Below are 72,089 nucleotides of genomic sequence, written 5' to 3'. Positions count from 1 at the left end.
CCTAGATCTGAATGAATGAAATATTCTTATTAAATACTTTTTTCTTTACATAGTTCAATGTGTTGACAACAAAATCACACAAATTATCAATGGAAATCAAATTTATCAACCCATGGAGGTCTGGATTTGGAGTCACACTCAAAATTAAAGTGGAAAACCACACTACAGGCTGATCCAACTTTGATGTAATGTCCTTAAAACAAGTCAAAATGAGGCTCAGTAGTGTGTGTGGCCTCCACGTGCCTGTATGACCTCCCTACAACGCCTGGGCATGCTCCTGATGAGGTGGCGGATGGTCTCCTGAGGGATCTCCTCCCAGACCTGGACTAAAGCATCCGCCAACTCCTGGACGGTCTGTGGTGCAACGTGGCGTTGGTGGATGGAGCGAGACATGATGTCCCAGATGTGCTCAATTGGATTCAGGTCTAGGGAATGGGCGGGCCAGTCCATAGCATCAATGCCTTCCTCTTGCATGAACTGCTGACACACTCCAGCCACATGAGGTCTAGCATTGTCTTGCATTAGGAGGAACCCAGGGCCAACCGCACCAGCATATGGTCTCACAAGGGGTCTGAGGATCTCATCTCGGTACCTAATGGCAGTCAGGCTACCTCTGGCGAGCACATGGAGGGCTGTGCGGCCCCCCAAAGAAATGCCACCCCACACTATGACTGACCCACCGCCAAACCGGTCATGCTGGAGGATGTTGCAGGCAGCAGAACGTTCTCCACAGCGTCTCCAGACTCTGTCACATGTGCTCAGTGTGAACCTGCTTTCATCTGTGAAGAGCACAGGGCGCCAGTGGCGAATTTGCCAATCTTTGTGTTCTCTGGCAAATGCCAAACGTCCTGCACGGTGTTGGGCTGTAAGCACAACCCCCACCTGTGGACGTCGGGCCCTCATACCACCCTCATGGAGTCTGTTTCTGACCGTTTGAGCAGACACATGCACATTTGTGGCCTGCTGGAGGTCATTTTGCAGGGCTCTGGCAGTGCTCCTCCTTGCGCAAAGGCGGAGATAGCGGTCCTGCTGCTACGGCCTCCTCCACATATCCTGATGTACTGGCCTGTCTCCTGGTAGCTCCTCCATGCTCTGGACACTACGCTGACAGACACAGCAAACCTTCTTGCCACATCTCGTATTGATGTGCCATCCTGGATGAGCTGCACTACCTGAGCCACTTGTGTGGGTTGTAGACTCCGTATCATGCTACCACTAGAGTGAAAGCACCGCCAGCATTCAAAGGTGACCAAAACATCAATGAAAATAGTCTGGGTAGCCATTTGATTAGATGTTCAGGAGAATTATGGCTTGGGGGTAGAAGCTGTTTAGAAGATTCTTGGACCTAGACTTGGTGCTCTGGTACTGCTTGCTGTGGGGTAGAAGAGAGAACAGTCTTTGACTTGGGTGGCTGGAGTCCATGAAATTTTTTTAGGGCCTTCCTCTGAAACCACCTGGTGTAGGAGGTCCTGGATGGCAAGAAACTTGGCCCAATGATGTACTGGGCCATACGCACTACCCTATGTAGAGCCTTGCAGTTGGAGGCCGAGCATTTGCCGTACCAGGCAGTGAAGCAACCAGTCAGGATCCTCTCGATGGTGCAGCTGTAGAACCTTTTGAGGATCTGAGGACCCATGCCAAATCTTTTCAGTCTATGGAGGGGGATAGGTTTTGTCGTGCCCTCTTCACGGCTGTCTTGGTGTGCTTGAACCATGTTAGTTTGTTGGTGATGTGAACACCAAGGACCTTGAAGCTCTCAACCTTCTCCACTACAGCCTCGTCGATGAGAATGTGGGGGTGCTCTGTTCTCTTTTTCCTATAGTCCACAATCATCTCCTTTGTCTTGATCACTTTGAGGGAGAGGTTGTTGTCCTGGCACCACACGGCCAGGTCTCAGACCTCCTCCCTATAGGCTGTCTTGTTGTTGTCGGTGATCAGGCCTACCACTGTTGTGTCATCGGCAAACTTAATTATGGTGTTGGCCGTGCAGTCATGAGTGAACAGGGAGTACAGGAGGGGACCGAGCACACACATCTGAGGGGCCCCTGTGTTGTTACATACCCTTACACCTGGATCCAGTTACAGAGGGAGGTGTTTAGTCCCAGGGTCCGAAGCTTATTGATTAGCTTTGAGGGCACTATGGTGTTGAACGCTGAGCTGTAGTCAATGAATAGCATTCTCACATAGTTGTTCCTTTTGTCCAGGTGGGAAAGGGCAGTGTGGAGTGCAATCGAGAATGAGATTGCATCATCTGTGGATCTGTTAGGGCGGTATGCAAATTGGATTGGGTCTAGGATTTCTGGGATAATGGTATTGTGAGCCATGACCAGCCTTTCAAAGCACTTCATGGCTACAGACGTGAGTGCTACGGGTCAGTTGTCATTTAAGCAGGTTACATTAGTATTCTTTGGCACAGGGACTATGGTGGTCTGCTTAAAACATGTTGATATTACAGACTCAGACAGGGAGAGGTTGAAAATGTCAGTGAAGACACTTGCCAGTTGGTCAGCGCATGCTCGAAGTACACGTTCTCACAATCCATCTGGCCCTGCGGTCTTGTGAATGTTGACCTGTTTAGGTCCTACTCACACCAGCTGCGGAGAGCGTGATCACACAGTCTTCCGGAACAGCTGGTGCTCTCATCCGTGTTTCAGTGTTATTTGCCTCGAAGCAGGCATAGAAGCAGTTTCTCGTCTGGTAGGCTTGTGTCACTGGGAAGCTCTCGGCTGTGCTTCCCTTTGTGTAGTCTGCAATGGTTTGCAAGCCCTGCCACATCCGATGAGCATCAGAGACGGTGTAGTACGATTCAATCTTAGTCCTGTATTGACACTTTGCCTGTTTGATGGTTTGTCAGAGGGCATAGCGGGATTTCTTATAAGATTCCGGGTTAGAGTCCCGCTCCTTGAAAGCGGAAGCTCTAACCTTTAGCTCAGTGTGGATGTTGTCTGTAATCCAGGGCTTCTGGTTGGGGTATGTACGAGTGGCGCAGCGGTCTAAGGCACTGCATCTTAGTGCAAGAGGCATCACTGCAGTCCCTGGTTCGAATCCAGGCTGCATCACATCCGGCCATGATTGGGAGTCCCATAAGGCGGTGCACAAATAAGAATTTGTTCTTAACTACTTGCCTAGTTAAATAAATGTTAAATAAAAAAATGTGGGTACGGTCACTGTGGGGACGATGTCATCGATACACTTATTGATGAAGCCAATGACTGATTAGGTGTACTCCTTAATGCCATTGGAGGAATCCTGGAACATATTCCAGTCTGTGCTAGCAAAACAGTCCTGTAGCTTAGCATCTGCTTCATCTGACCACTTTATTGATCGAATCACTGGTGCTTCCTGCTTTAATTTTTGCTTGTATGCAGGAATCAGAAGGATAGAATTATCATCAGATTTGTCAAATGGAGAGCGAGGGAGATCTTTGTATGCGTCTCTGTGTGTGGAGTAAAGTATTATTTTTTTTCCTCTGTTTGCACATTTAACATGCTGATAGAAATTTAATGAGACGGATTTAATTTTCCATGCATTAACGTCCCCGGCTACTAGGAGCGCCACCTCTGGGTGAGTGTTTTCCTGTTTGCTTATGGCGGAATACAGCTCATTCAGTGTGGTCTTAGTGCCAGCATCAGTCTGTGGTGGTATGTAGACAGCTACAGAGAAATACAGAAACTCTCTTGGTAAATAGTGTGGTCTACAGCGTATCATGAGATACTCTACCTCACGCGAGCAAAACCTCGAGACTTCCTAAGATATCATGCACCAGCTGTCATTTACAAAAATACATAGTCCTCCTACGCTTGTTTTACCAGACGCCGCCGTTCTGTCCGATACAGCTTATAACCAGACAGCTGTATGTTGATAGTGTCGTCGTTCAGCCACGACTCTGTGAAGCATAAGATATTACAGTTTTGAATGTCCAGTTGGTAGTTTAATCTTCCGCATAGGTCATACATTTTATTTTCCAAAGATTACACGTTTGCTAGCAGAATGGAAGGAAGTGGGGGTTTATTAGATCGCCTACAAATTCTCAGAAGGCAGACCGCCCTCTGGCCTCCTTTTTCTCTGCCTTTTCTTCACACAAATGACAGGGATCTGGGCCTGTTCCCAGGAAAGCAGTATATCATTCACGTCAGACTCGTTAAAGGAAAAAAAGGATTCTGCCAGTCCATGGTGAGTAATCGCAGTTCTGATGCCCAGAAGTTATTTTCGGTCATAAAAGACTGTAGCGGCAACATTATGTACAAAATAAGTAAAATAATAAGTTATAAACAACACAAAGAAATGACCAAAAAAAAACAATTGGTTAGGAATATGTAAAACGTCAGCCTTGTTCTCCGGCGCCATCTTGTTTTGTGTGTGTATATTTGTGTGGCTCTTTTTTTTTCTTTCTCGTACCCCCTTCATTAACCTCCACGGGCCTCCGGTTGAATACCCGTGGTCTAGCTCATCATATGACAGTGATTCCATGCCAGCATAGGCAGAATCTTTTAAAACTATATACTCTTCATACACATCAAATTTCCAGAGTGGGCTCTCTGGTACTTTTAATGATATGACCCATTTGATATATAGAAATTGATATTCTAGGTCATTAACCAAATCACAGGTCTCTATTAGGATTGCTCATTCAGAAAATCACCAGCAGAGGTAGTTCCTTTTGAATCCATTTTCCCATTCACTGTTGGTGGGGCTCATAACATGCATGATACCTTCAGAATTAGCAGAGAGCCCACATTTGATGTATATTATTCCAAACAATGTCTTAAAATGAACTAAATTCAAAAGGGTATCTTTTTAGATATTTGTAATGTAATAAAAGAACATGAAAATGTGTATTTCAGGATCTAGACGTACTCCATATGTTAGAGCACACCAAAGAGTATAATGACACCAAGATGTCTGTATTGTGTACAGTTCACGGATCATAGACCTATCCATGCCTCCTGTAAGACCCTAAGATGGGCATTTTTATCCTGATTTCCCCCAAAACAAATTGTGATACAAATGTAAACAACAAGACAAACGTCCCCCCCAATGAAGTTTTTATGTGAGAATTGGCAGAATAATCTGAGGCACCCATAATTTGTTATGCCTACTCTGGTGTGGAATTTCCCATGTAGAGATGACTGATCAGATATGGGTGAGAATGTCAGACGGCACTCATTGCTGTAGTTATAATCTAGATGTTCTATAGAAGCTCTTCAATGGCAGAGACATTATCCAGTGGGGCGTTAAGTATGTGTTGAGGCTAATGATGTTGAGAACATAAAGGTCTGGATGAGGCCTCTGGGAAGGCTTCATTAGCGGAGCATGGCAGAGCAGACGGCCACCAGGTGTTGAAGGTAGGTGCATTAGCACAGTAGCGATTGTAGGTTAATGCTAAAGCAATGATCATTAAGGCGACGGTGTGGAGGTTAATTTGCAAGCTAATGTCCATTAGAGAAGGGCTTCCAGGGGGAAGTGGAGGCGGAGCTGCTGCTACTCTGTCAGCTTGAATAATGAGCTGCTCTACTTTCTAGAGAGAGGGCAGTGAGACTGGCTACATCAGCAATGGGAGACAGTGTGTGTGTTCGGTTGCATGGACATGTGTACGTCAGTTTATTTGTCATAAGCACAGAAGTATACACAGTACAATGCAATGTTTGTGTGTGTACCTGTCGTGCATGTTTGTGTGCTTGCAGAAGGAGTGTGGAGCACTGCTTAGGGCACTTGGGCCGTAGTACAAGGTCCCCAAACGTGACAAGCTGTGTACATGGAATCAGTGTTAAATGAAGACAAATCTACTGCTAAGTACTGTAGTAACAACCATGGCAACTAGACTGTCAGGACAGTATTTAGTCTTATCTGACAATTACACCAACTAGACTGAATCAGGACAGTATTTAGTCTTATCTGACAATTACACCAACTAGACTGAATCAGGACAGTATTTAGTCTTATCTGACAATTACACGGGGCAAGGTGATGCAATTCCACTGATTCTCTGAGCAAATGGAAAATGTCAAGCCTAAATTCCATCCATCTGTACTCAGAGAGTCCTCTTTTGATCTGTGCCAAGGCTGCCCCTCTCTGATATCCGGAAGGATTATTCTCCAAATCTCTCTCAAATCCCTAATCTCATTTATCCCCACGGCACACCAAAGGTGTTCTCGCTGTGTGTGTGTCAGTCAGTCTCCCACTACTTGTGTCCAATATATGTCTCAAACAAAGAACAGTAGCACAGTACTGATGCAGCACCACATCGCTTTCACAACATTCTAGGATCATGTTATCTTCAATCTTCAATGCTACCCTAAATGATGGACAGAATAGAATCCATTGAACATCTACAATCTAGATGTTGCTCTGAGCTGCTGTTCACTCTCCTGTCTCTCCCAGGTGTACCATACGTTCCACTCTCTGCTTTGTTGTTCAGACAGTAACACTGTGACAGTGGAAGTGTTAGCAGGCTAATGAGCTTAGCTCTGTCTCCCACCTGAGGCGCTGAACCATACTGGGCTGATCAGAGCTGATTGAGCTGCGGGTATCTGACAGAAACACCTGGCTGGCTCTGTACACCTCTGTCTTCCTCCCATCGTCCTCTTCCAGCCCTGCTTCCACACCTCCCCACGCTGCACACGGCTGATAGCACAACTCAGCCCTGTCAACACGCAGGATAATCAGGAGCCGGGGATTCTGGGTAAGCCGTGATAATCCCTCAGATGGAATATGGAAAGCATCAGAGTTATTCAATGGGATACAGATAAAGGTAGAGGAAAAGTGTGTGTGTGTGTGTTGGGTGCTGGTTGTGTGAAGGGAGTGTGTGTGTGGTGTTTGTTTCGGTGCTGGTTTTGTGAAGGGAGTGTGTGTGGTGTGTTTGTGTATAATATGTCTGCCAGCTGTGTGTATGTGCATGTGAAATTGACAATTTATTTCAGGGAAAGAAAAAAAGATGTATTCAGAGCCCTCCAAATCCCAGAGAAGGTACTACTGCTCGACACCCTTCCACAGTAACTTCCTATTAATATTAAGTCAATCCCCAAAAGCCTAATTTAGTCAAATGCAAAAGAGGATTCACATTTCACATTCTCATCTTAATTAAGTAACAGCTGTGGATACTGTACCACTAAAGCACCTCTGTGAGACAAATCTCATGAGCCATATAAAATCCTATCTTAATTTGCTGCTTTGTAGACTAATAATTATGCCATATACTGTGTGTGAATGTCGTGTTAATGGAAGTCTATAAATGTCTGAGGAAAGCAGAGTGTCAGATGGAGAGAAGAAATAACGCTAGTTTGAAACCTTAATAACCTTTTTCCTCTCATCTCTCAATCTTCCTCTCTCTGTCTTTCTATGTTCTCTTCCTTCTCTCATTTCTTCACTACTGAGGCGATTAGTGTAATCAGCTGGCTGTGAGAATGATGCCGTTATTAACTGGTCTACTGTCAGGAGGCTTTCTGGAGCAGTGGATGATTGTGGGAGCAGGCAGGGATTGTCTAGCTTCATTTCAGATAAGTGGCTAATCACTAAATTACTAATTGCCCCTTTACAGTCTAAGAGGGAGGCAAAGAAATCCATTTTTACTCCATGTCTCTTTGCTACAGAGGTAATATACAGAGAATATAACCTACAGACATGGAGCACACAAACCTCATCCCCCTAAATACCTGTCCCTCTTCTCACTCACTGCTACTCTTCATGAGTTTCTGGTGTGTAGACTACTTTCATCAATGACAAAGCCCCGACAGAGCTCATCAATCAGTGTTCAGAGTCAATGGGCGTAAATTAAGTTGCTAGACGGGCAATCTGATATATTGATTTCTGCTACACACACACACACACAGTGAGTAGCATAAACATAAATCCAATGACATTCACACGATATAGGACTGTGCAGATAGATACTTATCGCTTCTCACATCAGACTTGAGAATCAATGTTTCATCAACATAAAACACCCTTGACGAGATGAAAGGTTGAAACTTTTAATTGAGCCCAAAAGACATGAAAACCCTGCCGTCTCTCCGATAATCTCTCATCTCTGTGTTTAGCCTTGGCGTTCTCCCGCGCGACACCAACTCATAGTCATCTAAATTATGTGAAACCTTGGTTAATTATGCTTGGGGAAATAATCTCCAACAGCTATGGAGCCTGAGCCCAGCAGACCCTCCCCAGGGCCCAAATTTCGAGGGTTTTAATCGGTAAAATATGTGCGCGCGACGTCGCTAATCTCAAAGTAATCTCACACTTTTATTTTTATTTATTTTATGGGATTTCACACAGCCACAGATCAGATCTGATTTGCGTAATCCTCTGATTCTGATAAAACAAACGTTTGTCCTTCTGTTAAAATAAATGTCATCTCCCTCTATGAAATATTCAAAAAATTCCCCATGATTCTGCCTCTGAGGTGATATTAGTGTAGGTGAACCAGACATCTGTTTGTTACACCGCAAGTAATCATCCTGATGATATTACGATAATCATAAATGTATTAACTACATTAATTGTAACTAGTCAGTGAAAATATCTGTATATTTATGTGTGTGTGTTTGCACTACAGGAGTGCATCTGTGTCTGCGTGCATCTGCATATGGATGTCTCTCCGATCAAACTCTTGCGGCTCTTCCACTGACCTCCATTTTCCGCTTAGTGAGTTTAGTGAAATCCTTGGTGTGGAGAAGCGGTGATAAACTGGGGAGGAGAGAGGGAGGGGAGGGCAGCCCGGAGGCGGGTAGGAGGAGGGGGCACGCTCTGCTGACTCCATCACTCCTGGAGAGGGTGAGTTAAGGTGGAGACAGACCCTGGGCCTGCCTCATTATCATCTGCCATCTCTCTCCATCCACCCCCTTCTCTCTCCATCCCCCCTTCTCTCTATCCTCCCTCCCCTCTATCCTCCCTCCCAGTCCACTCGCTCGGTCTCATCTCTTGTCTCTCCATCTCTCTCTCACACACTGCTGCCAGATTAGAGCTGGTGAATCGATGCTGCCTCTGCCCTCACTAAATGCTCTACAAGCTCCATTGGCGTTTCAATGGCTACTGTCCTCCCTGCTACTGCCCTCTCTGCTACTGCCCTCTCTACCAATCACTCAATCAACCTCACTGTCTTCCTAATGACTCAGTCATTTTCTCTTTCCATCTCGCTCTTTGTGATATACACTACCGTTCAAAAGTTTGGGGTCACTTAAAAATGTTATGGTTGTGAAAGAAAATCTAATTGATCTGAAATACAGTGTAGACATTGTTAATGTTGTAAATGACTTTTGTTGCTGGAAACAGCAGATCTTTTTATGGAATATCTACATAGGCGTACAGAGGCTAATTATCAGCAACCATCCATTTTTAGGGCCTACATCTGACACCAGCTGGTATAGAGGCCCTGGATGGCAGGAAGCTTCGCCCCAGTGATGTATTGGGCCATGCGCACTATCCTCTGTAGCCCCTTGCGGTCGAAGGCCAAGCAGTGACCGTACCAGACGGTCCTCAAATCCTTTTTGAGGATCTGAGGACACATGCAAAATCTCTTCAGTCTCCTGAGGGGGAATAGGTGTTGTCATGCCCTCTTCACAACTGTCTTGGTGTGTTTGGATCATAATAGTTTGTTGGTGATGTGGGCACCAAGGAACTTGAAGCTCTCAACCTGCTCAACTACAGCCCCGTTGATGAGAATGGGGGCGTGCTCTGCCCTCCTTTTCCTGTAGTCCACGATCATCTCCTTTGCCTTGATCATGTTGAGGGAGAGATTGTTATCCTGGCACCACTGCCAGGTCTCTGACCTCCCTATAGGCTGTCTCATCATTGTCGGTGATCAGGCTGTTGTCGTCGGCAAACTGAATGATGGTGTTGGAGAGGTGCTTGGCCATGCAGTCATGGGTGAACAGGGAGTACAAGAGGGGACTGAGCACACACCCTTGAGGGGCCCCCTGTGTTGAGGATCAGCGTGGCAGATGTGTTGTTACATACCCTTCCACATGGGGGCGGCCCGTCAGGAAGTCCAGGATCCAGAGGGAGGTGTTTAGTCCCAGGGTCCTTAGCTTAGTGATGAGCTTTGAGGGCACTATGGTGTTGAACGCTGAGCAAGTCAATGAATGTAGTCAATGAATAGCATTCTCACAAAGGTGTTCCTTTTGTCCAGGTGGGAAAGGGCAGTGTGGAGTGCAATAGAGATGGCGTCATCTGTGGATCTGTTGGGGCGGTATGCAAATTGGAGTGGGTCTAGGGTTTCTGGGATAATGGTGTTGATGTGAGCCATTACCAGCCTTTTAAAGCACTTCATGGCTACAGATGTGTGTGCTATGGGTAGGTAGTCATTTAGGCAGGTTACTTTGGTGTTCTTGGGCTAGGGACTATGCTGGTCTGCTTGAAACATATAGGTATTACAAACTCGGTCAGGGACAGGCTGAGAATGTCTGAAGACACTTGCCAGTTGGTTAGCGCATGCTCGGAGAACACGTCCTAATGTGTCTGGCTTATGAATGTTGACCTGTTTTAAAAGGTCTTATTCACATCGGCTACGGAGAGCGTGATCACACAGTCGTCCAGAACAGCTGGTGCTCTCATACATGCTTCTGTGTTGCTTGCCTCGAAGCGTGCATAGAAGTCATTTGCCTCATCTGGTAGGCTCATGTCATTGGGCAGCTCACGGCTGTTCACGGCTGTTCTTTCCGACGAGCATCGGAGCCGGTGTAGTACGATTCAATCTTAGTCCTGTATTGACGCTTTGCCTGTTTAATGATTAGTCAGAGGGCATAACGGGATTTATTATAAGCGTCTGGGTTAGAGTCCCGCTCCTTGAAAGCGGCAGCTCTACCCTTTAGCTCAGTGCAGATGTTGCCTGTAATCCATGGCTTCTCGTTGGGGTATGTACGTACGGTCACTGTGGGGACGACGTCATCGATGCATTTATTGATGAAGACGGTGACTGATGTGGTGTACTCCTTAATGCCATCAGGAGGATAGAGTTATGGTCAGATTTGCCAAATGGAGGGCGAGGGAGAGCTTTCTATGCGTCTCTGTGTGTGGAGTAAAGGTGGCCTAGAGCTTTTTCCCTTAGGTTGCACATGTAACATGTTGGTAGAAATGAGGTAAAACATATTTAAGTTTCCCAGCATTAAAGTGAATGGCCACTAGGAGCGGCGCCTCTGGATGAGCATTTTCTTGTTTGCTTATGACCTTATGCAGCTTGTTGAGTGCGGTCTTCGCACCAGCACCGGTTTGTGGTGGTAAATAAACAGCTAGAGAAAAATATAGATAAACTCTAGGTAAATAGCGTGGTCTACCGCTTATCATGAGATACTCTACCTCGGGGGAGCAAAACCTTGAGACTTCCTTAATATTAGATTTGTTGCACCAGCTGTTATTGACAAATAAACACAGACCACCACCCCTGGTCTTACCAGAGGCAGCTGTTCTATCTTGCCCATGCACGGAAAACCCAGCCAGCTGTATGTTATCCATGTTGTCGTTCAGACTCGGTGAATCACAAGATATTACAGTTCTTAATGTCCAGTTGGTAGGATGGTCTTGATCGGAGCTCATCGAATTTATTCTCCAATGATTGCACATTGGCTAATAGGGCTGATGATAGAGGCAGGTTACCCACTCACCAACAAATTCTTACAAGGCACCCCGACCTGCGTCCCCTATATCTCCGCCTCTTCTTCATGCAAATTACAGGGATTTGGACCTTGCCCGGTGTTTGAAGTAAATTCTTTGTGTCTAACTCATTAAAGAAAGAATATTTGTCCAGTACGAGGTGAGTAATCGCTGTTCTGATATCCAGAAGCTCTTTTCGGTCATAAGAGCCGGTGACAGAAAACGTATGTACAAAATAAGTTAAAACAACGCGAAAAAACACACAATAACATAATTGGTTAGGAACCCGCAAAACGGCAGCCATCTCGTCCAGCGCCAGTAATATAATGATAGTACTAAAATAATTGTATCAGTATGCCAGTGTCTGGAGTATAGTTTTATTTATCTGTTATTTTACCAGGTAAGTTGACTGAAAACACGTTCTCATTTGCAGCAACGACCTGGGGAATAGTTACAGGGGAGAGGAGGGGGATGAATGAGCCAATTGTAAACTGGGGATTATTAGGTGACTGTGATGGTTTGAGGGCCAGATTGGGAATTTAACCAGGACACCAGGGTTAACACCCCTACTCTTACGATAAGTGCCATGGGATCTTTAATGACGGCAGAGAGTCAGGACACCTGTTTAACGTCCCATTCAAAAGATGGCACCCTACACAGGGCACCCTACTGCCCTGGGGCATTGGGATATTTTTTTTAGACCAGAGGAAAGAGTGCCTCCTACTGGCCCTCCTCCACCACTTCCAGCAGCATCTGGTCTCCCATCCAGGAACTGACCAGGACCAACCCTGCTTTGCTTTAGAAGCAAGCCAGCAGTGGTATGCAGGGTAGTATGGTGCTGGCATAGTATCAGTGTCTGTAGTATAGCGTCGGTACCTGGAGTATAGCGTCGGTACCTGGAGTATAGCGTCGGTACCTGGAGTATAGCGTCGGTACCTGGAGTATAGCGGCGGTACCTGGAGTATAGCGGCGGTACCTGGAGTATAGCGGCGGTACCTGGAGTATAGTATAAAAATCTGAGGCATAGTATCAGTGTCTGTAGTATAGAGGCAGTATCTGGAGTATTGTGGCAGTACTTCAATATAGTACTATGGTGTTCTACAGTAATAAATAAAAGCTGCTACTGTGCGTTTCTAACAGGCCCAGAGTGGCAGAAACATGCCTGTTACTCGTCACTGAAAGAAGGAATAATCACTGAAAGAGATAATTGCTTCCGCTTCCTTGTCTTTTCCCCCACTTTTATTCCTCTCACTCTCCAGCCTAGTGATTACCCCTCGTTAAAATCAGAGTAAAACAGTGTTAGCGCCGATCGTTAGGGCTCTTCTGCTTCTCACACGCTCAGTCATTACCTCTTACTAAATGAATGGCCTTTGAGGAATGTTATTCTAGTTCCAATTAGCTCTCAAAGATTGGAGGAGAGCCAAGCTAGGAAAACACACACAGATGAACACACACACAGTTGCACACGTACACTCACACAGTCAAGGCACAGACTCAGAACAGCAGCTAATGGCTATGGCAAATCTCTCAGGGAACTCAAGAGCTTTAAACTACACATTGTAAATCCCTCTCCGATTAGTGAATTCACACACCGCTCCAAACGACTGTTTATCTGCCACCAATTACCACTCACAGCCACCAGAGACCTTCACTATACAAATAAGCTCTACACATGCACATATGCACGCATGAATACATACGTACACACACACCCACACAGTCTTAACAGCAGATTGCTAGGTGTCTTATCTGTCCATGTTAGTATGACGGGAGGATTTAGTCACATGACCTGAGAGACAGGAGCAGTCAGGCACCAAAACTCATTTCCACCTTCAAAGAGTCTCTTATCTCTTCAGACTGCTCGCCATGTGTGTTCGTGTGTGACAGTGTGTATGTGCGAGAGTAAGTTGAGATTTTATGCAGTTGCTGTCTGTATATACAGTACTGTATATTTGTATAGCTCAAATGCATTTAACATCAAATTTAATAGGTCTGCCCTCTGTCACACACACACACACACACACACACACACACACACCAAGATCCCAAGGTGTGCTGCCTTGCCACTCAACTGTGGTTGCCAGGGTGATGTAATATGGCTCCTACTGTATGGTCACCTAGCTTGGCACCATCACCATGGCGACTCCAGATGCAATCTTCCTAGCCAATCAAATGGTTGTGCTGACCTGTGGAGAGCAGTGGGCCAGCCTGTGACCTGGCCTTCAACGCTACACTAATCAGAAACGCATTAGGCTAATCCTACAGAACTCAACAGTAGCACCACACAGATGGCAATAAACGGCATTATTAATAATAAACACAGACATCATAAGCAGCTTTATGATGTATGACAACATTATACTGTCAACATCATCCATGAGATCTTCCTCTTTTTTTAACCACCATGTTATGTTATAGCAGTGTGTGTGTGTGTGTGTGTGGTGGGGGGGGGGGGGGGGGGGGGCGGCGGCAGCAGAAATCAATATATCGGATTGCCCGTCTAGCAACTTAATTTACGCCCATTGACTCTGAACACTGATTGATGAGCTCTGTCGGGGCTTCGTCATTGATGAAAGTAGTCTACACACCAGAAACTCATGAAGAGTAGCAGTGAGTGAGAAGAGGGACAGGTATTTAGGGGGTAGGGGGATGAGGTTTGTGTGCTCCATGTCTGTAGGTTATATTCTCTGTATATTACCTCTGTAGTGAAGAGACATGGTGTAAAAATTGATTTCTTCACCTCCCACTTAAAGACTGTAAAGGGGCCATTAGTAATTTAGTGATTAGCCACTCGTCTGAAATGAAGCTACAAAAATCCGTGCCTGCTCCCACAATCATCCACTGCTCCAGAAATATCTGAATTAAGTACTTGAATATATGATATTTAAAATACAAAGTATTTTCAAATAGACCGCCCAAAACAAGTACTTATATTATTCGTAAAAAACACTTGGTCTGCCAAATTGTATTTGAAAATACTATTATCAAACACCTGGGTTAAATGCATGGGAGTGTATTTTAGTCTAAGAATTTGAGTATTCCCAAATAAAATATATTTGAATACTTACTTTGAATGTATGTGAAAGTAATTGAGATATTTGAAATAGCATTTTAACCCAGAGCGAGAGTACATTCTGTGCATTCGGAAAGTATTCAGACCCCTTGACTTTTTCCACAGTTACATTACAGCCTTATCCTAAAATTGAATATTTTTCCCCTCAATCTACACACAATACCCCATAATGACAAAGCAAAAACAGGTTTTTAGAAGTCTTAGCAAATTTACACAAACAAACTGATATTACATAAGTATTTAGACACTTTACTTTGTTGAAGCACCTTTGGCAGCGATTACAGCCCACAAGCTTGGCACACCTGTATTTGGAGAGTTTCTCCAATTATTCTCTGCAGATCTTCTCAAGCTCTGTCAGGTTTGATGGGGAGTGTTGCTGCACCACTACTTTCAGGTCTCTCCAGAGATGTTCGATCGGGTTGAAGTCCGGGCTGAGATTTGTCCTGAAGCCACTCCTGCGTTGTCTTGGCTGTGTGCTTAGGGTTGTTGTCCTGTTGGAAGGTGAATCTTCACCCCAGTCTGAAGTCTTGAGCGCTCTGTTGCAGGTTTTCGTCAAATTTCTCTGAACATCTTTCCCTCGATCCTGACTAGTCTCCCAGTCTCTGCAGCTGAAAAACATCCCCAAAGCATGATGCTGCCACCACTGTGCTTCACCGTAGGGATTGTGCCAGGTGTCCTCAAGACCTGACGCTTGACATTCAGGCCAAAGAATTCAATCTTGGCTTCATCAGATCAGAGAATCTTGTTTCGCATGGTCTCAGAGCCCTTTAGGTGCCTTTTGGCAAACTTCAAGTGGACTGTCATGTGCCTTTTACTGAGAAGCGGCTTCTGTCTGGCCACTCTACTATTAAGGCCTGATTGGTGGAGTGCTGCAGACATTGTCTGTCCTTCTGGAAGGTTCTCCCATCACCACAGAGGAACTCTAAAACTCTGTCAGATTGACCATCGTTCTTGGTCATCTCCCTGACCAAGGCCCTTTTCCCTCGATTGCTAAGTTTGGCTGGAAGGCCAGCTCTATGAAGAGTCTTGGTGGTTCCAAACTTGTTCCATTTAGGAATGATGGAGGCCACTGCATTCTTGGGGACCTTCAATGCTGCAGAAATGTTTTGGGACCCTTCCTCAGTTCTTTGCCTCGACACAATCCTGTCTTGGAGCTTTAAGGACCTTTGACTCTAATTCCTTCGACCTCATGGTTTTTGCTCTGACATGCACTGTCAACTGTGGGACCTTATTTCGACATGTGTGTGCTTTTCCAAATCATGTCCAATCAATTGAATTTACCACAGGTGGACTCCAAGTTGTAGAAACATCAATGATGATCAATGGAAACAGGATGCACCTGAGCTCAATTGAGTCTCGTAGTAAAGTCTGAGTACTTATGTAAATACGTTTTTATTTTTTTACATAAAAAAAAAAAACATTTGTAAAGAAAAAAAAAAAAAAACTTTTGCTTTGTCATTATGGGGTATTGTGTGTGTAGATTGAGGGGGAAAATTATGTAATAGACTTTAGAATAAGGCTGTAATGTGGAAAAAGTCAAGGGCTCTGAATACTTTCCAAATGCACTGTATCAGTGTTTTGATCCAGTGAAACGTGTTCCATGACTGAGTGCCATAGAGCAGTAGGAGGTCGAAGGGAATTGTGATGATCTGGCATGTCTGTGAGGGCTTACCAAGCGCTCCATACACAAATAAGAGTTATGCTAATAGGTAATGACTGGTAGTTAAGGCCATAGAAATATAATGAATAGAACAGACTTGGAACCTCTAACCCTGGCAATTTGACTGGTAAACTCATGAGTACACTCGCAATGGCTGCCTGGTATTGTGTTGCAATAATTTCCATGGTAGTGTATAATGTTCATTCAAAATGCTAATTGATGTGGCTCATGCAATTGAACATATGTTTTTGTAATGTCAGTTGAGTTGATTCAAAAAAAATCACAGCACAGATTGATGGGTACACTTCCTGCTTTGCTCCTATGGGTAGTCTCACAATGACCGCCATTCCACCCATTTTACCATCATTGATTTGAATGGGGACGCCCATTCTATTTCTATGGTTAAGGCATTCTGTGGTGAAGATTATCCAGTTCGAGATTATAGTCCTGGATGGAGGCTTAATCCTGGAATGGTGTGCCATCAGTGCTTTTACTCCAGAAGACTTCATTTGTGTGTGGTTTTGGATCTATGGTGAGAATAGGTGGCCACTTAATTTCTAGATGAATACGGCTGGTTACGGTGAACAGTGTTTTTATTTTGTTTAGTTTCAATGATTTACTAGTTTTTATTTAGTTGTACAATTTAGTTATTTCGCTTTGACATTATTTTGTGTTAGGGACAGAAAGCATGTGTTGGAGACATTTGTGTTGCATAGTTTTTTGGAGATGTCTTCTTGCAACTGGGAGTCAGTCATACATACCGTGATTTGTCAGGTCATTGACTTAATTTAATTTAAACTAATCTATCTCAATGTGACTTGGATTTAAAAGGAATAGTGCTGAGATTGGTGCAAAAAATATGGTGGAAGCCAGGAAACCTGAGATTGCGTATGTTTACACCAATCCAATGTACATGTAAGAAAGATTTAAGTTAGCAACCTAGCCAACTTTTCCTTGCTAGCTAGTGATAACTTACAGAACAGGATAGCTAACAACTGAAGTTCCTTCTGGAAAAATAAAGTAATTAAATCGCTAGTGATACTTGTCAAATATCTATATACTGACAAGATACTGGACTGACCGCTCTAACAATGGGAATAAATGTTTGCAAAAGCTGTGAGGAGGTGGGATCCAGCGGGGATATACTAGCCAATGAGAGGGCAGATACACGTGTGAACAACAGGCACAACATGGATATAAAATAGTTCTCAAAGTTACCGGAATGGCACATGCTTCCACGTGTATCGGTACATTCGAAACAACCTAAACATTAGGCTGCATTTATCCACTAACTTCAGTAGTTGAACACCCCCCAAAAGCTTGAAATCTTCATTGAAAAACCCATTCGATTTTTGCCCGAAGTAAAAATAAAAACATTTAAAAATTTTTTTAATTTTAGTTAGTTTGAGTTAGATGAACAGTTACAGTATAGCTTTCGTTTTTCAAAACAGGTTTGTTCATTATTTTATTTGTTTACAAAATTGTTTTCATAATTAGTTTTGGTTTCAGTTTTACTATAATAATACATTTACTATAATAACATTGCTGTGTAGATGGTATTTTCAGCCAGCAACTATCAGGAAAAAACAATTTAAAAAATATATTTTAGTGTTAGTTTCAACTATTGTACAATATGATACAAAACACAGCAAAAAATAATTGAGTGCACTGGGCCTTTAATATAATTAGAAATGGCAATGGGTACATCAGGAATGGCCATGGCCTCGCAGTTTGTGTACACATCGAGACAAAAACACACAAAGCAATCTCGTTTGTCCATTTCACTTTAACCTGTACACGGGACAATTTATTAAACTATTCATTAAAATCCAAAAAGATGAGTTTTCACAAGGTAGCAAAGTAATAGTGACTTCTGAAATTGTTTGACAACCACTCATGGTAGTATTCTATCACTGCTCCAGATTAACATGCAGTTCGTTCAACTGCTCCCGAATGTTCTATTTTCTACAGAGATCTGTATATCATGACGAGATGCTCATGTCTCCGCCCTAACAATGGGAGTCATCCCAAAGGCGGGAAGGCAGAAGACAAGTTTAGGTCCAAAATAAACCCATAGGATTTATTTTGGACAGATTTTTGGCAAGAGTAAAACCTCTCGCTTCGCCTCTTCTGATCTGTTCTCTCTCAAGAGGCAGAGTTCAAACTTTAGTCAACAGTGACCTCCAGTGGTGGACAGAGCACTGTTTTTGTCACAGGCCATTGCAGTAGTTTACAATTAAATCTCAATTCATCCTGAAGAACTGGAAAGATATGAAACATTCATAAACCCTGTTTACTGGATTGTGACGCATTGACTGACCAAATGATGATTGTGTCTAACCAGGTTTCCATCCAACTTTGTGTATGCGAGTAAAACACATGTCGAATATTTGTTTTTAATGACAGGCCTGATGGAAACATATTGTAATGAAACAGCAGGGAGCAGGTCTCGAACCCTCGACCTTCTAGCCCGAAGTCCAGCAAAAGCGTGCTCAAGCGGCAGAGTCGATATCCGCGCTTATAAACCCAGGTTCGTTACAATATTTACGGTACATTTTCTAAATGTAAACAAAACAAAACACACTAGATAAGGTGGTATCTTTTTGTGCCGAGGGTCTTATTCTGGTGACATGATCATCGATGATTGGTAGCCGTTTTACAAATACAAATCTTGCTCTTTTGTCCATAATAATGTCAGTAGGCTATACGTGCACTCGCACGTACCAATACCAACAAGAAACCAATCAGTAGTGTTAAATGCGATGGAAATCCATTTAACCTTGTATTTTCATTTGGTATGTGGGAATTTAACCGCAAATCGGGGCGGCAGGTTAGAGCGTTAGACTAGTAACCGGAAGGTTGCGAGTTCAAACCCCCGAGCTGACAAGGTACAAATCTGTCGTTCTGCCCCTGAACAGGCAGTTAACCCACTGTTCCTAGGCCCTCATTGAAAATAATAATTTGTTCTTAACTGACTTGCCTGGTTAAATAAATAAATGTTTTTAAAAAATTGTATTTTGTCCATTACGTGCAAATGAAAAGTCTGGTGGGAAAATGCGTGTATTGATTTTATATTCTCATGAAATTCTGTTGCCAATTGGATGGAAACATAGCTACTGACGTTCGTGTAACTATGCATTTATGAGCTGTGTTCCGTTTTGATACTTGGAGTTGATATTCATAAAAATAAATTCCCCTCGAACACGCCCACAAACTGGGGAAAACGAACATTCTGACCCTTTAAGAGCTAACTTCGTTGGCGATTTTTAGTTCTACAGAAATAACAAAACATGCTGTGTTGTTCAACTGAGTTTGCAAAAACATGAACACCTGCTCTTTCCTACGATCGACTAACCAGGTGAATGCTATGATCCGTTATTGATGTCAATAGCTAAATCCACTTCAATCAGTGGAGATGAATGAAGTAGACAGATTAAATAAATATTTTTAAACCTTGATAGACAGACAAAAGATTTAACATGGGCCAACATTCCTGTGGAATTTTAGGAAGGTGTTCTTAATGTTGTCTCGAGGCTTAAAAATCCTTATTTAACTCGTCTCCTCCCTTTAATCTTGAAGTGGATTTAACAGGTAACATCAATAAGGGATCATAGCTTTCACCTGGAATCACCTGGTCAGTGTCATGGAAAGAGCAGGTATTCCTAATGTTTTGTACAATCATATACAAATGTAAGGTTTGAAATTGTTTGTCTAATATTACATCTGTTTGGGCTTCTTGCAGTCAATTTGCAGTCTCCAAATGTGACATTGTTGCGGCCCCCTGACCATTCGCTCAAGAAAAATAAAATAAAAATTGTCCCGTTGATGATTCTCTACTATTATTCTGACATTTCACATTCTTAAAATAAAGTGGTGATCCTAATTGACCTAGGATTAAATGTCAGGAATTGTGAAAAACTGAGTTAATGTATTTCGAATTGTACACCAAAGTGTATGGAAACTTCTAGGCTACCCTGGAAATATCATGGCTACCCTGCGTTAGAGCGTTGGACTAGAAACAGAAAGGTTGCAAGATGGAATCCCCGAGCTGACAAGGTACAAATGTTGTTCTGCCCCTGAACAAGGCAGTTAACCCACTGTTCCTAGGCAGTCATTGAGAATAAGAATTTGTTCTTAACTGACTTGCCTAGTTAAATATATCCACATTATTGTCCAGCTCATGATGCCATCTATTTTGTGAAGTGCACCAGTCCCTCCTGCAGCAAAGCACCCCCACAACATGCTGTCACCCCTGTGCTTCACGGTTGGGGTGGTGTTCTTCGGCTTGCAAGCATCCTCCTTTTCCTCCAAACATAACGATGGTCATTATGGCCAAATCGTTTTTTCATCAGACAAGAGGACATTTCTACAAAAAGTACAAAAGTCTTTGTCCCCATGTGCAGTTAAACCGTAGTCTGGCTTTTTATATGGCGGTTCTGGAGCAGTGGCTTCTTCCTTGCTGAGCGGACTTTCAGGTTATGTCGATATAGGACTCGTTTTTACTGTGGATAGATACTTTTGTACCTGTTTCCTCCAGCATCTTCACAAGGTCCTTTGCTGTTGTTCTGGGATTGATTTGCACCAAAGTACGTTCATCTCTAGGAGACAGAACGTGTCTCCTTCCTGAGCGGTATGACGGCTGTGTGGTCCCATGTTTATACTTACGTACTATTGTTTGTACAGATGAACGTGGTACCTTCAGGCATTTGGAAATAGAGTTGAGAATGCCAAGAGTGTGCAAAGCTATCAAGGCAAAGGGTGGCTACTTTGAAGAATCTCAATTATAAAATATATTTTGATTTGTTTAACATTTTTGGTTACTACATGGTTCCATATGTTTTATTTCATAGTTGTCTTCTATTATTCTACAATGTAGAAAATAGTCTAAATAAAAAGACCCTGGAATGTGTAGGTGTGTCCAAACTTGACACATACTTTTGTGTGTGTATGTGGATCCTTCAAATTAGTGGATTTGGCTATTTCAGCCACACCCATTGCTGACAGGTGTATAAAATCGAGCACACAGCCATGCAATCTCCATAGACAAGCATTGGCAGTAAAATTACCTTACTGAAGAGCTCAGTGACTTTCAACGTGGCAGTGTCATAGGATACCACCTTTCCAACAAGTCCGTTTGTCAAATTTCTGCCCTGCTAGATCTGCTGTTATTGTGAAGTGGAAACATCAAGGAACAACAACTGTTAAGCCGCGACGTGGTAGGCCACACAAGCTCACAGAAAGGGACTGCTGAGTAATGAAGCACATGGTGCGTAAAACTCACCTGTCCTTGGTTGCAACACTCACTGAGTTCCAGAACTGTTAGTCGGGAGCTTAAAATAAAGGGTTTTTATGGCCAAACAGCCGTACACAAGCTTAACATCTCCAAGCGGCGGTGTAATGCTCGCCGCCATTGGACTCTGGCACAGTGGAAATGCGTTATCTGGAGTGATGAATCACACTTCACCATCTGGCAGTCCGACAGACAAATCTGGGTTTGGCGGATGCCAGGAGAAAGCTACCTGCCCCGAATGCATAGTGCCAGCTGTTTTTCATGGTTAGGACTCGGCCCCTTGGTTCCTGTGAAGGAAAATCTTAACGCTACAGCATACAATGACATTCTGTGCTTCCAACTTGGCCCTTGAATCAGCAATGAAGTGTTTATATATACACACCATTGGTCATACCCTCAGAGCCCAAAATATAAGCTTGTTTTACACCATTGTTTGTAAACAAATACTGAAAAGCATCAAAACATTGTTAAGTGTAATTTTGATATGGAAGGTCAGTCCCTGCACCCATAGCTCCGGCTATACATTTGAGTGGTTACATTTCTCCAGGCCTATCCCTCAGCTTTTTTCCAAAACAGAGGCGGAGTGCCAGATCCTCAATATTCTAGCAGGCATCATCGCTGCGCAGAATGTGGCGCTCTTCTCAACATTACTGTGCAGAGGGAGATCCCCCTAACATCAGGCCTCATTGGTGTGTGTGTGGTGGAAAATTACAAACTAGGCTATCTATTCTGTATTAAGAACTCGACTGATACAGACCGCCCTGGTCTGTTCTAGTCATAAGACTGGGTGAAGCCACAGAATGTGACACATCCTGTTACTCAGTATCTACAGGATCCCAATGGAAACCTACTGAGGTGAACAGAGAATAGCATGATTAGCAGTGTCATGATCTAAATCATTCAGACTATACCCGGTGTCAGCAGATAGTTACGAAACTTTGATTGCACTATGTACCCACCTTTTGTTTCCACACATCTGCTAACTGTGCAGTAGATGAGGTTGTACTTCTGTTCGTTGGGTCCTTAACTCTGCACCATTGGGTGATGGTTAACTGCTCCAGATTTGCAAACCTTATAAAGTTGTTTGAAGAATCTAGTCGCTCTTCCTTTTGGTTAGAATTACCAGGACATGTGCAAAGGGAGGGGACCCTATCAACAGCCAACACCACTGCACAGTGGGAAGAGATCCTCCTAACATCAGGCCTCATTGTTGTGCAAAGGGAGGGCATCCTAGCAACAGCCAACACCACTGTGCAAAGGGAGAGCATCCTAGCAACAGCCAACACCACTGTGCAAAGGGAGAGCATCCTATCAACAGACAACACCACTGTGCAAGGGGAGGGGATCCTGTCAGCACAGAGCTCCATTTTCATGTCATGTGATCTGACCATATCAAACTCCAGGCGGTGCTAAATGGCATTGGCACTTGGATTCGCACTTGGCAAGACAACTCAAAGTCCTAATACAAATCCACAAATAAATAGTTAATTGACTTTAAAATCAGTTTCCGGACTCGAACCCCATTGAAAACCTGTGATTGCAATTGAAGAGGGCAGTCCATCAGAGGATATCAAGGATCCGGGAAAATTCTGTATGAGATTCCTCTAATCTCATAAAACATTTTTAGAAAAAGGCAGTGTTGACCTCCCCCTGCGAGAATGATGTTAAAGTATTGAAAAGAGGGGTGCCAATCATTTTGACCCCCCCCTTTTAGATTTCATATTACTTGGTAAACAAAATGTCTGAGCAATTTTATTAGTATAATATTTTGGAGCATACAATATAGCTCAGCATGTATTATTTATCTTATACAATCTTGTTTGCTCATCTTTAGCAAGGGATTCCAATAGTGGGGCGGCAGGTTTAAATACTTTTTTTTTTATTTAACTAGGCAAGTCAGTTCAGAACAAATTCTTATTTACAATTAAGGCCTACCCCAGCCAAACCTGGGCCAATTGTGCACCGCCCTCTGGGACTCCCAATCACAGCCGGATGTGATACAGCCTGGATTCAAACCAGGGACTGTAGTGACACCTCTTGCACTGAGATGCAGTGCCTTGCGCCACTCGAACCCTGGCAGGTAGCCTAGCGGTTAAGAGCATTAGGGCAGTAACCAAAAGGTTGCTGGTTCTAATCCCAGAGCCAGGAAGGTGGATAAATCTGCTATTCTGCCCACAACTGCTCCCCGGCCGCTGATGACGTTGGTTAAAGCAGTCTGCATGCTTCGCAGCCTAAACAGTTCGGAAGAGTTTGTGCATGTGACAACATTGAGGTTGCTGTTAGTTTTGGGCTTCAGCAAGTTTTTTGGGGGGCTGTTAGGGAACACAAAACATTTTTTGTTAGAGGCAAGCTGAAGCCTATGCCTCTTCATTGGTAATTGGTCAACAGTAGAGATTCTTCAATAAAGCCTTCTCATTCAAAAAGAGATGGTTTTCATGCACTTTTCCATTGAGAAACTGTACCAAACGTCTTAGATGTAAAACTGCTCAACATCTCCTCTGCAAAAACAATGACATGAGTTAGTGCCTTAGTAAAGTATGGGGGGGGGGGGGGGGGGGGGGGGAGGAGTACCCAATTGTCATACTTGAGTAAATGACTCAAGTCAAGAAGTAAAATATTTCAAATGTAATTGCTAAAATATACTTAAGTGTCAAAAGTAAAAATCATTTCAAATTCCTTAAGCAAACCTGAAGGCACCATTTTACTTAGGGATCGCCAGGGGCACACTTAGGGATCATCATTTACAAAATAAAGCGTGTGTTTAGTGAGTCTGCCAGATCAGAGATTGGCCAGGAATGTTCTTTAAAAAAAAAAAAAAAAAGTTTACCCCTTTTTTCTCCCCACTTTCGTGGTATCCAATTGTTGTAGTAGCTACTATCTTGTCTCATTGCTACAACTCCCGTACAGGCTCGGGAGAGACGAAGGTTGAAAGTCATGTGTCCTCCGATACACAACCCAACCAAGCCGCACTGCTTCTTAACACAGTGCGCATCCAACCCGGAAGCCAGCCGCACCAATGTGTCGGAGGGTACACTGTGCACTGCGCCCGGCCCGCCACAGGAGTCGCTGGTGCGCGATGAGACAAGGACATCCCTACCGACCAAGCCCTCCCTAACCCGGACGACGCTAGGCCAATTGTGCGTCGCCCCACGGACCTCCCGGTCGCGGCCGGTTACGACAGAGCCTGGGCGCGAACCCAGGGACTCTGATGGCACAGCTGGCGCTGTAGTACAGCGCCCTTAACCACGGGAGGCCCCTGGAATGTTCTCTTGATAAGTGTGTGAATTGGACCTAACCAAAAACCTCCTTAATAGAACTTAGAAACATTGGTCTCTTTTCTTAAAAAAAAAAAAAGAGGCTATAAACCACATCCATTTAAGACTGGAGTATTTCAAGTGTGTCTAATCATTCTGTTGTACATGCGGGTAGAGGTCAGTACGCTCACAGCATTATGTGGTGTGCACAGAGGGTGCCTACATTGAGAGAATCACCACAGGATTGATGGAAAACGTGATACGCGGTATACACTGCACGTAGTTGAACAAATAAACTGTTGACAAGGGGCAATTATTATTTACACAGCAAATTGTCCATTAAAAAACTCAATGTTTGCCCATTCATCTCCATTAGGAATGGTAATATTAGCCGACAATGAGTTGAAAGAACACGAGCAGTGGAGGGCGATTAAATGGCAGCGTTGGTAATTAGTGTTGGGCATGCACCAAGGATTGACTAATTGTCTGTATTAGCATTCTACCTACTCCAGAGTCATTAACAATGTAGATGAGGGAGAAATGATCTGCCGCTCCCCTCATCTCCGTGAAGAGCGCCGCGGTAATGACAGACACTTGTCATGTGGATAGTTTCCTGCAGAGCACTACCGCCAGCACAGCAGGCTGTGTGTGGAAATCAAAACAGAATAATCAGAAATGGTTAGAAAACACAGCCATCGCAGAGAAAGACATGAACCTTGACAAATGTGGACTAACAATATTTTAAGTGGTTTGTTGAAAGGGTGTGATTAAAATCGGATGTGTTGCGCTGCTCTGAAATGAACGCATATGGGCATTATAGCAACACAGACCTGAATAACACACGCTTCTTACAGTTGCAAATAATTCCTTTAATACAAATAGTCAGCATGTTCATGACATTCCCAAGAGGACAGAGGACAAAAGGAAATTAAGAATACCGATTAAGGTACAAATCTTCCATGGAGTCAGCAGGTAGCCTAGCGGTTAAGAGGGGTTGGGCTAGTAACCGAAAAGTAGCTAGTTCGAATCCCAGAGTCGACAAGGTGAAAAATCTGTTCTGACCCTTGAGCTAGGTAGTTTACTACCCCCCCCCCAAAAAAAAAAACCCAGCTCCCCGGGTGCCAAATGTGGCAGCCCCCCCACAAATTCAGAAGGTTTGGGTTAATAGCTGAAGTCATGTTTCAGGTTGGACCTTGTTCGCAATTAACTTTTTTTTAACGTATGCATGTACATACGAGACAACCGGAGGAAATATGGAACAGAGAAGAAAGGAATAGCATAGGCAAGTTTAGTGGCCAAAAGTAGGGCACTATAGGGACCCATTTGAGATGCAACCATAGGTGCTGCCTGGATCTATTGCAGATATGGACTTAGGAACTACTTAAACAGTGTCTGACGAGGCATGCTCTCGAGCTACCTAATAGGAGCTATTTAAGTTCTCACTTCCAGGTGACTGACTGTATGCTCATGTACAAAACGCAAATGAAGGGAGAATTGTACCTTTTCTCCATCTCACTCTTAATATTTCTCTCAGACAGCAGATGATATAAAACCAGTCTAGACATCAGGGCCTGTATTCATAGTGTAGGAGGGCCAAGCAGGGTCAGTTTAGCCTTTCTGATGATTTGGGCAGAGGAAACAGGCGCGTTCTGAATACGAGCCCTGATCTTGTGCGTTGAAGACACTTTGTATCATTGGGTATTTTCACACAAAGAGGAGCAAGTGTTATTTGTGATTATGAATGCATTGTTATCCTGAGTTAGGAGGCTATATGTTGCCATGAAACAGTTAACAGCCATGACACATTCATGTTGCAGATGTTTGGAGGACAACTTCAGCATTGATTCATGATAGGCCTCCAAACAAACAAAATGACATACACAGAAATGCTTGCAGTCATTGTTTTGACCAAATAAAAATTTAGGCCAACAGTCTTACAATGGGAAAATATGCATTTACATTGCACCAACCCTTGCACCAATACACTTGAATGTGAGAGGAGCACATGCTATCTTGGACAAACGGAGTCGATGCCATTCAGCTCATCGATTTAGAAGAAAATCTAAACAATTTGGAAATAAACGTTATTCGCCTCATGTGCAAGCAAGGCTAAGACTTTATCCATGGAAGGTTCAAATGTATACATTTGAGAATGTTTAAATAGGAAAACATAAATACAACTATCAAATAGTCAAGTACTATATTAGAGAACCTGCATTGCCTCTTTTGATCAGTTTTGTTTGGTGTACTATGCTCTGTACTCGTTACCACAGGAAGAAACAGGGAGGGTCCACGTTAGCCATGAATAATACTTTACATACATAAATATACATATTATATAACATGTAAATGTATGCATTTGAATGTAAATACAACATATGTACATGCCCTAAATGACTATTGCACTGTTGACTGTTGCTGATATCCAGTAGATTGAAGAGCACGTTTCGATATTTTCTCTGTCATTCGAGAGCAGAAATCCCCCCCCCCCCCCCCAGTGAACCTCACACTGTCACCGAGGGCCCACTCCCTACCCCTCCCTGGAACACAAACCACCCACCCAGTGGGTGGAGAAACGGAGCTTAGACCTAGTTCCTCGGGTCTGCTTTAGAGCCTCTATTGTTCAACTGACAGACTTAAACATTTGGCTTCATGGTCAAAAATAAGGATTTCTTTGTTAAATAAATACTATTTTTAGCATTGTTAAAAAGGTAAAGAAATAAGAATCAAATAAAAACAAGTGAGATTAAAACACATCACTGTGGACATCCTGGTCAAGCAGCTTGGAAAAATTCCCTCCCAGTGGGTACAGAAATAAAACTAACTATTTATTTTTTGCAAAAACTAAAATATATAAGGATTGTATGTTATTTGCAGTTGTTCATAAAAAACAGTATAGTACAAACAAGTCCTCTTTTGAATATCTACAGCTGTACAATAGTCTTGCAAGTGAGTACATGAAAAGAAATGCTATTGATTTTAGCATGTCAAGTCACATAAAAATGCCTCTACAGTCATTGGCTAAAAACTGTTCTAATAAAACGCTACAAAAAGGTAAGACAGCACTTGCTACTGACAGTCTTGCAAATGTGTCTTTACCTCTATGGCCTGCTTCACTATTTCAGCCAACTTCAAGCGATCCACTTTGTCAGTAAAGGCCCGTCCTACAATGAAGACCAAATAATTAAACGTTGACCAAAACCAGATTATTATTTTTTTTTTTTTAAATAATAATTATCAAATTCATCCTACACCACCCAACATGTGAAAATGGAGGGTTTATGTTTTGTAGTAAAAAAACAGAACTAAAAATTAAATGTATGCTTCCAATGACATCATCCGGAGACAGCGATTTTAACCAACATTGAGCCAGCAAAGGTTACGAACTGATGAATTAGAACTTCCCATTCATTTGTGGACCCCCCCCCACACCACACAGAAATGAGTGTGGTTGTATGTGCTAGTTGCCATTGCTCTGCATTGAATGCTGTATCCATGCAGTATGTTATGCTTACCGTCCCAGCTGAGGCCCTGCAGCCCGTCTCGCAGCAGTTTGCAGTCCCGGTTGAAACGCCAAGCCTCATGCATCACCTCATTCAGCTTCTCATCCTCATTCTCCCCTGCCACACACAACCAAACACAGTTTCACCATGCTCACTGTGTGCATGCATGTATGCCTGTTAAATGGAAGTTGTACATCTGTGTTAGTTGATGGGAAGTGTGTGTATGTTTGTTTGTGGACTGACCAGCCTGTGGGAGGATACACTGAGCGATGACGTCTCGTAGTTTCTCCAGGGCCACAGAGTTCTCACCGCCGTTCTCTGGGTCATGGATGAAGAAGCCATCACTCGGCTTGCTGCTGTAGCACACCACACAGTCAGGAGATCCAGACACCACCACCACACAGTCAGGAGATCCAGACACCACCACCACACAGTCAGGAGATCCAGACACCACCACCACACAGTCAGGAGATCCAGACACCACCACCACCACACAGTCAGGAGATCCAGACACCACCACCACCACACAGTCAGGAGATCCAGACACCACCACCACCACACAGTCAGGAGATCCAGACACCACCACCACCACACAGTCAGGAGATCCAGACACCACCACCACCACACAGTCAGGAGATCCAGACACCACCACCACCACACAGTCAGGAGATCCAGACACCACCACCACCACACAGTCAGGAGATCCAGACACCACCACCACCACACAGTCAGGAGATCCAGACACCACCACCACCACACAGTCAGGAGATCCAGACACCACCACCACCACACAGTCAGGAGATCCAGACACCACCACCACCACACAGTCAGGAGATCCAGACACCACCACCACCACACAGTCAGGAGATCCAGACACCACCACCACCACACAGTCAGGAGATCCAGACACCACCACCACCACACAGTCAGGAGATCCAGACACCACCACCACCACACAGTCAGGAGATCCAGACACCACCACCACCACACAGTCAGGAGATCCAGACACCACCACCACCACACAGTCAGGAGATCCAGACACCACCACCACCACACAGTCAGGAGATCCAGACACCACCACCACCACACAGTCAGGAGATCCAGACACCACCACCACCACACAGTCAGGAGATCCAGACACCACCACCACCACACAGTCAGGAGATCCAGACACCACCACCACCACACAGTCAGGAGATCCAGACACCACCACCACCACACAGTCAGGAGATCCAGACACCACCACCACCACACAGTCAGGAGATCCAGACACCACCACCACCACACAGTCAGGAGATCCAGACACCACCACCACCACACAGTCAGGAGATCCAGACACCACCACCACCACACAGTCAGGAGATCCAGACACCACCACCACCACACAGTCAGGAGATCCAGACACCACCACCACCACACAGTCAGGAGATCCAGACACCACCACCACCACACAGTCAGGAGATCCAGACACCACCACCACCACACAGTCAGGAGATCCAGACACCACCACCACCACACAGTCAGGAGATCCAGACACCACCACCACCACACAGTCAGGAGATCCAGACACCACCACCACCACACAGTCAGGAGATCCAGACACCACCACCACCACACAGTCAGGAGATCCAGACACCACCACCACCACACAGTCAGGAGATCCAGACACCACCACCACCACACAGTCAGGAGATCCAGACACCACCACCACCACACAGTCAGGAGATCCAGACACCACCACCACCACACAGTCAGGAGATCCAGACACCACCACCACCACACAGTCAGGAGATCCAGACACCACCACCACCACACAGTCAGGAGATCCAGACACCACCACCACCACACAGTCAGGAGATCCAGACACCACCACCACCACACAGTCAGGAGATCCAGACACCACCACCACCACACAGTCAGGAGATCCAGACACCACCACCACCACACAGTCAGGAGATCCAGACACCACCACCACCACACAGTCAGGAGATCCAGACACCACCACACAGTCAGGAGATCCAGACACCACCACCACCACACAGTCAGGAGATCCAGACACCACCACCACCACACAGTCAGGAGATCCAGACACCACCACCACCACACAGTCAGGAGATCCAGACACCACCACCACCACACAGTCAGGAGATCCAGACACCACCACCACCACACAGTCAGGAGATCCAGACCACCAGACACCAGATCCAGACACCACCACACAGTCAGGAGATCCAGACACAGTCAGGAGATCCAGACACCACCACCACACAGTCAGGAGATCCAGACACCACCACCACACAGTCAGGAGATCCAGACACCACCACACAGTCAGGAGATCCAGACACCACCACACAGTCAGGAGATCCAGACACCACCACACAGTCAGGAGATCCAGACACCACCACACAGTCAGGAGATCCAGACACCACCACACAGTCAGGAGATCCAGACACCACCACACAGTCAGGAGATCCAGACACCACCACACAGTCAGGAGATCCAGACACCACCACACAGTCAGGAGATCCAGACACCACCACACAGTCAGGAGATCCAGACACCACCACACAGTCAGGAGATCCAGACACCACCACACAGTCAGGAGATCCAGACACCACCACACAGTCAGGAGATCCAGACACCACCACACAGTCAGGAGATCCAGACACCACCACCACCACACAGTCAGGAGATCCATATATCAGACACACATTTTGTTTATCAGTGCTGTTCTCAGCAGAAAGTCCCTCTCCACTAAATTAGTGACAGTCAGACTGTGTGAAGCAGATCCTAACCAACTACTACATAGAGACAGGAATTTAACAAGACAAACCCTAGGAGCTTCCTTTTCCTCAGGATGGGGTTATTGACGGAGTGGAGAGGCTTGAGGCTGACGTTAAGGTCCTGTATCCTCATGTTAGCCAGCTGTTCAGCATGGGCCTGCTGGATCCCAGCTACCACCGCCTGGCAGAGGGAGGGAAGGAAGGAAGAGAAGACAGAAAGAGGAAGGGTCACCTGGCAAAATTTTACACCCTGATCATTGCTATTAAAGAGATACCTCAGGATTTTGGCAATGATCCTACTACTTCCCCCAGAGTCAGATGAATTTGGACACCATTTTTATGTCTGTGTCCAGTATGAACAAAGTCAGAGGTAGTTTCGCGAGTCAATGCTAATTAGTGTTAGCGCAATGACTCAAAGGTTATGGTATCTGCTAGCGCTAGTCAATAATTGCAAAATAGAATCCACGAGTTCATCTGACTGAGGAAGTAGATATAGGGCCTCAAAGGAATACTTTAGGATTTTAGCATTAAGGCAGCAAAGGCGTTGTCTGCAGAGTCCTGTAGTAAGTATTACTGGGTCTATCTAAAGCGCTTTGAGACTAACGGGAAAGAGAGCGTTACATAAACGCTGTCCATCCCCGTCCATCCATCCAGGCCCACCTTGTCCATCATCATCTGGGCGGAAGGAAGCACGTTGTCCAGTGCCTCTGTGCAGTTCAGCCAGGGGTGTTCCAAAACCCCCTCGATGGTCAGCCTCTCCTCAGGCTTCACCTTCAGCAGCCTACAGAGGGAGGAAGTAATGCTAGTGAAACAGATTCTTCAAACCCTCCTCACGCAATCCAAAGAACACAGAATGAGTAAAGCCCCGGTTTGGCAGTCCACATTGTTTGTCAGGCAAAACAGTCACTCGTGAACCATGCCATCTTGTTAGCACACACAGTAAAGCCTGCTGTGGGGACGTACTTGCGAACAATGTCCTTGGCCATCTCAGAGATCTGGCTCCACTCGTCCTCGGGGAAGTCGAAGCTGGCCGTCATGATCTTCTTGCGCATATCCTTGGGGATGGTGCGGCTGTGGTGCTTGGAGTAGAAGGGAGGGTAGCCGCACAGCATCACATAGATGATCACCCCAATGGACCACAGGTCACAGCTCTTCACGCACAGCAGGGGACAGTGAACGAGCCAAGTCATAGGGATGGAGGGAGAGCGAGAAAGGAGAAGAGTTAGCGTGACAATCCTACAAACACTGATGTCCTTAGTGGAAATATGTTGCATAATGTGGAAATATGCTGCCATTGGTGGAATAATGTCTCATTGTGGCTGAGGTAGTTCATCACCTTGTTATACAGTGCATTCGGAAAGTATTCAGACCCCGCTCCCTTAATCCACAGTTAAGTGACAGCCTTATTCTAAAATGTATTCAATATTTGTTTTCCCTCAATCCACACACACAACCCCATAATGACAAAGCAAAAAACAGGTTTATAGAAATCTTCGCAAATGTATAAAAAATAAGTATTCAGACTCTCTGCTATGGGACTCAAAATTGAGCTCAGGTGCATCCTGTTTCCATTGATCACCCTTGAGATGTTTCTACAACTTGATGGGAGTCCACCTGTGGTAAAAATCAATTGATTGGACATGAATTAGAATGGCACACCTGTCTATACAAGGTCCCACAGTTTACAGTGCATGTCAGAGCAAAAACCAAGCCATGAGGTTGAAGGAATTGTCCGAAGAGCTCCAAGTACAGGACTGTGTCGATGCACAGATCTGGGGAAGGGTACCAAAACATTTCTGCAACATTGAAGGTCCCCAAGGACACAGTGGACTCCATTATTCCTAAATGTAAGTTTGGAACCACCAAGACTCTTCCTAGAGCTGGCCGCGCAGCCAAACTGAGCAATCGAGGAAGGGCCTTAGTCAGGGAGGTGGCCAAGAACCCGATGGCCACAGAGTGCCTCTGCGGTGATTGGAGAACCTCCCAGAAGGTCAACCATCTCTGCAGCACTCCACCAATCAGGCCTTTATGGTAGAGTGGCCAGACGGAAGCCACTCCTCAGTAAAAAGCACATGACAGCACGCTTGGACTTATCCAAAAGACACCGAAAGGACTCCCAGACCATGATAAACAAAATTCTCAGGTCTGATGAAACCAAGATTGCACTCTTTGGCCTGAATGCCAAGCGTCACATCTGGAAGAAACCTGGCACCCTCCCTACGGTGAAGCATGGTGGCACCCTCCCTACGGTGAAGCATGGTGGCACCCTCCCTACGGTGAAGCATGGTGGCACCCTCCCTACGGTGAAGCATGGTGGCACCCTCCCTACGGTGAAGCATGGTGGCACCCTCCCTACAGTGAAGCAAAACTAGGGCTGATTAAGGTTTTACTACTAACCTACAAAGCATTACATGGGCTTGCTCCTACCTCTCTCCCCCATTTGGTTCTGCCGTACATACCTACCCTACGGTCACAAGACGCAGGGCTCATTATCCCTAGAGTTTCTAAGCAAACAGCTGGAGACAGGGCTTTCTCCTATAGAGCTCAATTTTTATGAAATGGTCTGCCTATCCAGGTGAGAGATGCACTCGGTCTTGACTTTTAAGTCCTTATTGAAGGACTCATCTCTTCAGTAGGTCCTATGATTGAATGTAGTCTGGCCCAGGGGTGAAGGCAATAAACCACCCGTCGTCTCTGCCTGGCCGGTTCCTCTCTGACTCTAACCCTAACACAGGAGCTGAGTCACTGGCGCTCTTCCATCCCAACCCTAGGTGGGGTGAGTCACGGACGTGATCTTCCTCGGGTTTGTGCCGTGGGGGAGATCTTTGTGGGCTATACTCGGCCTTGTCTCAGAGTAGTAAGTTGTTGGTTGAAGATATCCCTCTAGTGGTGTGGGGGCTGTGCTTTGGCAAAGTGGGTGGGGTTATATCCAGCCTGGTTAGCCCTGTCCGGGGGTATCTTCGGACGACAACGACAGTGTCTCCCGACCCCTCCTGTCTCAGCCTCCAGTAGTTATGCTGCAATAGTTTGTGTCAGGGGGCTAGGGTCAGTCAGTCTTATATCTAGAGTATTTCTCCTGTCTTATCCGGTGTCCTATGTGAATTTTAAGTATGCCCCCTCATAATTCTTTATTTCTCTCTCTGAGGACCTGAGCCCTAGGACCATGCCTCAGGACAACCTGGCCTGATGACTACTTGCTGTCCCCAGTCCACCTGGTCATACTGCTGCTACAGTTTCAACTGTTCTGCCTGCGGCTATGGAACCCTGACCTGTTCACCGGACGTGCTACCTTGTCCCGGACCTGCTGTTTGCAACTTGCTCTCTACCACACTTGCTGTCTAACACTGAATGATCGGCTATGAAAAGCCAACATTTACTCCTGAGGTGCTGACCTGTTGCACACTTTACAAACAAATCTACAAACAACTGTGATTATTATTATTTCACCCTGCTAGTCATCTATGAACATCTTGGTCATGCACTGTTATGATCCCCACCCGGCACAGCCAAAGATGACTGGCCACCCTCAGTTTGGTTTCTTCCTAGGTTCCTGCCTTTCTAGAGTTTTTCCTAGCCACTGTGCTTCTACATCTGCATTGCTTGCTGTTTGGAGTTTTAGGCTGGGTTTCTGTATAACACTTTGTGACATCGGCTGATGTAAAGAGGACTTTATAAATACATTTGATTGTTTTTCAGCGGCAGGGACTGGGAGACTAGTCAGGATTGAGGGATAGATGAACGGAGCTAAGTACAGAGATGCATGACGTCCTTCCAACAGAACAACGACCCTAAGCACACAGCCAAGACAATGCAGGAGTGGCTTCGGAACAAATCTCTGAATATCCGCGAGTGGCCCAGCCAGAGCCCGGACTTGGACCTGATCTAACATCTCTAAAGAGACCTGAAAATAGCTGTGAAGCAACGCTCCCCATCCAACCTGACAGCGCTTGAGAAGAACGGGTGGGGGGCACCTTGTTATAAGTGTAGGGGGAGGGGTAGTGGCTCACCTTGTTATAAGTGTAGGGGGTGGGTGAGGTAGGTATTATTCCAGACTTTTCCTTCTGGTGTCGCCTTTGAGCCTCAAGTACCTAGAGTGAGGAGAAGACAGATTGAACCATTTCATACTCCCCCAACTTGGTGTCAAATCTGAGGAGAGCACCCTTACCTGAGGTGCAACGTAGTAAGGCGTGAACTGTGGGGTCATCAAGTCGCCCTGGTCGATTTTGGCAAATCCAAAATCGCACAACTTCACTGGTGCATCCTTGAACAGGAAAGGGATAACGACAGACCAGAAAGAGGGATGAGCATATGAGCATTTTCAAATAGGATGTGTAAATGTTTAAGGGATTCTCCTCTTGCAACATGCTCGTTTCAACCCATTACTAGACACCTGTATTAAGAGCAGTGTGTGTGCACGCTTCAGTCAGCCCATCTATTTCCTCACCAGGGAGTTATCCTTGAAGAGCAGGTTCTCTGGTTTCAGGTCTCGGTGTGCAATATTCAGTGAGTGACAGTGTTCCAGTGCCTGGCCAATCTGACGGAGGATAAAGGACAACACAGAGAGAGACTCAACTACACCAGGAAGTCATGTAATTAATGTATGTGTACATTAGGAAGCCTGGGAGGAGCAGCAGCAATGCAGAGGAAAATGCACTGTTTGAATGCATAAATCTACTACGTGTCGCAAATGGCACCCTATTCCTTATGGAGTGCACCTTCAGGGCTCTGGTTGAAACAAGTTCACTATGTACCGTATGGAATATGGGACCCTATTCCCTATGGAGTGCACCTTCAGGGCTCTGGTTGAAACAAGTTCACTATGTACCGTATGGAATATGGGACCCTTGTGTTTTCACTAGACAGACAGAAGGCGTACCTGTTTCGTGACCTGGCTGGCCATCTTCTCTGTGAAGTGTTTGTGCTGACTGATCCTGTGGAACAGCTCACCTCCCTCCATCATCTCCATGACGATCAGTAACCTCTCTCTGATACAGAGGGAAAGACCAAAAGAGATGTAGACAAGGAATGAGAGAGTTGTTATATACTCAAATCTGGGGAAAAGCTTGAATTTGGTTGTTCCATTAGTTAGTAGTATTTTATTATTAGGATCCTCATCCTGGGGCCACACAAGAAACAAAGACAAAAAAAAACATACATAATACAATTTGTTTTCTGTAAAATAACATTGCATTTGGTCAAACACCATTTCTTTCAAAAGTTGGCTAAGTACCGGCAACAGGCGGATTCGTTGGATGTTTGAACCATTTAAGGGTGCTTTACTACTCTTGGGCAGCGGAATGAGTTTTGGCTCACTCCAGGGCACACTGTCTTCTAGGCTTAAATTGAAGATCTAGCAAACAGGAGTGGCAATGTATTCCGCTACCAACCTTATCAATTTACCATCCAGGTTATCAGTACCAGGTGACTTGTGCTTATTTATAGATCGAAAAAATTATAAATCACCTCTTCCACACCAACTTTACAGAACTAATATGCATGAATACGAAGGCTCAGTGTTTGCATGTCATGCCTATTTTTGCAAATCTTGGTCAACAAAATTTATTAAAATGGTTGGCATTATCAAAGGGTTTTGTCATGAACAAGCCATCTGCCTCAATGAAGGCCTAGAATTTCATTTAAGGTACTCCAGAGATTATTACTTATTTACTGTGTTTGGCAATTTTCTGTGTTGTCAGACTTATTTCCCCTTGCCTCATCCATACAGCTTTTCAATTCATTATCTATCCATGGAGATCTCATCTAACAAGTTTCTCGATGGGCACATGCCTATCAGCAACCAGAAGATGCCATTTCAGAAAATGCTTAAAGTCTGGCATCAGGTTGTACACAATTTTAGGTCCAGTCTTTGGTTTCTCTAGATATGGCCGTGATATTATGATCATTAGATCCAAATGGGTGTGGACACCGCTTTAGAGCAGATTTCTGCAGCATTAGTGAAGACGTGGTCATTACACATGGGTGATCTTGTTCCTTTTCGGTTTGTAAATAAATACCCTGGTAGGTTGACTGATAACCAATGCCTGCAATCTGGTTCAGCTTGAAGCTTATTTTTGAGTGGAGAGCTTTATAACAACCAGTCAATATTTAGGTCACTCAGAAAACATACCTCTTGATATCACATGCAGTGTCGAGCAATTGTTGTTTTTCAAATAAAGGAGTTGGTCTTTAAATTTGACAATTTAACGTGGTATCAGATACTGAATACCAAGTTGAATTGTCAAATTAAAAGGCCAACTCCTTAATTTGAAAAACAACAATGGTAGCCACTAAGGTTCAGAAGGATGTCACAAGTTTATAAATGGCTCATGAGCCTAGTTCATAGAACTAACCACAAACTAAAATCTAGTTGATTTCGTCAACAATGAGAAAAACTAGGCTTAATGTTTTGCTTCAAAATATGTTTGACACTATCAAAAGATTAGTATCCTAACAATGCTTAAATAGTGCTTTCTTTATATGGCCAAATACGGACTTTTAGCACTCAGTCTATGAGAATAGGCTTTCGGTGAGGCAGAGGACCCTGTAGCTATATTTCTTCCACATCATCATTTACCAACTACTTCTCTGATAGAGTTCAGTGTGTCAAATCGGAGGGCCTGTTGTCCGGACCTCTGGCAGTCACTATGGGGGTGCCACATGGGTCAATTCTCAGGCCGACTCTCTTTTCTGTATACATCAATGATGTTGCTCTTGCTGCTGGTGATTCTCTGATCCACCTCTACGCAGACAACACCATTCTATATACTTCTGGTCCCTCCTTGGACACTGTGTTAACTAACCTCCAGACGAGCTTCAATGCCATACAACTCTCCTTCCGTGGACTCCAATTGCTCTTAAATGCAAGTAAAACTAAATGCATGCTCTTCAACCGATCGCTGCCCGCACCTGCTCACCAGTCCAGCATCACTACTCTGGACAGCTCTGACTTAGAATACGTGGACAACTACAAATACCTGCGTGTCTTGTTGGACTGTAAACTCTCCTTCCAGACTCACATTAAGCATCTCCAATCCAAAATTAAATCTATATCGCAACAAAGCATCCTTCACTCATGCTGCCAAACATACCCTCGTAAAACTGACCATCCTACTGATCCTCGACTTCGGTGATGTCATCTATAAAATAGCCTCCAACACTCTACTCAACAAACTGGATGCAGTCTATCACAGTGCCATCCGTTTTGTCACCAAAGCCCCATACACTACCCACCATTGCAACCTGTACGCTCTCGTTGGTTGGCCCTCGCTTCATACTCGTCGCCAAACCCACTGGCTACAGGTTATCTACAAGTCTCTGCTAGGTAAAGCCCCGCCTTATCTCAGCTCACTGGTCACCATAGCAGCACCCACTTGTAGCTCGCGCTCCAGCAGGTATATCTCACTGGTCACCCCCAAAGCCAATTCCTCCTTTGGTCGTCTTTCCTTCCAGTGCTCTGCTGCCCATGACTGGAACGAACTGCAAAAATAACTGAAGCTGGAGACTCAGATCTCCCTCACTAACTTTAAGCACCAGCTGTCAGAGCAGTTTACAGATCACTGCACTTAGCCTATCTGTAAACAGACCATCTATCTACCTACCTCATCCCCATACTGGTATTTATTTATTTTGCTCCTTTGCACCCCAGTATCTCTACCTACACATTCACCTTCTGCCGATCTACCATTCCAGTGTTTAATTGCTATATTGTAATTACTTTGCCACCATGGCCTATTTATTTCCTTAACTTACCTAATTTGCACTCACTGTATATATACTTTCTTTTCTTTTGTTCTACTGTATTATTGACTATGTTTTGTTTATTCCCTGTGTAACTGTGTTGTATGTGTCGAATTGCTACGCTTCATCTTGGCCAGGTCGCAGTTGCAATTGAGAACTTGTTCTCAACTAGCCTACCCGGTTAAATAAAGGTGAAATAAAAAAAATAAAAAAATCATCTCAGCCTAACAGGATTAGAGCCCCACAGTGGAGGTGTCATATTCCCCATAAAACCTAGCGGTCAAGCAGGGAAATGGTTCCAATCATTTTTCCCCATAGGGGATTTTAGAAACACTTCAAATGAGGGCTGTGTTTCGTGTAGGCTTACCCCAGAGTGACGTTTTGAAAACCGTGTAAAAATGTATCAATATAGTCCACTCCATTTACGCTGATTCGAAAATACTAGTTACCATCAAAGTAGATAACATGGAAAACTACAAATCCCTGCAAGCTCAGCATCTCTAGCTGACACCTTTGCTAACAGGTTGTGTAAATTTAAAACTTGCGCAAGACCGTTCACAGAATTGTCCATTTAAAAAATACATTTTGCCAATTTATTCATTACTATACTTACCTAACATTAGATAGTAAATCCAGAGATTCTTACCTTTGCATCAATTCGGCAGTCTCGTCCAGATCAACATTTGTAATTCAGCAATTACATTTTTGAAAGTCATAGAATGCCACCTTTCCAATAAGTCAGTTCATCAAATGTCTGCCCTGCTAGAACTGCCCCAGTCAACTATAAGTGCTGCTATTGTGAAGTGGAAACGTTTTGGGGCAGCCACGAAGTGTAAGGCCACACAAGCTCACATATCAGAACCGCCGAGTGCTGAAGCGCGCACAAAAAAAATAGTCTGTTCTCGGTTGCAACACTCACTACAGAGTTCCAAACTGCCTCTGGAAGCTACGTCAGCACAATAAAGGTTAGTCGGGAGCTTCATGAAATGGGTTTCCATGGTCGAGCAGCCGCACACAAGCCTAAGATCACCATGAGCAATGCCAAGTGCCAGCTGCAGTGGTGTAAAGCTCCTCGCCACTGGAGCAGTGGAAACCCGTTCTCTGGAGTGATGAATCACACTTCACCATCTGGCAGTCCAACTGACTAATCTGGATTTGGTAGATGCCAGAAGTACGCTACCTGCCCCAATGCATAGTGCCAACTGTACAGTTTGGTAGAGGAGGAATAATGGGACTGATTTCATGGTTCAGGCCCCTTCATTCCAGTGAAGGGAAATCTGAATGCCACAGCATATATTCTAGATGATTCTGTGCTTCCAAATGGGTGGCAACAATTTGGGGAAGGCCCTTTCCTGTTTCTGCATGACAATGCCACGGTTCACAAAGCGAGGTCCACACAAAAATGTTTTGTCAAGATCGGTGTGGAAGAATTTGACTGGGCTGCACAGAGCCCTGACCTCAACCCCATCAAACACCTATGGGATGAATTGGAATGCCGACTGCGAGCCAAGCCTAAATCGCCCAACATCAGTGCCTGACCTAAATAATACTTGTGGTTTAATAGAACCAAGTTCCCGCAGCAAATGTCCCACCATCTAGTGGAAAGCCTTCCCAGAAGAGTAGAGGCTGTTAAATCAGCAAAGCGGTGACCAACTCCATATTAACACACATCATTTTACAATGATATGTTTGACGCGCAGCGCCTGGCCAATCTGACGGAGGATAAAGGACAACAGAGAGAGAGAGAGAGGCTCAACTACACCAGGAAGTCATGTAATTAATGTATGTGTACATTAGGAAGCCTGGGAGGAGGAGCAGCAATGCAGAGGAAAATGCTCTGTTTGAATGCATAAATCTACTACGTGTCGCAAATGGCACCCCATTCCCTATGGAGTGCACCTTCAGGGCTCTGGTTGAAACAATTTCACTATGTACCGTATGGAATATGGGACCCTATTCCCTATGGGGTGCACTACTACTACTACTGACAATACCCTCAGAGCTAACAGTTAAAGGAACACATTACATGACTGTCAGATCTAAAAACATATCCATTCAGAGACAGTCTGGTAGACTTTTTTTTAAACCACATCTCAGTAATTATCTAAATCACTGCATTGGTTAGAGAAATCAGAATTATAATAAGAAACATTTGAAATCAAGCTTCTGACATTCACATGAATCATTCCAAGGACACAGATGCGTGATATCAGATCAGATGAAGTCTCTAACACAAAAATGCTATGATCAGTAGCTAACCCTCTATGAAATGGCCTTGGGGTTGGCTTGAAATGGTATACATACAGTACAAGATAGCTTAGAACTGTGCAATTTGATCTATGCCTCGAACGAGGATTAATACAAGACTCAAGGGTTAACTGTTGTGGGCAAGAACTGATATCCCACCACTTTAGTAAAAGTACACAAGGTGCACAAGCATTAATACTGTATGTAGCAATATGACAGTGGCATTCACAGGGTTTTAGGTGATGACGTGTTGTATGTGCTGGTACAGTTGACTTGCTCCTCCTCACCTTGGAGTGGATTCGTGAGGAAACTGCACACTATTGGCATACACCTCCATAATCTGCACGATGTTGGGGTGTGTGGCACACATCATGTGAAGCCGCACCTGAATCATCAGACAGAACAAAGAGTTAAAACACGCCTGGTGACACTGACCATGTCTGGCTAGGCAGAGGCAGACAGTCTTTCACGATTGATACACACAAACAGAGCAGATAACCATCGGCAAAACTACAGAAAGACTTATTTTTCAGCGTTCCTTGCAGAAACATATAGGCCAAGTAGCCCTTCAGAGCTGACAAGGGCACATTGCACTGATGGGACGCTCTGCTGCTGTGATGGGGGCAGCTCGTTTCAACTGCACCTCACACAGCTGGACAACTGCAGGTAGCCGAGGTACAGTGTTGGGGATGCTACTCTGAAAATATAGTTTACCAAGCTTCCAATTACTTCACACTGGAAGAAGCTACACTAAAGCTACCCTTAGGAAACATATTTTACTTAACTAAAGTTGCTTTGAAAAAGTAGTTCCCTACATTCAAACAACTTAGTGAAAAATTACCATATCCGATTTTAGTTATGTCAGACGACAAATTGCAAGAACATCTCACTCTGGAGTCACTATGTTTCAAGTAGGGATGGGTGGTATCCAGATTTTCATACCGTCTCTGTACCATATATAGTATACGGTATTATTGAATGTGCACACAATCGGCGCATGTATTTTTTTTTAAACAATATGACATTTTTGGAGGGGGATGACAACGCACAAAATTATTTTGGCAACAGGGATCTTGATCCAGGAGAGGACTGAATGTCTCTGCTGTAACCAAGAACCTTAACATCTAGCCAGTTGGCTAACAAGTTAGAAAACTAAACACATAGCTGGAGCCCTGAGCTGAATATAATTTGACACATCTTAGATTTCTTACAGCTATACTTAACTTATAGTTCTAAGCCTGGGTGAAGTGGTCTTGCCTACTTCACCCATATTGTATTTTAGCAAAAAATGTAGTACGTAGTTCCAGTACCGTAGTTAGCTACAACACTACAAAAAAAAGTTAACTACTAAAACCACTAACAAATTTTGAAATTAGTTCAACGACCACCAAACTACAGCAGAAATGTATTAAATTACTAGCTGAAACACGTAGTTCATTACTCTGGCGAGGTTCTTTATCTAATAGTAAGTAGTGGGCTGGTGATGACATTTAGTGGCTGAGTGACTATACAATTGAATGCAAGGGAGCAGAATGTTCAGTTTTATCTTTTCAAAACTAGTTGAATGGCTATTTTTACCATGTTGGCACCTGCAACTTAACACAGGTGAGAAATTACACAGTAAACAAGAATTTAGATAACTGAGTCAAGGCCATCCTTTACTTCGAAGTGAAAAATAGTCATTTTTGTTAAAAAATAAAAGTTGGTCTGTGCACCTGCATTGCTTGCTGTTTGGGGTTTTAGGCTGGGTTTCTGTACAGCACTTTGAGATATCAGCTGATGTACGAAGGGCTATATAAATCAATTTGATTTGATTTGAGAAAATTTTTTTATAATGTATTATTTAAGAAACAGTGTTTCATGCAAGGGTGCCAATATATTTGACTGCATCTTATGTCCCAAATGAAACCCTATATAGTGCACTATATTTGAGCAGAGCGCTATGGGCCCTGGTCGAAATTAGTGCACTTTATAGGGAATAGGATGCCATTTGGGACCACAGCAGACACAACACTGACGAAACAGACGATGCATAACAGTGGAGATGACACACAGACAAGGACAACGCGAACAAAAGACAATCATAAAACCAAAACAATGGTTCAAACCTCATTTCTGGCCTTGGGACGATCAATGAGGATCTTCAAGGCCAGTCGTTCCTGAGTCGACTTCTTAACACAAACTCTATTGAGGAAGAGAAATGTAATTAAGAAATCAGACAATATAACAACAGTGAGTCAGCTTTTCATGGAGCCAATTTGGGCTGCACAAGTTAGCTAATTTTAATATCGCAAGAGGCAGCAAAAAAATTGCAACATTGAAAATGTAAGAATGGTCCCCTGAGAAATCCAACCAACACTTTGGTTCCTACCATTAGTTGTCATGCCAAACACCACCAATCATGAATTGGAATACACATTTAATTTCCATGATCCCAACAGTTCACCAAAGTGTTTGATCTAAATAAAAACTGCAAAAAGCTATCAAATTATTTCATTTTTTAATGCACTATTACATAATTTGCCCATATTGTGCAGCCCTAGAGCTAATTAGTGAAGGGGAATAAAACACATTAAAAATATATATATATTTTAATTTAGAGAGGATATTTTTGAAAACATATTGTTTCAGTTTCACAATATCGTATTAAAATCCAGCATTTCTCCTCCATAGCTTGTTCTCCAGCAGGGAGCCATTTTATTTCCATGACCGATCAAAACTGATTTTTTGCTCTCCCTTGTCCCTCTGCAGCAGCAATATGTTCAGAACAACCCATCACAAAAATGAGTGTCAAAATACAATACAAAGAACCGTAAGAACAGCAATACATATCGTATTGTCACCAAACTACCGTGATAATATCATATCGTGAGGTCCCTGGCAATTCCCAGCCCTAGCGCTAATGGTGGTCCATGCCGTTATTAGGTTAAATAAGAGTAGGCTTAATACCAGTACCAGCCTCTCACTGAGGACAAACATTCTATCCAAACCATAGCCTCTGCTCCTAAACTCAGATTACACTAAGAATAAAACATAGCAGAATGTTCCTCCAGGATAGGCTTCGACCAAAGTTCAACAGGGGGAGTGAAATTCCTGATGCATCAGAAAGAGTATGAGAGGATAAGAACAGGGTAACGGGAACAAGAAATGGGAAGGAGAGAGCAAAGACAGACTAGTAATACCTACAGTATCTAGCTATAGATGGCTTATATAGAAAGCAATGAGTCTCCATTCTGAATCAATTACTAAGGTTTTGCGGCACGCAAGAGCTTGTGTTCATAGTGTGTCAGTAGACCATGACGAACGGTGAGCCGTTGAGGACTTAAGGCTCAGACATACCAATAGCGTTTGCTGGCAGGGAGTAATTAACACCTCTGAAAGTAATTTGCGAACAGAGTGCACACCGATTTTACATGTAGAATCACATGAAAATTGTGGGAAATCATACGTCTAAAGTAGGTGGTCCCTAAAACACAGCGCACTGAATTATCAGCAGACAAATACTAGTGTGCCTTAAGACCATGACAAAAGGTGAACCACCCAGGACTTAGACAGTTACAAACAGTAACCCTAACCCAGTACTTTGAAATATGTTGGAGTCTGAGTCACATACCAGCTGTTCCAAAGATAAGGCCAATCATATCGAGCAAGGCCTAGGTAACAACTGACTCGCTCAGGAAGAACTGAGGGGTGTACTATGAATTAGCGAGCTAACGTCGGTCAATTCCATGTTCAACTCAAGATAACAGTCGACACAAAGGTGCCTCACCTTTTAGCCAGGTACATTTCTATGGCAACGCCACCAGCTCTAACCTACTCCGGGGCAGGCTAGCTCCACTTTATCCTGAATGAAGTTTGGTCCTCAACTCACTGCTCAATCAAATTATATTCTCCTCACTCTTCAGACCATTTCTTAGGAAGAAGACTGATTAAATGTTTTATTAAATCAGAATGTTAAAAATAGTCAAATACACTACCATTCAAAAGTTCGGGGTCACTTAGAAATAAAACAGGCCTTCTTTAGACTAGTTGAGTATCTTGAGCATCAGCATTTGTGGGTTCGATTACAGGCTCAAAATGGCAAGAAACAAAGAACTTTCTTCTGAAACTCATCAGTCTATCCTTATTCTGAGAAATGAAGGCTATTCCATGCAAGAAATATCTAAGAAACTGAAGATCTCGTACAACGCTGTGTACTACTCCCTTCACAGAACAGCAAACTGGCTCTGACCAGAATAGAAAAGAATGGGAGCCCCCGGTGCACAACTGAGCAAGAGGACAAGTACATTAGTGTCTAGTTTGAGACAGACACCTCAAGTTCAATAGTCATTTACAACATTAACAATGTCTACACTGTATTGCTGATCAATTTGATGTTATTTTAAATGGACAAAAAAAAAAAAGAATTTTATTTCCATGACTGATCAAAATGTCTCATTTCTCTCATCCATCTGCAGCAGAACTACAGTATGGTGGAGTAATAACTTTGGAACATTTTGCAATGCATTTTGAATCATGAGAACCACAATAAGTATGGCGCTATCGTGACATTCCCAGCCCAATGCGTCACACTACACATTAAGTAATGACAGGATGCACTTGAAACATCACACGTGGTAAAACTTTACTTTTATGTCTTAATATGATTATTTTTAGCCATAGGAGTGGGGAAAGGGGCCTGTGCATTTGTTACGGATACAGGTATCCTGTGGGTGTGTGTGTAGGTATGTATCCTGTGTTCTTTTCTCTCCTCGCAGGTGAAAATCATCACTCCCCAATCAATCATCAATCAGAAGACACACCTCCTCCTGTTTCCCACCCAATCACAGTTCCTTTCTCTTGGTTTAAAAACCCTGAACAGATCTAGCTGGCGTCGTAGTATACCCCTCTGAAGCGAGTAGCCTGGCCAAAGATGAATCAGGAAAATGGAGGACAGCCTTTGAGGTGAAGGCAATTCAACACAAGTCCAATTCCCTAAACATGAGAATGTTGGAGGTAACTTCCCTCCACAGCTGACGAGGTGTATCCCAAACACATTGACACTAACGCCCCGTCCAGAGATGACACATTACCACACCGACCAGGTCAATGGGGTGAGAGGGTTCTGGTGCTGCCAGGGCAGGCGCCACTGTAAACACACTGAGTAATACTACCTTTAACAAGTGTAGGTGACACCACCATCTCCAATCCAGTCTAAAAGCACGGGACTCTTCTGGAGGACAACTATTGAACCTCATCTGGGTTTATGCAACCATATTTATGCATCTCCTACATTGCACAATTGAGTTGGCTATGGCAAAGGGAACCCTTCAATAGGACCAACTATGAGAGAACTCTCACCTAACAGGTCCACTGATCCCAGCCCCGAGCTTCTGTGTCCAGTTGATGTTGTACTCCTCCAAGATGGAGGTTTCCTAAGAGAGGGAAAAATCAAAAATGCATCTGGGTCAATTACATGTACCTTTAAACGATAAATAGCTATAAGTATAATTTTTTTTTTTTTTTTACTTTCAAGGCCCCCAATCAGTCAGTGTGCAGGGGTACAGGCTAGTTGAGGTAATCTGTACATGTAGGTGGGGGCAAAGTGACTATGCATCGGTAACAAACAGCGAGTAGCAGCAGTGGAGAAAAGGGAGGGGGGGTGGGGTCAATGTAAATTGTCCGGTGGCGATTTTTATGAATTACACAGAGGTCTAAAGGCTTGGGGGTAGAAGCTGTTGATGAGCCTTTTGGTCCTAGACTTGGCGCTCCGGTACCGCTTGCCGTGCGGTAGCAGTGAAAACAGTATGTAGCAAATAAAGTTTGAATTGATCAGTCCGTCCTGCATCTGGAAACATTTCACACAGAAAACATGTGAAGGCATCAGCATCCCTGTTCACAGTTAAAAGAGAGGAATTTTACAATGTTGCTAGGTCAAGCTCCTGTTGTGTATACACTCATGGCCATAGTCGTAATGCATACCAATTACTCAGAGGCTTTTCTTGGACCAGAGATGACCCCTATCCAGTACCACTGGGCTCTGGTCCAACCATTTATATCCTATGACAAGCAAGGGTGTATTTGGCAAGTAGCTAGGAAGAGTTGTTTACAAAAAAGCCTAAACGCTTAAGGTAAACTCCATAAGTGTCACTTAAAACCTTTCCTTTTCTTGTTCAGTCTAGCGGGCCAATATAGCCCTTGGGGCTTTTTGGCCCAGGCTGTGTTCCAATTCTCTGCGCTAGGCTATTCCAAACAGCCAGCACCTCTTGTTGTCACTAGTAAAACAATTGTAGTATTTCTATACTCTCTTAAAATCTGAATTTAACCAAACCTTGAATCACACTGCTAACCTTAAAGACTAAATGTTTGTTTTCACTAATTTTTACGATAGCCAATTTTGATTTTGTGGCTGTTCAAATGGAAACCGACCCTCTCCCCCTGGGCCTCCTCCCATCCTTAGCACATTCTGACCGGCCACTTGGAACACATTTTATGGTTGATATGGATGCCCACTGACACACTAAGAGTAGCCGCCAAGAGCAGGGGCGACTAGGCCAGGCATCTGAGGGGTTGTCTTGGGATGATTATGGTTCCAGACAGACTGGCTGGATAACATTTAAGACAGACCCGGAGAGAGGGTTCACAAGGAGGTATATATCCTTAATACAGAGGAGTGTTTCCTGCTAAAAGCATCTACCCTACTCACTTGAGCTTGAGGGTGCTTGATCGTTACACCGGATTCTGACCATGACACATTTCAGAGGTTGAATGTCACACTCATTCATCTATTTCACAAAAAGGACCTCAAAGTAAAAAGTACAAAAGGTTGTTCTGATACGTAGCAAATGAGAAAAAAAAACACATTGATAGATGGGTAATGCGATTGCATATTCATGGTGATGAGAGCTAGAGGGTTATTTAACAAATTATACGTTTAAACAGAAACCTACATATAGTGCCACAGTATGAATCATAATTCCCATAAAACCTAGTGGTCAAACAGGGAAATGGTTCCAACACTTTTTCCACCATTCATTGTTCCCCACAGGGGATTTTAGAAACATAAAACACAGCCCTTATTTTAAGTGTTTCTAAAATCCCCTATGGGAAAAACAATTGGTGGAAAAATTATTGGAACCATTTCCCTGTTTGACCACTAGGTTTTATGGGTATTATGACACCACCACTATGGGGCTCTATAAACAACACCCAGCAGAGTTCAGACTACTTGGGGCACTAAATTGTGTTGCAGGGAAAACAAAAATGAGGCTGGTTTCATGTAACTAATACACATGGAAAGTTAATTCTTTCTTCGCTCTTACAAGACATAAGATTACAGTTTTCCATTTTAAAATGAGGTGATATGTGACAGCATGTTACGCATTAGACATTGCTTCTAAAACACAGTGTTAGGGAAGCTACTCTGAAAATAGTTTACCATGCTGCCAATTACTTTACACTGGAAGAAGTTCAGTATCATTAAATGAATCCTTAAGAAAAAGGTAGTTTACTTAACTAAAGCTATTTTGTCTGTAGTGAAGTACTTTTCAAAACTACTTCGTGAAAAGTAGTATTTAAAATCTGAGAGGTCATACACTACAAACTGCAAGACCGGTCACTGTAGTCTGAAGTTAACTATGTAATTTCTCATATTAAAACAAACTATTTCAAGTGAGAATTAGTCAGGTCTGATGAAGGGAAAGTAAATTCTTGCCTACTTCACCCATATTTTTTTTGTAGTAGTGTAGATCCAGTAATTAGCGATACCACTAGCTACAGGGCGAAAAAGTAATTGACGATTGGAAATACATCCAAGATGTGAATTTAGTTAAACTGCTACCAAACTGCAAAATGTCATTTAATTACTATAATGAAGAAAAATATAAAAACAATTCCATTGATTTTACTTTTCATGAGGAAATCAGTCAATTTAAATAAATGTATTAGGCCCTAATCTATGGATTAAACGTGGCTGGGAATAAAGGTATACATCTGTTGGTCACAGATACCTTAAAAAAATGTCCCTCAGGATCTCATCATGGTATTTTTGTGGATTCAAATTGCCATAGATAAAATGCATGTGTTCGTAGCTTATGTCTGCCCATACCATAACCCCACCATGGGACATCAGTAAATTCACTCGACGCCATACGTCTGCGGTTGTGAGGCTGTTTGGACATGCTGCCAAATTCTCGAAAACGACATTTGAGGTGGCTTATGGTAGAGAAATTCATATTTAATTATCTGGCAACCGCTCTGGTGGACATTCCTGCAGTCAGCATACCAATTGCATGCTCCCTCAAGACATCTGTAGCATTGTTGTGTGTGACAAAACGGTGGACTTTTATTGTCCCCAGCACAGGGTGTACCTGTGTAATGATCATGCTGTTTAATCAGCTTCTTGATATGCCACACCTGTCAGGTGGATGGATTATCTTGGCAAAGGAGAAATGCTCACTAACAGGGATGTAAACACATTTGTGCACCAAATTTGAGAAAAAATATTTTTGTGCATATGGAACATTTGAGATCTTTTATTTCTGCTCATGAAACCAACACTTGACATGTTACCTTTTACATTTTTGTTCAGTGTAGTTTTAATAGACGTACTTTACTCCAACACCGCTAAAATACTACAGTAAACGTATAAAGAGGACCAAAATACTTACTCTAAAATCTAAGCAAATGACTTGCCTATGAAATACAATCGGACACTTCAGTCAAGTGACACTTATTTCAATGCATTATAAAAACATTAGCAGCACATCCAGCATGCAAACAGTTGCTCCATCTTCAAATTCACCCTTACCTTGATGAATATGTCTGCGTTGTTATCCTCCGACATGATGTTCCACTGTGATAGAAGAGTCCTAACTTTTGTTTTGGAGTTCTTTCACAGTTTACAATCAAAACAAAAGGGTGTTGACCTTTAACAGCGATTGTTAATGTTAAATAGCTAACGTTTCCCCTACCGGGTACAAGTTACTGTTGACAGGCCATGATGACGCTTGATATTCTGCCAAAAAGCCACAGTTGAATGCGTTTACTTCGGTAACCCGACTTGAAGACATCCAGCCGGGGCGAGATGCCTCATTCCAGCATTGTTACAGTGCCTCCAAGTTTTTCAGATAGACTTGGCTGTGGCGACCATGTAGAGCGACAAAGTCCCAATGGGTTGTCTGAAAAGTCGTAAGGTGGAAGGGATCAATAGGCAAACTCACCGCTTTTGGTAGGGCGCTGAGTGGGGGACAAAGAGTGGTGTATTTATAGCCATTGAGTGATATGATTGAGCACCTGGCTGGCTAGCTAGATAGCTACAGGACACGAGTCAAGCACCGGTCAAATGAGCCGCTACTCGCTAATGTGGCTCTTCTGCACGGGTTTCGTTGTGTTGTAAAAGCCTGCAAACTTGCTAACAGTCAAAACAAGCTTTGTTGAGACACCGGGGGTTTCGGGTGAAAATAAAGCGGCGGGCGGGGGGGGGAATTGAAAACGGTACACCGAGTACCAAAACTCGTCGACGCTTGTTTAGTTAGCAAATTAATGAGATAAAAGAGCCTGGCTTGTTAGGAACCGAACAATCATTTAAAAAGTAAATAGCCCCCCAGATTAGATATCGTTAAACACAATACATGATAAAGAATACTATTTTTAGCTGACCAGTAAGTGACTTAAATACACCAAGTGGCTAACTAAACAAGAACGGTGTATAACGAAAGCCTGATGAAAATGATATACATTTTAAGACATTACAATTCCAGATATTTCGGGAACTTCACCACTACAACATTCAATAGGAAAGTCAAGTAAATTAGTTGCATTGAGTCCGGTTCACTTGTAATCCATTTCCCGAAATTATTATGAAATCAGGCAGGAAAAAGCCTGGCATTTATTGGGCCTTGGGGTCCTTCTTGTTCAATTCGGGCAAATAGCAGAGAGGAAGAGGCCAAGCGAGAGGTTTTACTCCTCCCCAAATCTGTCCGAGAAAAAAAGCCAAAGAAGTGAGATATTTTTGAATGTCAACAAAAATATATATTGCTAATTTGCTACGTGAGGCTTTATTGATCGAATAGAAGTTTCACGATGGTTAAGTTGTTACGACTGCACTGATAAAAGTGGATGCACGTGGCATTTCGGCAACTTTGAAAAACAACCAAGTGTGCCTGTTTTCATAGAGATAAATAGAGGACTCATCAAATCAAATCAAATTTTATTTGTCACATACACATGGTTAGCAGATGTTAATGCGAGTGTAGCGAAATGCTTGTGCTTCTAGTTCCGACAATGCAGTAATAACCAACAAGTAATCTAACAATTCCAAAACTACTGTCTTATACACAGTGTAAGGGGATAAAGAATATGTACATAAGGATAAATGAATGAGTGATGGTACAGAGCAGCATAGGCAAGATACAGTAGATGGTATCGAGTACAGTATATACATATGAGATGAGTATGTAAACAAAGTGGCATAGTTAAAGTGGCTAGTGATACATGTATTGCATAAGGATGCAGTCGATGATATAGAGTACAGTATATACGTATGCATATGAGATGAATAATGTAGGGTAAGTAACATTATATAAGGTAGCATTGTTTAAAGTGGCTAGTGATATATTTACATCATTTCCCATCAATTCCCATTATTAAAGTGGCTGGAGTTGAGTCAGTGTCAGTGTGTTGGCAGCAGCCACTCAATGTTAGTGGTGGCTGTTTAACAGTCTGATGGCCTTGAGATAGAAGCTGTTTTTCAGTCTCTCGGTCCCAGCTTTGATGCACCTGTACTGACCTCGCCTTCTGGATGATAGCGGGGTGAACAGGCAGTGGCTCGGGTGGTTGATGTCCTTGATGATCTTTATGGCCTTCCTGTAACATCGAGTGGTGTAGGTGTCCTGGAGGGCAGGTAATTTGCCCCCGGTGATGCGTTGTGCAGACCTCACTACCCTCTGGAGAGCCTTACGGTTGAGGGCGGAGCAGTTGCCGTACCAGTTGCCGTACCAGGCGGTGATACAGCCCGCCAGGATGCTCTCGATTGTGCATGTAGAAGTTTGTGAGTGCTTTTGGTGACAAGCCGAGGCTGCGCCTTCTTCACGATGCTGTCTGTGTGAGTGGACCAATTCAGTTTGTCTGTGATGTGTATGCCGAGGAACTTAAAACTTGCTACCCTCTCCACTACTGTTCCATCGATGTGGATAGGGGGGTGTTCCCTCTGCTGTTTCCTGAAGTCCACAATCATCTCCTTAGTTTTGTTGACGTTGAGTGTGAGGTTATTTTCCTGACACCACACTCCGAGGGCCCTCACCTCCTCCCTGTAGGCCGTCTCGTCGTTGTTGGTAATCAAGCCTACCACTGTTGTGTCGTCCGCAAACTTGATGGTTGAGTTGGAGGCGTGCGTGGCCACGCAGTCGTGGGTGAACAGGGAGTACAGGAGAGGGCTCAGAACGCACCCTTGTGGGGCCCCAGTGTTGAGGATCAGCGGGGAGGAGATGTTGTTGCCTACCCTCACCACCTGGGGGCGGCCCGTCAGGAAGTCCAGTACCCAGTTGCACAGGGTGGGGTCGAGACCCAGGGTCTCGAGCTTGATGACGAGCTTGGAGGGTGCTATGGTGTTGAATGCCGAGCTGTAGTCGATGAACAGCATTCTCACATAGGTATTCCTCTTGTCCAGATGGGTTAGGGCAGTGTGCAGTGTGGTTGAGATTGCATCGTCTGTGGACCTATTTGGGCGGTAAGCAAATTGGAGTGGGTCTAGGGTGTCAGGTAGGGTGGAGGTGATATGGTCCTTGACTAGTCTCTCAAAGCACTTCATGATGACGGAAGGGAGTGCTACGGGCGGTAGTCGTTTAGCTCAGTTACCTTAGCTTTCTTGGGAACAGGAACAATGGTGGCCCTCTTGAAGCATGTGGGAACAGTAGACTGGTATAGGGATTGATTGAATATGTCCGTAAACACACCGGCCAGCTGGTCTGCGCATGCTCTGAGGGCGCGGCTGGGGATGCCGTCTGGGCCTGCAGCCTTGCGAGGGTTAACACGTTTAAATGTCTTACTCACCTCGGCTGCAGTGAAGGAGAGACCGCATGTTTTCGTTGCAGGCCGTGTCAGTGGCACTGTATTGTCCTCAAAGCGGGCAAAAAAGTTATTTAGTCTGCCTGGGAGCAAGACATCCTGGTCCGTGACTGGGCTGGATTTCTTCTTGTAGTCCGTGATTGACTGTAGACCCTGCCACATGCCTCTTGTGTCTGAGCCGTTGAAATGAGATTCTACTTTGTCTCTGTACTGACGCTTAGCTTGTTTGATAGCCTTGCGGATGGAATAGCTGCACTGTTTGTATTCGGTCATGTTACCAGTCACCTTGCCCTGATTAAAAGCAGTGGTTCGCGCTTTCAGTTTCACGCAAATGCTGCCATCAATCCACGGTTTCTGGTTAGGGAATGTTTTAATCGTTGCTATGGGAACGACATCTTCAACGCACGTTCTAATGAACTCGCACACTGAATCAGCGTATTCGTCAATATTGTTATCTGACGCAATACGAAACATATCCCAGTCCACGTGATGGAAGCAGTCTTGGAGTGTGGAGTCAGCTTGGTCGGACCAGCGTTGGACAGACCTCAGCGTGGGAGCCTCTTGTTTTAGAAAATTGACTGCTATAAAACTGAGATAGCATCAATGGGGCTGCCCATTCTGACACAGACACTATAATGACACAGATAAAGTTTAGTCCTCTATCGCTATGTCAGGTTCACACCTGTATCTGCCCTCTCATTGGCAAGAATGGTCCCGCCTGATCTCACCTGCCATCCATCTTTGAGGACATGTATTTCCATTGTTAGAGAGGTAATTTGAATATCTTGTCACTGTAATAGACAATCTTCACACAAATATACACTACCAAAATCATGGGCATTAATGTGGAGTTGGTCCCCTCCTTCGCTGATATAACAGCCTCCACTCTTCTGGGGAGGCTTTCCACTAGATGTTGAAACATTGCTGCGTAGACTTGCTTCCATTCAGTCACAAGAGCATTAGTGAGGTCAGGCAGTGATGTTGGGAGATAAGGCCTGGCTCGCAGTCGAGTCTGGCTCGCAGTCCAATTAATTCCAAAGGTGTTTGACAGGGTTGAGGTCAGGGCTCTGTGCAGCCCAGTCAAGATCTTCCACACCAATCTCAACAACCCATTTCTGTATGGACCTCGCTTTGTGCATGGGGAATTGTCACGCTGAAATAGGAAAGGGCCTTCTCCAAACTGTTGCCACAAAATCGTCTAGAAAGTCATTGTATGCTGTAGCGTTAAGATTTCCCTTCACTGGAACTAAGGGGCCCCAGACCTTTATTCCTCATCCACCAAACTTTACAGTTGGCACTATGCTCCCGACGAACAGTTCTTGTGCTGACGTTGCTTCCAGAGGCAGTTTGGAACTCGGTAGTGAGTGTTGCAACCGAGGACAAACAATTGTTACGTGCTTCAGCACACGGCAGTCCCGTTCTGTGAGCTTGTGTGGCCTTCCACTTTGTGGCTAAGCTGTTGTTGCTCCAAGATGTTTCCACTGAACAGTAACAGCACTTATGGCTCACATCAACACCATTATCCCAGAAACCCTATACTCAATCTAATTTGCATACCGCACCAACAGATCCACAGATGATGCAATCTCTATTGCACTCCACACTGCCCTTTCCCACCTGGACTAAAGGAACACCTATGTGAGAATGCTATTCATTGACTACAGCTCAGCGTTCAACACCATAATGCCCTCAAAGATCCTCACTAAGCTAAGAACCCTGGGACTAAACACCTCCCTCTGCAACTAGATCTTGGACTTCCTGACGGGCCTCCCACATGTGGTAAGGGTAGGTAACAACACATCCGCCACGCTGATCCTCAACACGGGGGCCTCTCAGGGGTGTGTGCTCAGACCCCTCCTGTACCCCCTGTTCACTCATGACTGCACGGCCAGGCACGACTCCAACACAATCATTAAGTTTGCTGATGACACAACAGTGGTAGGCCTGATCACCGACACCGATGAGACAGCCTATAGGGAGCAGGCCAGAGACCTGACTGTGTGGTGCCAGGACAACAACCTCTCCCTCAACGTGATCAAGACAAAGGAGATGATTGTGAACTACAGGAAAAGGAGGACTGAGCAGGAGACTTGACATGGGTCCTCAGATCCTCAAAATGTTTTACAACTGCACCATCAACAGCCTCCTGACGGGTTGCATCACTACCTGGTATGGCAACTGCTAGGCCTCCTACTGCAAGGCACTACAGAGGGTAGGCCCAGTACATCACCGGGGCCAAGCTTCCTGCCACCCAGGAAATCTATTTCAGGCAGTGTCAGAGGAAGGCCCAAAAAATTGTCAAAGACTCCAGCCACGCTAGTCATAGACTGTTCTCTCTGCTACCGCATGGCAAGCGGTACCGGAATGCCAAGTCTAGGTCCAAGAGGCTTGGAAACAGCTTTTACCCCCAAGCTGTAAGACTCCTGAACAGCTAATCAAATGGCTACCCAGACTATTTGCATTGCCCCCCCCCATTCTATGCTGCTGCTACTCTCTATTATTATTTATGCATAGTCACTTTAATAACTCAACCTACATGTTCATATTACCTCAATTACCTCGACACTGGTTCCTCCGCACATTGACTCTGTACCGGTACCCTCTGTATATAGCCATGCTATTGTTATTTACTGCTGCTCTTTAATTATTTGTTATTCTTATATCATACTTTTTTGGGGGTCTTTTCTGAAAACTGCATTGTTGGTTAACTAAGGGCTTGTAACTAAGCATTTCACTGTAAGGTCTACAGCTGTTGTATTTGGGGCATGTGACAAATACAATTGGATTTGATTTGACTTACAGTTGACCGGGGCAGCTCTAGCAGGACAGAAATTTGACAAACTGACTTATTGTAAAGGTGGCATTCTATGACAGTGCCACGTTGAAAGTCACTGAGCTCTTCAGTAAAGCCATTCTACTGACAATGTTTGTTTATGGAGATTGCATAGCTGTGTGCTTGATTTTATACACCTGTTGATGTGTGGCTGGAATAGCCAAATCTACTCATTTGAAGGGTTGTCCACATACTTTTGTATATATAGTGTATTTTTATAGCAAGAGGGTCAACCAGAGACGGAAAAGGATGCGAGACATCCCACTCCTGAATGCACTGGTGTCTATGGGAGAGTCACCCCTTAAACAGACCGGAACTGACCATTTTTTTAATTGGTAAATGGCCTAAGTGAACTATCTTTATATATCCACCATCTTTGGGTAAACTATTACATGATTTCTGTCTGTCGGAAAGTAGTTGAAATTTTAGTTTTTTTGTCAAATTTCAGCTTGAATGTTGGCTGTATTTATGGAGAATACTGTAGCCAATGGCAACAGTGCAACTTACTTTGTGGGTTTCAAGCCCGAGTCTTCCAGCCAGCCCTAGGCAAGCTCGCTAACCACTGCTCCAATACTATGATTCACTTGGGGAAGATCCATAAACAAGGGTTGTTACTCAATATACACGGCTCAAAAAAATAAAGGGAACACTAAAATAACACATCCTAAATCTGAATGAATGAAATATTCTTATTAAATACTTTTTTCTTTACATAGTTGAATGTGCTGACAACAAAATCACACAAAAATGATCAATGGAAATCAAATGTATCAACCCATGGAGGTCTGGATTTGGAGTCACACTCAAAATTAAAGTGGAAAACCACACTACAGGCTGATCCAACTTTGATGTAATGTCCTTAAAACAAGTCAAAATGAGGCTCAGTAGTGTGTGTGGCCTCGAAGTGCCTGTATGACCTCCCTACAACGCCTGGGCATGCTCCTGATGAGGTAGCGGATGGTCTCCTGAGGGATCTCCTCCCAGACCTGGACTAAAGCATCCGCCAACTCCTGGACAGTCTGTGGTGCAACGTGGCGTTGGTGGATGGAGCGAGACATGATGTCCCAGATGCGCTCAATTGGATTCAGGTCTGGGGAACGGGCGGGCCAGTCCATAGCATCAATGCCTTCCTCTTGCAGGAACTGCTGACACACTCCAGCCACATGAGGTCTAGCTTTGTCTTGCATTAGGAGGAACCCAGGGCCAACTGCATCAGCATATGGTCTCACAAGGGGTCTGAGGATCTCATCTCGGTACCTAATGGCAGTCAGGCTACCTCTGGCGAGCACATGGAGGGCTGTGTGGCCCCCCAAAGAAATGCCACCCCACACCATGACTGACCCACCGCCAAACCGGTCATGCTGGAGGATGTTGCAGGCAGCAGAATGTTCTCCATGGCGTCTCCAGACTGTCACGTCTGTCACATGTGCTCAGTGTGAACCTGCTTTCATCTGTGGAGGGCGCCAGTGGCAAATTTGCCAATCTTGGTGTTCTCTGGCAAATTAAAAACGTCCTGCATGGTGTTGGGCTGTAAGCACAATCCCCTCCTGTGGACATAGGGCCCTCATACCAGCCTCATGGAGTCTGTTTCTGATCATTTGAGCAGACACATGCACATTTGTGGCCTGATGGAGGTCATTTTGCAGGGCTCTGGCAGTGCTCCTCCTGCTCCTCCTTGCACAGAGGCGGAGGTAGCGGTCATGCTGCTGGGTGGTTGCCCTCCTACTGCCTCCTCCACGTCTCCTGATGTACTGGCCTGTCTCCTGGTAGCGCCTCCATGCGCTGGACACTACGCTGATAGACACAGCAAACCTTCTTGCCACAGCTCGCATTGATGTGCCATCCTGGATGAGCTGCACTACCTGAGCCACTTGTGTGGGTTGTAGACTCCGTCTCATGCTACCTCTAGAGTGAAAGCACCACCAGCATTCAAAAGTGACCTAAACATCAGCCAGGAAGCATAGGAACTGAGAAGTGGTCTGTGGTCCCCACCTGCAGATCCACTCCTTTATTGGGGGTGTCTTGCTAATTGCCTATAATTTCCACCTGTTGTCTATTCCATTTGCACAACAGCATGTGAAATTTATTGTCGATCAGTGTTGCTTCCTAAGTGGACAGTTTGATTTCACAGAAGTGTGATTGACTTGGAGTTACATTGTGTTGTTTAAGTGTTCCCTTTATTTTTTTGAGCAGTGTACTATCCCCTCCCTTTCAGGAGAGCATGTCCCTACCAGGACCCTCAAATACGCACCTTTCCAATGGTCTCAAGGGCACCATCCCACTTTTGACGTAGCAAATGGCAGCAGTACAAGCTCTCTTGTGGATCTTGAAGCCTGGGGTGCATTCAGTTTATCAAATTATTTACTACGTTTCGTGACATGTACTGAACGACATGTTTTCTCACAACTGTGTGCATCTAACCCATTCATAGACACTAACTACCTTTTTAAAGCCTATTGACGATAGTATCTTCTGGCCCAGGGGAGTTTTGTTCAGAGCCCCGACGCTTGCTTTAAAAATTAACATGCACCGCTTGCAAGAAGAAACATTTTTTTAAACAAAAGGTTGAATTGGGGCGGCAGGGTAGCCTAGTGGTTAGAGCGTTGGACTAGTAACCGAAAGGTTGCAAGTTTGAATCCCCGAGCTGACAAGGTACAAATCTGTCGTTCTGCCCCTGAACAGGCAGTTAACCCACTGTTCCTAGGCCGTCATTGAAAATAAGAATTTGTTCTTAACTGACTTGCCTAGTAAAATAAAATAAAAATTACTATACTTTTGTTATGCAGGTGAGTGAGGACCCAAAAGCGGTTTAACAGAAACAGAGTCTTTTAATGTCCAAACACAGGGAAGACATAAATCCTCTTCAGATGTATCGGTTGACAAAATAGACAACCCGCAGAGAGGGCGACAAATAAATCATAAAGTCCTCTGATCTTTACAGGAGAGTCCCCTTCTAGCAGCAGAGGAGAATAGCAGGGTTAGCGGCAACAGACTGCTGGTCTCTCCAGGTAGGCGCGGGTTGTAGAGGACAGAGGTACCTGATCACACGTAGCATCTGATGAAGAGGCAGATTACGACAGGACGGGACAAGGGTGAAGCAAACGAGAATCTGACAAAGACAGAAGCAGAAACAGAGAGAGAAATAGAGACATAATCAGAGGGAAAAAAGGGAACAGGTGGAAGAGAGTAAACGAGGTAGTTAGAGGAGATGAGGAACAGCTGGGGGAAGGAAAGGGAGAGAAGGTAACCTAATACGACCAGCAGGGGGAAACGAAGTGAAGAGAAAGAACAGGAACAAGACATAACATGACAATACATGACAGTACCCCCCCACTCACCGAGCGCCTCCTGGCGCACTCGAGGAGGAAACCTGGCGGCAACGGAGGAAATCATCGATCAGCGAACGGTCCAGCACGTCCCGAGATGGAACCCAACTCCTTACCTCAGGACCGTACCCCTCCCAATCCACTAGGTACTGATGACCACGGCCCCGAGGACGCATGTCCAAAATCTTACGGACCCTGTAGATAGGTGCGCCCTCGACAAGGATGGGGGAGACGAACGGGGCGCGAAGAAAGGGCTTAACACAGGAGACATGGAAGACCGGGTGGACGCGACGAAGATGTCGCGGAAGAAGAAGTCGCACTGCGACAGGATTAATGACCTGAGAAATACGGAACGGACCAATGAACCGCGGGGTCAACTTGCGAGAAGCTGTCTTAAGGGGAAGGTTTTGAGTGGAGAGCCATACTCTCTGACCGCGACAATATCTAGAACTCTTAGTCCTACGCTTATTAGCGGCTCTCACAGTCTGCGCCCTATAACGGCAAAGTGCAGACCTGACCCTCTTCCAGGTGCGCTCACAACGTTGGACAAAAGCCTGAGCGGAGGGGACGCTGGACTCGGCGAGCTGGGACGAGAACAGAGGAGGCTGGTACCCGAGGCTACTCTGAAAAGGAGATAGCCCGGTCGCAGACGAAGGAAGCGAGTTGTGAGCGTATTCTGCCCAGGGGAGCTGTTCTGCCCAAGACGCAGGGTTACGAAAAGAAAGACTGCGTAAGATGCGACCAATAGTCTGATTGGCCCGTTCTGCTTGACCGTTAGACTGGGGGTGAAAACCGGAAGAGAGACTGACGGAAGCCCCAATCAAACGGCAAAACTCCCTCCAAAATTGAGACGTGAATTGCGGACCCCTGTCCGAAACGGCGTCTGACGGAAGGCCATGAATTCTGAAAACATTCTCAATGATGATTTGTGCCGTCTCTTTAGCAGAAGGAAGCTTAGCGAGGGGAATAAAATGAGCCGCCTTAGAGAACCTATCGACAACCGTTAGAATAACAGTCTTCCCCGCTGACGAAGGCAGTCCGGTAATAAAGTCTAAGGCGATGTGAGACCACGGTCGAGAGGGAATGGAAAGCGGTCTGAGACGGCCGGCAGGAGGGGAGTTACCGGACTTAGTCTGCGCGCAGTCCGAACAAGCAGCCACGAAACGACGCGTGTCACGCTCCTGAGTGGGCCACCAAAAACGCTGGCGAATAGAAGCAAGCGTACCCCGAACGCCGGGGTGGCCGGCTAACTTGGCAGAGTGAGCCCACTGAAGAACGGCCAGACGAGTAGGAACGGGAACGAAAAGAAGGTTCCTAGGACAAGCGCACGGCGACGGAGTGTGAGTGAGTGCTTGCTTTACCTGCCTCTCAATTCCCCAGACAGTCAACCCGACAACACGCCCCTCAGGGAGAATCCCCTCGGGGTCGGTGGAGGCTACTGAAGAACTGAAGAGACGGGATAAAGCATCAGGCTTGGTGTTCTTAGAGCCCGGACGATAAGAAATAACGAACTCGAAACGAGCGAAAAACAGCGCCCAACGAGCCTGACGCACATTAAGTCGTTTGGCAGAACGGATGTACTCAAGGTTCCTATGGTCAGTCCAAACGACAAAAGGAACGGTCGCCCCCTCCAACCACTGTCGAGTAAACGAGGTAGTTAGAGGAGATGAGGAACAGCTGGGGGAAGGAAAGGGAGAGAAGGTAACCTAATACGACCAGCAGGGGGAAACGAAGTGAAGAGAAAGAACAGGAACAAGACATAACATGACAATACATGACAACTTTTATATTAGTGTTACCACAAGGCGACATGTCCATGTTACAGCGCTTGTTTGCAGAAAACAGACTGAAATGATTTTGATGAGATACAAAAGTAGAAGGCTTTATGTTTCTAGAACCGTACCTCAATTGAGAATCGACTCACATTTAGATGGAGTATTTGGCTGATTTGGCTGCCAATTTGCTTCTAAACAGAACATGTAAGTTCCTTGGACTATAAGGAGTAACATTAGGATCCTTTAGTCCATTATTGGGCTAGTGCGAAACATTCTTCAAGAGTTTTCAAAGTATGTTTGCTTGGTGAGTATAGCGGGGTATGACCTGATCGATATGGGTGTGACCATTTTAAATAGTAAAACTGGTGCAGCAGCACTCCACACACAATTACTTCCTAAGCCACCGTAATCATAACCATAGACATACTGTACCAGTCAAAAGTTTGGACAAACCTACTCATTCAAGTTTTTTTTATTTAAAAAAAAAACTATTTTCTACATGTAGGAACCAAAGAAAATAACAACCTATCCCTCAACGTAACCAAGACTAAGGAGATGATTGTGGACTACAGGAAAAGGAGGACCGAGCACGTCCCCATTTTCATCGACGGGGCTGAAGTGGAGCAGGTTGAGAGCTTCAAGTTCCTTGGTGTCCACATCACCAACAAACTACAATGGTCCAAACACACCAAGACAGTCGTGAAGAGGGCACGACAAAGCCTATTCCCCCTCAGGAAACTAAAAAGACTTGGCATGGGTCCTGAGATCCTCAAAAGATTCTACAGCTGCAACATCGAGAGCATCACTGCCTATTACGGCAATTGATCGGCTTCCGACCGCAAGGCACTACAGAGGGTAGTGCATATGGCCCAGTACATCACAGCTGCCTGCCATCCAGGACCTCTACACCAGGGGTGTCAGAGGAAGGCCCTAAAAATTGTCAAAGACCCCAGCCACCTCAGTCATAGACTGTTCTCTCTACTACCGCATGGCAAGCGGTACCAGAGTGCCAAGTCTAGGACAAAAAGGCTTCTCAACAGTTTTTATCCCCAAGCCATAAGACTCCTGAACAGGTAATAAAATGGCTACCCAGACTATTTGCACTGTGTGCCTCCCCAGACCCACTTTTACGCTGCTGCTACTCTATGTTTATCATATATGCATAGTCTCTTTAACTATACATTGATGTACATACTACCTCAATTGGCCCGACCAACCAGTGCTCCCTCACATTGGCAAACAATCTGAATTGTGTCCCACTAACCCCTCCTTTACGCTACTGCTACTCTCTGTTCATCATATTTGCATAGTCACTTTAACCATATCTACATGTACATACTACCTAAGTCAGCCCGACTAACCGGTGTCTGTATGTAGCCTCGCTACTTTTATAGCCTCTCTACTCTATATAGCCTCGCTACTGTATTTTTCACTGTCTTTTTACTGTTGTTTTTCATTCTTTACTTACCTATTGTCACCTAATACCTTTTTTGCACAATTGGTTAGAGCTTGTATGTAAGCATTTCACTGTAAGGTCTACACCTGATGTATTCAGTGCATGTAGCCACCCTTTTCCTTGAGGCCAGGGCATCTGATACAGCACTCCATCATTCTCCTTCTTAGTCAAATAGCCCTTACACAGCCTGGAGGTGTGTTGGGTCATTGTCCTGTTGAAAAACAAATGATAGTCCCACTAAGCGCAAACCAGATGGGATGGTGTATCACTGCAGAAGGCTGTTGTAGCCATGCTGGTTAAGTGTGCCTGGAATTCTAAATAAATCACAGACAGTGTCACCAGCAAAGCACCATCACACCTCCTCCTTCATGCTAATGTCCATTGCTTGTGTTTCTTGGACCAAGCAAGTCCCTTCTTATTATTGGTGCCCTTTAGTATTGATTTCTTTGCAGAAATCCAACTATCAAGAGAGCCAGTTTCATCATAGTGCTTGATGGTTTTTGCGACTGCAATTGAAGAAACGTTCAAAGTTCTTGAAATTTTCAGCTTTGACAGACCTTCATGTCTTAAAGTAATGATGGACTCTCATTTCTCTTTGCTTATTTGAGCTGTTCTTGCCATAATATGGACTTGGTCTTTTACCAAATAGGGCTATCTTCTGTATACCACCCCTACCATATCACAACACAACTGGGTGGCTAAAACTCATTAAGAAGGAAAGAAATTGAAACAAATGAACTTTTAACAAGGCACACCTGTTAATTTAAATGCATTCCAGGTTACTACCTAATGAAGCTGGTTGAGAGAATGCCAAGAGTGTGCAAAGTTGTTATCAAGGCAAAGGGTGGCTACTTTGAAGAATGTAAAATATATTTAGATTTGTTTAACACTTTTTGGTCACTACATGATTCCGTATGTGTTATTTCATAGTTTTGATGTCTTCACTATTAGTAAATATAAAGAAAAACCCTGGAATGAGTAGGTGTGTCCAAACTTTTGACTGGTAGGTACTGTAAATCATTCTTCAATTGGTCATTCAGATCTATAAATGGTTCACATTGTGCCTTCAAGGAACGTGATCCTGGTCTCCCAACCCATGGGCAAACTCAGGGGTTGAGTTGCCCAACAAGATGTGCTGGCATTGCATTGCATCAACCATTGGTTAAGTGCTATGTCATCAACTGTAAAGTCGGGCATCAGATTGCTATATCATATGATGTGGTTAGCTGATTTGTTAAATACCTATTCAGGCATGGTAAGATATGGCATTTGTTTACAATGTAGTCCGATCGGAACTCAACCACAAACCACCGCTCCAATAGGGTAGATCTTAACCACCATTCCCAGGCAGCAGTTATTACAATACAATTAATCGATTTCTTATCTCATGATGCCACCCAAATTAGGCAAACAATATATGATTTTGGTGATGTGCCAAAGTGTACCCCTTTCTGTCGAATTAAGTAATTTCTGCAAAATATAGCTATGTCCATTTAAAGGACCACTTTTGTCAACAACAAAAAAACCTGTGGCAAAAGTTTGATATAGCCTCATTAATCAGTGTCAGTGAAACTGTCACTAAATTATTTGGACATGATCTGCATCAGATTACTCAAATGAATCAAACCTAATCATAGAAATCTATTTATTTTACATGTGAGAGATACAAGTGATCCCTATACCGAGCTATAGAATAGAAATACTGTTACTTCCCCACCAATAAGCAGTTCGATTTCAGGAATACGTCCTGGGATAGCACTGTTCTGGGCTTTTGGCACTACCACAGTTGATCAAACAGAGGTCCAACTCCAATCATCATTTCATTGATTTATGCATAAAAAGAGTGAAGTGGAACCAAAGCCCTTTCACCAAGATGGATGTTTTTTCCCATATAAATAAATAATCCAATTTACCATTGCCTACAACTAGCTGCTACACTGCCATCTATCTCACTTTCACCTCTCAACTTCTCAAACCATAGAGATCAAATTATATCTCTGACTGTGGTTCAACGTTCTGACAGTCAAAACTAAATTGAAATGGAAAGATTTATTGATGCAATTTTTTCATTATTCAAGATGTCTTTAACATGAATTGAGCTGTTTCTTTTATGAATGGGTGTCATCATGATCAAAGATCTTCTAGCACCCGGCTCACGTGGATGCCATGGTACCGCCAAATATTTGCTACCGCTGCGGATGATCTCTTGACTTCCTGTAAATAGTGCAATTTGTAAGTCTTATATCTCAGAAAAAAATACCTAACGGTTAGACTGTGGATTACCTCCAGTCACTCATTTGGGTTTATAATTATTATTTTATTCGAAACATGAACATTTTAAGGTTGTCAAAAGTCAAGTGGCAGTTTATTTAGGTGGGATCATAGTGTGACGGAAATCGGTATATCCCTCCGCTGTTTTGTCTCCTTTCAAGACTGGTTTTGGTCTTTTCGCTGGTAGCAACGAAGAGAGAACCCGACATAGCTGAAAATCCCGTTTGACGGAATTAAAATACATTTTCAGAATCGAAAAACAAATTGACAGGAGCTTTAATTAACCTATTTGTTACAAGTGTAATCGGCGCATATTGTATTTTTTTTTAAAGAGCGTTACTTATATTTTTAAAAGGCATTAACTTACACAGCTAGCTAAGTTGGCTAGCTAACTTTTCATAGGTTTGGAATCACATGCGCGGAGTAGCTGAGCGACGTTATCAAGTTTTTAAAAAACGAGTTATCTCTAAATATTATCCAGTCGTCATTTGGTTGCAGTGTATATTCTTTTTGAGATTTTAGGAATACACCACACACGTCGTTTATGGGCTCATCATGTCAATGAAGCAGGCCGGTGGTAATCGCAAACCCGGCAGTGGCGCTGCCTCTGGTGCCGGGGGAAGTGGCGGACGACAGAATTTGGGCAGGTAGGTGATTTATTCAGTCGACATTTTAGCTACCCTTATTATTATTATGATGCCAACGTTGTGAAATGATCAATCGCCGACTATGCTCTTAATTACAGGAGTTGATATTTCCACGATAAATGTCAACGTGTTTGTCGCCCTGACTACTATACTATAAGCTATAAAAACAGTCGCACACTCCATATAACGATCTCTAACCTCAGTCATTTATTGATTACTGGGAGGTTATATATATGTGAAGTGTGCCACTTATTATTTTTAAATAGTTTTCATCGTTAGTCTGCACCTCTACACGAAATAATTTTATCTGGATCTGCGCCAGCTCATGATTATCTGACTAACGTTACTAAACTAACCATACGTCGTTTGTGGTAGGCAAGTTTCTATCCAGTTAGTTAGCAACTTGGTCCATACTATTCGGAATCCTTGTGATGTCCCTAGCCTTACTGTAACCATTTTACATTTCAACGGGTAAGGGACGCCGATGATCCCGGATAGCACGGACCCTAGCAAATTAGGCCTACGAATGATGCTGGACACGGTCTCGTAGTACTGAATGTTCCCGCAGAAATTCCGTACTTAGCTAGCTAGTTTTGGTAGCGCCATGTCTGTTTAAGTTAGCTAGTATTTGAGAGCATAGCTAGCTATCAGTGGATTGTATCCTGTGCCACTTGCTTCGATGGATCATCCTGTTAAGAGGATGCATATGCAGCTAGAAATCAAACGGCTAACTAGCTAGCTATACCTTTGAACTTAGAATAAGCTAGGCTACTACCCTATTAACGCTTTCTATCATTCATTAATTTAATTCATGCCATCATTGCATCGGCGTCATGGATAAGTCAGTATAGTAAAGGTGGGCAGGACACAACCACTCAACGTTTTGTCTTTAAATATTGTTGCGTGGTGGAAGTTTTGACACCGGCGATTGCAAGTCATATTGCCAAACTAAATTGCTACCTTTTTTTGTTTTGAAGTCGGAGTCACAGCAACGATGTTGCAATAATTTTTAACCTGTGCGTGCAAGTCTGCAAAAAAAAGGGGGCGTGGCGGTGTTTTATGGCGAAGATATAATTTAAAGACCGACGAAGGACTTTCAACCTTGACGTTTTAGTTGCTGCTTGTGTAAAATTGTGCCCTTGAAACATGGCTTGTATAAGTACTACCGTTAACCAGAAGGGCTGTATTTCAGCAACATATCAGTTTTTGTGATGGCAAACTATTTTGACGGTAGGGACAGTACGTCCTAGCGTTGCATGTGTTTTTTTGGGGGGGGGTCAACAACAATAGTCATATTCCACACTTCGGAGTCCTGACACATGCATCATAGACGTTTAAACCAGCCATGCATATATAAACTGTCAACATATGGGTTATGGAGTCAAGCGCAAAATTAAATTAGTTCAGTAATGTATTTCCTAATCCAGAAGGAAATTGTGTGTGGGAAAGTGAAGTATTCACTGCACAGCTAGTGAAAATATCTAGCCAGTCATATTTCAGGTGAAACTTAACCCATATGAATCATTATCACTACAGGGCATACAGGACTCATTAAATATGCTTAGTGTTTATTTGACTGTGGAAAGACATCAAACACTGCATTTTAATTTTTTAAATAATATGTTTATTATTTTACAATAAAAAATCAAATAAAAAAGACAGCAATACTAACAATGACATTCATTGTACTGTTGAATGGGATGGCCAATTTAGAGGACAAAACTTAACTCACACATACACAAAATAAAACAAAATCCTATTAGGTGATACATGTATAAGAAGACAGCATATAGTCATTACAAGCAGTGTAGTTAAGCCAAAAATAAATATTGAGTGGAGTACAAACACTGCATTTATCTATTTATTTTGTGTCACAGAATCAGTAATGAGTCATTTTGAGGATTATAATGATATTGACAATTATTGTTTTTATTTTTTGTCTTTAAGGGGACGGCACAGTGCCAAAGGACCTTCAGCAGCAGTAAGTGAACAGCTTCATTATTTATCATTGTTTGATTTGGTTTTCTGTCCCATTATTTGAATTAGGCACGTGAAGTTGGCTGCTAATGATGATTTGTCACTATCTAGGGTATCATATCTACTATTGTTTTATGGGAGAAACCCCCCCAGCATACTGGTACACAGTTGTCTGTTTGTCACACTCTTCTTTGTCCATAATGTTTGCACAAATATTCTTTGGTGTTATTTTGCTTTTGGTTCTCAGGTTTGAATTGCATGATCAATACGTTTTGTCTTTCAGGTTGTCTCTAATGGTGTATATGCAAACATGAGGATGGTCCATGTCTTGACATCATTAGTGGTATGTTCCTCGATCACTTAATGCATTAAGGCTGTGAGGATCAGGCAACACCAAATACATTTTATGATTTGAATCTAATTCATAACCGATCTCTAGACGGAGGTAGTAGAGCCAGATACTGTGTATGTTGGATGTGTCTCCTGAACAAAGCTTTTTTATTTATTTTTAATCTAATGTCACTGGAAAGCTAATGACAGCACACTACACATTTAATTTTTTTATGTAAACTTAATTTAACTAGGCAAGTCAGTTAAGAACAAATTCTTATTTACAATGACGGCCAAACCCGGAAGCCGCTGGACCAATTGTGCACCGCCCTATGGGACTCCCAATCACGGGCGGGTGTGATACAGCCTGGATTCGAACCAAGAACTGTAGTGACGCCTCTTGCACTGAGATGCCGTGCTGTTGACTCGTTGAAGCATATCAAGCAAGCAACAGTGACATGTACCACATGTTGTTTTCCCAAAGACCTTCCCTTGTGATAATTAAGTCATGTGTGATTGACAGATTGTTTTAATTAAGAGGTATATGTTTTTAGGAGTGAACTTTGTTTAAATGTGTTGTTCAGACTGCCAATGGAGATACTTCTTAGCAGCAAGTCAATGGTCTTAGTTGAGTTGGAACGTAATTGTACATCTCGTGTGTATGATGATGGAGTAATATTTTTTTTTTCTCCCTTCATTTGCAGGGAACCAATTGTGAACTGAAAGTAAAAAATGGAATGGTTTATGATGGAGTGTTTAAAACATACAGCCCAGAGGTAAGGACAATCACATAAAGCAATGTCAAAGCCAAGTTTTTTCTATTGGGTGACAATAAGTACATTTGAATTGTTATGGCTAGAGCTGTGTTGTATGACCTGATCCCTTGTAGCTTAGTTGGTAGAGCATGGTGCTTGTAGTGCCAGGGTAGTGGGTTCGATTCCTGGGACCACCCATACGTATAATGTGTGCACGCATGTCTGTACGTTGCTTTAGGTAAAATCGTGTGCTGAATGATTATTATTAGTATAATACTTGAGGCCAAGGAAATTCTATCTTTCTTGGTAACATAAAAGGAGGGTTACGCACAGTGGGCCTTACATGCAACATATGCTTCAAGTTTAACAGCCTTGTTGTCCATTTATTAAAGGGAAAATGCTTTACATGGCTCACTTACTGATGCAGTTTTCATAATCTCAAATCGCACACAAAACCCAAATATAAAATACAACCATGTATTCCCTTCGGGGAGTAGTCTAACCTAAGCGTTTACAGTGATACTTGATGGAGCTCTTTCTACTTCACAACTCTGTCGTCCGTCCCCCAGTGTGACCTGGTTCTGGATGCGGCCAACATCAAGAGTCCTGGGCCCAGTGTGGGCCTGCGACAGGAAGACCTCGTGGACAGCATTATCTTCAAGGCTTCCGATGTGGTGGTGGTGCACTTCAGAGACGTGGACTTCAATTATGCCAGAAAAGGTACATCCTTATGTCAAAACCTGTATACTCAAGGTTGTCACTGGCCCCTTAACTTTGTAGGTGTAGCTATGTCTTTAACTTGAGTTTGTTGGATGCACGAGGAAATGCCAATTTATTGGCCAATACAAAGATAGTCCATTCCTCCTGTGTGAATTGTTATAATTTCTAGAAGCAGAGCCAAGGGCTAGATCATGTGCCTGAACTGAATGCTCCCTCTGTGGCCAGTCATTGAGTAATAATGTGAAATATTGATTGCTCCGAATGTCTCCCAGGCACTGCAGGGGTACTCAATAAGGTTGTGATCCAATATATCTATATTACCTCTAAACCTGTCAGGACTCAAGCACTGCACAGTGAGCAACAATCGACTCTGCTAGGTAGCATTGCAATCAAATCAACTAGTGAAGTGTTACTGTGTGAAGTGGGTTAGATCAGTGCTTCCCTACAGCCATTCCTGAAGCATCCCTGGGTGCCCAGGTTCTTGTTGTAGCCAACCCAGTTTCTAGCAGACAAATAGCAAAGGCCACATGTTAAATGCATACAGTATCTCATTGCCATGTGCCAGATATTTCACTGGGCTAAGTCTCAGGTAATGCACAAGAAAACCCATTTGTTTTGTAGATGAAAGAAATGTAGCTGTGTGGTTGGAATGTAAACATTAGCATATACATAGTGGCGCTTCAGGAATAAGGTTAGGAACCCCAGGGTTAGGCTACCTGTCTTCTCTCAACTGACCCTCTCTTCCATGTGTTTCTCCTCAAATGGGTGTAGTCTCTACTGACACAGGTAATATGCTGTTTTTGCACCTTTTTGTTGTTGTTGACTCATACACATGTTAATTTTGATGGTAAGGGGGTAAACAGTAAAACCTCAATAGCTTTGAGGAAATGCAGTAGTGTTAGGGTCCTCTGTAGAGCATGGCTTTTGCATCGCCAGGATAGTGGGTTTGATTCCCAGGACCACCCATACGCAATGTTCCCTCTATGCTGCAAGCAGCTCCCCCAGGACTGCCTCACAAAATAAATATCAGCCTGCACAGAGAAGCACCTGTACACTTAAGGTTGTCACTGGCGAGATTGAACGTCACTGAACCTTCTAGAGTTTTCCCCTTTTAGTTAACACTATCAAAGTTTCCCTTTACTGTGGGAATTGTGATTGAATCAACACAATTTTAGCCACTCAATGCAACATACTGAAACACAACTATGCAAGAGATTCTGTTGTAGGCCAAACGCATCGCCGTAGGATTCTTTTGCGTTGACACGCACGACTCAGCCCGTACTCTACACAGACCTTTGCGGCATAAGCAATCAGAGCTACAGTAGGCCTATATGCAAATAGACCATTGCCATATGAATCTGTGCCGTTCACGTTGAACTGGACTGTGTTTACAGCATGAGTGGTTGTGAGTAGATGCGCTTGTTTTGAGATCAATGTGACAGTTGCATGTATCCACATGCACATTTTGTTCATATCCTTTGCTAGTTAGTGATTTTATTAGCCCAGTTATAGATCATTTGTAGTCGGCAATAGGGGGCAGTGATTGCTTCTTACAAGAGCACAAAACGTGTACATTTCTAGACCTTTGAAAAGTGAGTCAGCTGAAGAGCTTTTTTTTGTCTTAAAAGGGGCAGTGTTGTATTTTGAGATGTCTTGAATAAGCTACGTAGCCAGTATGCAGAGGGTTTGTCTGATTCTCTATAATAAGGGAATTGGAGTAATAATGCGTTTTATGTTGTAAAGTGGTTTCTTGTGTCAAACAACACATCTTCAGTCACCTCGTCTGAAAGACAAGTGGACAAGCAGGTTAAAAAGTATCATGGAATGTAGGCTTACATTGACCACACCTTGGCTGCTACTGTAGGCTGAATGATAGAACAGCTATTTCCATGTCAAAATGGTATGGTGTGCATTTCTCCATTGTTTCTGATGGTAGGCCACTGATAAGCCAACATGAGTTAACAGTCTACTTGACCACTGTCTGAAACTGTAACTCTGTGTTCACTGTAAACTCACATTGGGAGTTGCACAGAATTTTCACAATGTTGGAAGTTTGCGCTCTGCAGACCTGAAATTTACTCAGCGCCGGACAACATTTGAGGGAACATTACCCATACGTAAAAAAATAAATGTATGCACCCATGACAGTAAGTTTCTTGGAATGAAGTGTCTGCTAAGATGCCATATATTATAAGGGTCAATCCTCATATTTGGCTTGTTTCAGCCAGACCCCATTGTCATTAAAATGCATGTTTCTGGGGGACCTATTCAAATGGCTTGATTCTCTAAAGAGCTTTGGTTGACTCTTATCGAATAAATGCAACTGAAACAAAAGTACTTACAGAGATGTTGAATTGTGCTAAAATATCTCGTTTAAAAATGACAAGTGCCGTCTCAAATTTTCCTTTTTATAATTCAATCTATTCTGCGTAACCAAATTGTCTGACCTGCCTGGAGTCATATTTTTCATGCTATGACTAATCTAAGTGCATGTTATTTATAGGTTTATTTTGCTTACCATTAATTTCTGTACTCGTTCTCCCTAATGTTAACACTATGATTCTGCTACTTCTGTGTTGTGACTGTCTCTAATGGTTATCCTGACATGATCACTGCCAAAGCAAAGAGTGCACCTGGTTCTTAGAAAGGCAGATCATGTGCTATCTGCCTTCTCCACACCTGCACAGTCATCATTTACCTGTGCCTGCGCGTGTATGTGTGATCCCCTCCGTGTTTGCATGCATGTCTGTCAGCAGTATATAACTATGAATGTGTGTTGTAACGTGTAGATAACTTCACGGACACTGCAGTGGGCGGCAGAATCAAC

The 72,089-nt window shown here is 43.9% G+C and overlaps 2 protein-coding genes across 12 annotated transcripts in view; one reads left to right on the top strand and one right to left on the bottom strand.

Annotated features, from left to right (window-relative positions):
* Positions 1 to 25,711: 25,711 nt before the first annotated feature.
* LOC115111280 (MAP kinase-activated protein kinase 5-like) lies at positions 25,712 to 50,992 on the bottom strand. Of its 2 annotated transcripts, none has more exons than XM_029637181.2 (15): positions 50,079 to 50,992; positions 49,916 to 49,960; positions 46,468 to 46,541; positions 43,236 to 43,311; positions 41,415 to 41,512; positions 36,020 to 36,128; positions 35,588 to 35,677; positions 35,309 to 35,404; positions 35,151 to 35,231; positions 32,107 to 32,294; positions 31,804 to 31,924; positions 31,194 to 31,324; positions 28,604 to 28,716; positions 28,373 to 28,477; positions 25,712 to 28,021 (listed from the first exon to the last, which is right to left on the bottom strand). In XM_029637181.2, the coding sequence occupies exons 1-15, from the start codon at positions 50,175 to 50,177 to the stop codon at positions 27,927 to 27,929; spliced, it is 1,521 nt and encodes a 506-aa protein (XP_029493041.1). In that variant the 5' UTR covers positions 50,178 to 50,992; the 3' UTR covers positions 25,712 to 27,926. The 2 variants fall into 2 exon arrangements, with proteins under 2 accessions (XP_029493041.1, XP_029493042.1); XM_029637182.2 differs by having other exon boundaries at positions 28,604 to 28,713; positions 50,079 to 50,985.
* Positions 50,993 to 64,951: 13,959 nt separating this feature from the next.
* Positions 64,952 to 72,089, top strand: part of LOC115111278 (ataxin-2-like) — a 24,732-nt gene continuing 17,594 nt past the window's right edge. For 2 of the 10 annotated variants that reach the window (XM_029637173.2, XM_029637171.2), the window contains exons 1-7: positions 64,969 to 65,480; positions 67,428 to 67,461; positions 67,741 to 67,800; positions 68,492 to 68,563; positions 69,112 to 69,262; positions 70,034 to 70,048; positions 72,052 to 72,089. The exon at positions 72,052 to 72,089 is cut by the window's right edge and continues 93 nt beyond it. In XM_029637173.2, the coding sequence (XP_029493033.1) occupies positions 65,389 to 65,480; positions 67,428 to 67,461; positions 67,741 to 67,800; positions 68,492 to 68,563; positions 69,112 to 69,262; positions 70,034 to 70,048; positions 72,052 to 72,089 (462 nt within the window). In that variant the 5' untranslated portion in view covers positions 64,969 to 65,388. Of the gene's footprint in view, positions 65,481 to 67,427; positions 67,462 to 67,740; positions 67,801 to 68,491; positions 68,564 to 69,111; positions 69,263 to 70,033; positions 70,049 to 72,051 lie in introns of all 10 variants that reach the window. The other 8 variants (XM_029637174.2, XM_029637176.2, XM_029637178.2 and 5 more) reach the window with 6 other exon arrangements.

This window comes from Oncorhynchus nerka, linkage group LG27, assembly GCF_034236695.1.
Source record: "Oncorhynchus nerka isolate Pitt River linkage group LG27, Oner_Uvic_2.0, whole genome shotgun sequence".
In the NCBI taxonomy this organism is placed as follows: domain Eukaryota; kingdom Metazoa; phylum Chordata; class Actinopteri; order Salmoniformes; family Salmonidae; genus Oncorhynchus; species Oncorhynchus nerka.
Note: the sequence above shows the minus strand (reverse complement) of the source record. Positions and strands in the feature narration are given on the sequence as shown.

Bases quoted from the DNA above. Each gene is read 5' to 3' on its own strand.
- LOC115111280 (XM_029637181.2), bottom strand. From the start codon at position 50,177: ATGTCTTCAAGTCGGGTTACCGAAGTAAACGCATTCAACTGTGGCTTT. The intron at 28,717-31,193 runs GTTTGTCTTGTT...GGTGTGCTACAG, and splicing joins AGGAAAAGGAAGCTCCTAGG to CAGCAAGCCGAGTGATGGCT. The intron at 28,478-28,603 runs GTCAGTCCACAA...TGTGTGTGGCAG, and splicing joins GTGTATCCTCCCACAGGCTG to GGGAGAATGAGGATGAGAAG.